Genomic DNA, 67,202 nt, shown 5'->3' on the forward strand with positions numbered 1-67,202 from the left:
AGTCGTCCCGTCGTTTCTCTCTCCAGTCGTTTCTCTCTCCAGACGTTTCTCTCTCCAGTCGTCCCGTCGTTTCTCTCTCCCGTCGTTTCTCTCTCCAGTCGTTTCTCTCTCCAGTCGTTTCTCTCTCCAGTCGTTTCTCTCTCCCGTCGTTTCTCTCTCGTCGTCCCGTCGTTTCTCTCTCCAGTCGTTTCTCTCTCCAGTCGTTTCTCTCTCCAGTCGTTTCTCTCTCCAGTCATTTCCTTTCAGACCAGTGAAGTGTTATCGTTGTGAGAAAACCCCTGAGTCTGAGGTGATAGAGAGAATTCTATATCTCCTCTGTCCCCCTCCCATCCAGGAGACAATCTGTCTCCCTCCCATCCAGGAGACAATCTGTCCCCCTCCCATCCAGGAGACAATCTGTCCCCCTCCCATCCAGGAGACAATCTGTCCCCCTCCCATCCAGGAGATAATCTGACTCCCTCCCATCCAGGAGACAATCTGTCCCCCTCCCATCCAGGAGATAATCTGTCTCCCTCCCATCTAGGAGACAATCCCTGATCTGATCCTCTGTCTCCCTCCCATCTAGGAGACAATCTGTCTCCCTCCCATCCAGGAGACAATCTGTCTCCCTCCCATCTAGGAGACAATCTGTCTCCCTCCCATCCAGGAAACAATCCCTGCTCTGACCCTCTGTCTCCCTCCCATCCAGGAAACAATCCCTGCTCTGACCCTCTGTCTCCCTCCCATCTAGGAAACAATCCCTGCTCTGACCCTCTTTATCGAGGGTCTGATTCTTCCCCGTGTCCTCCAGACAATACCCCTGACTTTGCAGTCTAGGATTTGTTCACTGAATCACTGTGTACCAAATACCAACTGTGAATGTATGACTAGATAGGTTTAGCTTTAGGACATATTATACCCACCACAAAGCCATATAGCTGTTGATGAACGATCAACCCACCACAAAGCCATATAGCTGTTGATGAACGATCAACCCACCACAAAGCCATATAGCTGTTGATGAACGATCAACCCACCACAAAGCCATATAGCGGTTGATGAACGATCAACCCACCACAAAGCCATATAGCTGTTGATGAACGATCAACCAACCACAAAGCCATATAGCTGTTAATGAACGATCAACCCACCACAAAGCCATATAGCTGTTGATGAACGATCAACCAACCACAAAGCCATATAGCTGTTGATGAACGATCAACCCACCACAAAGCCATATAGCTGTTGATGAACGATCAACCCACCACAAAGCCATATAGCTGTTGATGAACGATCAACCCACCACAAAGCCATATAGCTGTTGATGAACGATCAACCCACAACAAAGCCATATAGCTGCTGATGAACGATCAACCCACCACAAAGCCATATAGCTGCTGATGAACGATCAACCAACCACAAAGCCATATAGCTGCTGATGAACGATCAACCCACCACAAAGCCATATAGCTGTTGATGAACGATCAACCCACCACAAAGCCATATAGCTGTTGATGAACGATCAACCCACCACAAAGCCATATAGCTGTTGATGAACGATCAACCCACCACAAAGCCATATAGCTGTTGATGAACGATCAACCCACCACAAAGCCATATAGCTGTTGATGAACGATCAACCCACCACAAAGCCATATAGCTGTTGATGAACGATCAACCCACCACAAAGCCATATAGCTGTTGATGAACGATCAACCCACCACAAAGCCATATAGCTGTTGATGAACGATCAACCCACCACAAAGCCATATAGCTGTTGATGAACGATCAACCCACCACAAAGCCATATAGCTGTTGATGAACGATCAACCCACCACAAAGCCATATAGCTGTTGATGAACGATCAACCCACCACAAAGCCATATAGCTGTTGATGAACGATCAACCCACCACAAAGCCATATAGCTGTTGATGAACGATCAACCCACCACAAAGCCATATAGCTGTTGATGAACGATCAACCCACCACAAAGCCATATAGCTGTTGATGAACGATCAACCCACCACAAAACCATATAGCTGTTGATGAACGATCAACCCACCACAAAGCCATATAGCTGTTGATGAACGATCAACCCACCAAAAAGCCATATAGCTGTTGATGAACGATCAACCCACCACAAAGCCATATAGCTGTTGATGAACGATCAACCCACCACAAAGCCATATAGCTGTTGATGAACGATCAACCCACCACAAAGCCATATAGCTGTTGATGAACGATCAACCCACCACAAAGCCATATAGCTGTTGATGAACGATCAACCCACCACAAAGCCATATAGCTGTTGATGAACGATCAACCCACCACAAAGCCATATAGCTGTTGATGAACGATCAACCCACCACAAAGCCATATAGCTGTTGATGAACGATCAACCCACCACAAAGCCATATAGCTGTTGATGAACGATCAACCCACCACAAAACCATATAGCTGTTGATGAACGATCAACCCACCACAAAGCCATATAGCTGTTGATGAACGATCAACCCACCACAAAGCCATATAGCTGTTGATGAACGATCAACCCACCACAAAGCCATATAGCTGTTGATGAACGATCAACCCACCACAAAGCCATATAGCTGTTGATGAACGATCAACCCACCACAAAGCCATATAGCTGTTGATGAACGATCAACCCACCACAAAGCCATATAGCTGTTGATGAACGATCAACCCACCACAAAGCCATATAGCTGTTGATGAACGATCAACCCACCACAAAGCCATATAGCTGTTGATGAACGATCAACCCACCACAAAGCCATATAGCTGTTGATGAACGATCAACCCACCACAAAGCCATATAGCTGTTGATGAACGACCAACCCACCACAAAGCCATATAGCTGTTGATGAACGATCAACCCACCACAAAGCCATATAGCTGTTGATGAACGATCAACCCACCACAAAGCCATATAGCTGTTGATGAACGATCAACCCACCACAAAGCCATATAGCTGTTGATGAACGATCAACCCACCACAAAGCCATATAGCTGTTGATGAACGATCAACCCACCACAAAGCCATATAGCTGTTGATGAACGATCAACCCACCACAAAGCCATATAGCTGTTGATGAACGATCAACCCACCACAAAGCCATATAGCTGTTGATGAACGATCAACCCACCACAAAGCCATATAGCTGTTGATGAACGATCAACCCACCACAAAGCCATATAGCTGTTGATGAACGATCAACCCACCACAAAGCCATATAGCTGTTGATGAACGATCAACCCACCACAAAGCCATATAGCTGTTGATGAACGACCAACCCACCACAAAGCCATATAGCAGGGTGTTAATGACCTGTTTTAGGGAGCGATACCCACTCTGTAGACTCCAGGAGGAAACCTGAGAGCTTCCCATTGAGAGATACCCACCCTATAGACTCCAGGAGGAAACCTGAGAGCTTCCCATTGAGAGATACCCACCCTATAGACTCCAGGAGGAAACCTGAGAGCTTCCCATTGAGAGATACCCACCCTATAGACTCCAGGAGGAAACCTGAGAGCTTCCCATTGAGAGATACCCACCCTATAGACTCCAGGAGGAAACCTGAGAGCTTCCCATTGAGAGATACCCACCCTATAGACTCCAGGAGGAAACCTGAGAGCTTCCCATTGAGAGATACCCACCCTATAGACTCCAGGAGGAAACCTGAGAGCTTCCCATTGAGAGATACCCACCCTATAGACTCCAGGAGGAAACCTGAGAGCTTCCCATTGAGAGATACCCACCCTATAGACTCCAGGAGGAAACCTGAGAGCTTCCCATTGAGAGATACCCACACCAATAGACTCCAGGAGGAAACAGAGCTTCCCATTGAGAGATACCCAGAACAATGTGTAATACAATAGTATCCTACCTGTGAAGGATTATGGAATGGGACATAGAAAGAATGAATTAGAATTCAGATGTCCTCAAAGAGGCAATTATTTTAGCAGCAATCACCATACATACAGAGGAAATCACATATAAAAACCAACATCCAAACTGTAAAGGATGGTGTGTGTGTGTGTGTGTGTGTGTGTGTGTGTGTGTGTGTGTGTGTGTGTGTGTGTGTGTGTGTGTGTGTTTGGTAGCCAAGCCTCACCTGTTGAGAGGATACAACTGACACACCAGTACAAACACACATTCCCGTCTCACTCTCACTTCACACTCTAGTCGTTACCTGTCAAACAGGAAGTAGTAAACACACCGGTGTGTGTGTGTGTGTGTGTGTGTGTGTGTGTGTGTGTGTGTGTTTCCTGGTAATGTCCAGACATGAAACTGGTTCCCATGAAATACCTGGAATACAACACACCTTTCACCTTTATCTGTCATCTGTTATAACGACACTACACTTTATCTGTTATAACAACACTTTATCTGTTATAACAACACTACACTTTATCTGTTATAACAACACTACACTTTATCTGTTATAACAACACTTTATCTGTTATAACAACACTACACTTTATCTGTTATAACAACACTACACTTTATCTGTTATAACAACACTTTATCTGTTATAACAACACTACACTTCATCTGTTATAACAACACTACACTTAATCTGTTATAACAACACTTTATCTGTTATAACAACACTACACTTTATCTGCTAAAACAACACTACACTTTATCTGTTATAACAACACTACACTTTATCTGTTATAACAACACTACACTTTATCTGCTAAAACAACACTACACTTTATCTGTTATAACAACACTACACTTTATCTGTTATAACAACACTACACTTTATCTGTTATAACAACACTACACTTTATCTGTTATAACAACACTACACTTTATCTGCTAAAACAACACTTTATCTGTTTAAAACAACACTTTATCTGTTATAACAACACTACACTTTATCTGTTATAACAACACTACACTTTATCTGTTATAACGACACTACACTTTATCTGTTATAACAACACTTTATCTGTTATAACAACACTACACTTTATCTGTTATAACGACACTACGCTTTATCTGTATAACAACACTTTATCTGTTATAACAACACTACACTTTATCTGTTATAACAACACTTTATCTGTTATAACAACACTTTATCTGTTATAACAACACTACACTTTATCTGTTATAACAACACTTTATCTGTTATAACAACACTACACTTTATCTGTTATAACAACACTACACTTCATCTGTTATAACAACACTACACTTCATCTGTTATAACAACACTACACTTCATCTGTTATAACAACACTACACTTTATCTGTATTAACATCACTACACTTTATCTGCTATAACAACACTACACTTTATCTGTATTAACATCACTACACTTGATCTGCTATAACAACACTACACTTCATCTGTTATAACAACACTACACTTTATCTGTTATAACAACACTACACTTCATCTGTTATAACAACACTACACTTCATCTGTTATAACAACACTACACTTTATCTGTTATAACGACACTACACTTTATCTGTTATAACAACACTTTATCTGCTATAACAACACTACACTTTATCTGTTATAACAACACTACACTTTATCTGTTATAACAACACAACACTTGATCTGCTATAACAACACTACACTTTATCTGTTATAACAACACTTTATCTGTTATAACAACACTTTATCTGTTATAACAACACTACACTTTATCTGTTATAACAACACTTTATCTGTTATAACAACACTACACTTTATCTGTTATAACAACACTACACTTCATCTGTTATAACAACACTACACTTCATCTGTTATAACAACACTACACTTTATCTGTATTAACATCACTACACTTTATCTGCTATAACAACACTACACTTTATCTGTATTAACATCACTACACTTGATCTGCTATAACAACACTACACTTCATCTGTTATAACAACACTACACTTTATCTGTTATAACAACACTACACTTCATCTGTTATAACAACACTACACTTCATCTGTTATAACAACACTACACTTTATCTGTTATAACGACACTACACTTTATCTGTTATAACAACACTTTATCTGCTATAACAACACTACACTTTATCTGTTATAACAACACTACACTTTATCTGTTATAACAACACTACACTTTATCTGTTATAACAACACTACACTTGATCTGCTATAACAACACTACACTTAATCTGTTATAACAACACTACGCTTTATCTGTTATAACAACACTTCACTTTATCTGTTATAACAACACTACACTTTATCTGTTATAACAACACTTTATCTGCTATAACAACACTACACTTTATCTGTTATAACAACACTACACTTTATCTGTTATAACACTACACTTTATCTGCTATAAAAACACTACACTTTATCTGCTGTATCCGGAACTTTCCGATTTGCTAACTCGTTGAAATATGATCCCGAGTTTCCAGCTTGGGAAGTATTAAAATCAACCAATAGGAAGCTCTACGCAAATAACTTACGTTCATTTCCACTCGGAGGTTCTGAGTTTCCAAAAGCACGTCAACGCGGCATTACACACTGCACAAACGTTTTATTAATATAATGACTTCAATTCTCTTCTACAGTCATTTGCAGCTATACCAATGTGATATTTTGTTCGTTTTGACTCCAGATCGGTTGAATTAGAAAGGGACTCATCGACTAATGTACTGGTTTACTGAGCGCCAGGGAAATACGCACGTTGCGTAAATCACACAGCCAGACTTGAAACCAAAGGACGCAGAATACAGGATCCTGATAAAGAAGTGAAATGACCCGCGGGACAAGTTCATTTGACATCCTTCCTTCCTCCGGCGCCTCGGCTAACTCAAACTTGAAAGTCCAGTTCGTCAAGCAAGACCTCGTGAAAATGCCTCAGGAGTTTGACAAGTAAGTCATTTACTGTGCTGCTTGGCGAAGTTACTACGCCTGTTATTTCATTTGATTTACTTTTAATATCCCACAAGGAATTTATTTAGCCTAATTAAATGTACATAATATTATTACATCAATTTACTTCGACTAGCATGTATTTAATTTATTATTTAACCTTTATTTAACTCGGCAAGTCAGTTAAGAATAAATTCTTATTTACAATGACGGCCTACTTGTAAAGCCCGGCCAAACTCTCCCCGAACCCGGACGACGCTGGGCCCAATTGTGCGTCGCCCTAAGGGACTCCCGATTCACAGACGGTTGTGATACAGCCCAGTTGTGATACAGCCCGCGATCGAACCCGGGTCTGTAGTGACGCCTCTAGCACTGCACGATGCCGGTACTTTTTTTCTTACTTTAGTTTATTTAATAAAAAAAGGCCAATATTTTTTTACTTCAAAAAAATTCTGCATTGTTGGTTAAGGGCTTGTAAGTAAGCGTTTCTGTAAGGTCTACACCTGTTATATTAGGCACATGTGACAAATAACATGTGATTTGATTTGATTAACACATCGGTGACCCATTTCTACAACCATTCAACAATAGCAGCAGTAAATATTTACAGATTATGGCAGGTCTAAATTCTGCGGCTATTATGGTAATCTTAATTTATGGTGGCATGCTTGACATGATGTGTCCGTTATATAGTCTGCCTGCAGTCTAGCATCTTTAACTTGGAGAAGAAGAAAAAACATAACTTTTAGGAATGAAATGTATCATTTGTTATTGAGAAATACTGTGAGAGGTTATATTTTGTGAGGAAAAAAATCAATAAAAAAAAAATCAATATATTTATGATTTACTGTAGTTTAATAACATATGCTGCAGCTTAATCAACCCGAGGGATATCATGAACAGAGTCAGGACGACAGGAAACCTGAAACCCCACATCTCTTTAAGGAATACCTGGGATAGGATTAAGTAATCCTTCTAACCCCCCCCCCCCCCCAGCCCCCCCAGCCCCCCCCCCCCCCAGCCCACCCCTACCCCCCCATCCTCCCTCCCTCCCCCCAAAAATATATATAGATGTACTATTGTAAAGTGGTTGTTCCACTGGATATCATAAGGCGAATGCAGCCAATTTTGTAAGTCGCTCTGGATAAGAGCGTCTGCTAAATGACGTAAATGTAAAAAAAAATTGTAAAATGGTGGCAGCTTGGTGAGAAACAGCCCGGGGCAGAATTTACAGCAACAGTAGCGGCTTGGCAGACATGGTGACGAATGCTCTTTAATGACACAATGAACATGTTCTCTCATGTCCCACCGTTTCCCAATGTGGTGGGTCCAATAGTGGGAATATCGATGGGTGTGTCCAATAGGGGGAATATCGATGGGTGTGTCCAATAGTGGGAATATCGATGGGTGTGTCCAATAGGGGGAATATCGATGGGTGTGTCCAATAGTGGGAATATCGATGGGTGTGTCAAATAGTGGGAATATCGATGGGTGTGTCCAATAGTGGGAATATCGATGGGTGTGTCCAATAGTGGGAATATCGATGGGTGTGTCCAATAGTGGGAATATCGATGGGTGTGTCCAATAGTGGGAATATCGATGGGTGTGTCCAATAGTGGGAATATCGATGGGTGTGTCCAATAGTGGGAATATCGATGGGTGTGTCCAATAGTGGGAATATCGATGGGTGTGTCCAATAGTCGGAATATCGATGGGTGTGTCCAATAGTGGGAATATCGATGGGTGTGTCCAATAGTGGGAATATCGATGGGTGTGTCCAATAGCAAGCATCTGGTAATGTCGTTGTATTGTGTCCTACTGGTTGAAGTGTCCCTGTGGTGAGGAATATTTTCTAGGGATTGTCCTCCAGTAAGCGTCTGGTGATCGTGTTGTCTCATTGTGTTGTCCTCCAGTAAGCGTCTGGTGATCGTGTTGTCTCATTGTGTTGTGTCCTCCAGTAAGCGTCTGGTGATTGTGTTGTCCTCCAGTAAGCGTCTGGTGATCGTGTTGTCTCATTGTGTTGTGTCCTCCAGTAAGCGTTTGGTGATTGTGTTGTCCTCCAGTAAGCGTCTGGTGATTGTGTTGTCCTCCAGTAAGCGTCTGGTGATTGTGTTGTCCTCCAGTAAGCGTCTGTTGATCGTGTTGTCCTCCAGTAAGCGTCTGGTGGTGGTGTTGTCTCATTGTGTTGTCCTCCAGTAAGCGTCTGGTGATCGTGTTGTCCTCCAGTAAGCGTCTGGTGATTGTGTTGTCTCATTGTGTTGTCCTCCAGTAAGCGTCTGGTGATCGTGTTGTCTCATTGTGTTGTCCTCCAGTAAGCGTCTGGTGATCGTGTTGTCCTCCAGTAAGCGTCTGGTGATCGTGTTGTCTCATTGTGTTGTGTCCTCCAGTAAGCGTCTGGTGATCGTGTTGTCTCATTGTGTTGTCCTCCAGTAAGCGTCTGGTGATCGTGTTGTCCTCCAGTAAGCGTCTGGTGATCGTGTTGTCTCATTGTGTTGTCCTCCAGTAAGCGTCTGGTGATCGTGTTGTCCTCCAGTGAGCATCTGGTGATCGTGTTGTCTCATTGTGTTGTCCTCCAGTAAGCGTCTGGTGGTGGTGTTGTCTCATTGTGTTGTCCTCCAGTAAGCGTCTGGTGATCGTGTTGTCCTCCAGTAAGCGTCTGGTGATCGTGTTGTCTCATTGTGTTGTCCTCCAGTAAGCGTCTGGTGATCGTGTTGTCCTCCAGTGAGCGTCTGGTGATCGTGTTGTCTCATTGTGTTGTCCTCCAGTAAGCGTCTGGTGGTGGTGTTGTCTCATTGTGTTGTCTTCCAGTAAGCGTCTGGTGATCGTGTTGTCTCATTGTGTTGTCCTCCAGTAAGCGTCTGGTGATCGTGTTGTCTCATTGTGTTGTGTCCTCCAGTAAGCGTCTGGTGATCGTGTTGTCTCATTGTGTTGTCCTCCAGTAAGCGTCTGGTGGTGGTGGTGCCCAACGAGATTTTTGCCCCGTCGCGGAGGTCCTTCAGCAGTGAGGACGAGGAATGGAAGACCAGCCTGGAGAACCCTCTGACTGCAGCCACCAAGGCCATGATGAGCATCAATGGAGACGAGGACAGTGCTGCCACTCTGGGACTGCTCTACGATTACTATGAGGTGAGGGGTTAGACTGCTCTACGATTACTATGAGGTGAGGGGTTAGACTGCTCTACGATTACTATGAGGTGAGGGGTTAGACTGCTCTACGATTACTATGAGGTGAGGGGTTAGACTGCTCTACGATTACTATGAGGTGAGGGGTTAGACTGCTCTACGATTACTATGAGGTGAGAGGTCAGGGGTTAGACTGCTCTACGATTACTATGAGGTCAGGGGTTAGACTGCTCTACGATTACTATGAGGTGAGGGGTTAGACTGCTCTACGATTACTATGAGGTGAGGGGTTAGACTGCTCTACGATTACTATGAGGTGAGAGGTCAGGGGTTAGACTGCTCTACGATTACTATGAGGTGAGGGGTTAGGCTGCTCTACGATTACTATGAGGTGAGGGGTTAGACTGCTCTACGATTACTATGAGGTGAGGGGTTAGACTGCTCTACGACTACTATGAGGTGAGAGGTCAGGCTGCTCTACGATTACTATGAGGTGAGGGGTTAGACTGCTCTACGACTACTATGAGGTCAGGCTGCTCTACGATTACTATGAGGTGAGAGGTCAGGGGTTAGACTGCTCTACGATTACTATGAGGTGAGGGGTTAGACTGCTCTACGATTACTATGAGGTGAGGGGTTAGACTGCTCTACGATTACTATGAGGTGAGGGGTTAGACTGCTCTACGATTACTATGAGGTGAGAGGTCAGGGGTTAGACTGCTCTACGATTACTATGAGGTGAGGGGTTAGGCTGCTCTACGATTACTATGAGGTGAGGGGTTAGACTGCTCTACGATTACTATGAGGTGAGGGGTTAGACTGCTCTACGACTACTATGAGGTGAGAGGTCAGGCTGCTCTACGATTACTATGAGGTGAGGGGTTAGACTGCTCTACGACTACTATGAGGTCAGGCTGCTCTATGATTACTATGAGGTGAGAGGTCAGGGGTTAGACTGCTCTACGATTACTATGAGGTGAGGGGTTAGACTGCTCTACGATTACTATAAGGTGAGAGGTCAGGCTGCTCTACGATTACTATAAGGTGAGAGGTCAGGCTGCTCTACGATTACTATGAGGTGAGGGGTTAGACTGCTCTACGATTACTATGAGGTGAGGGGTTAGACTGCTCTACGATTACTATGAGGTGAGGGGTTAGACTGCTCTACGATTACTATGAGGTGAGGGGTTAGACTGCTCTACGATTACTATGAGGTGAGGGGTTAGACTGCTCTACGATTACTATGAGGTGAGGGGTTAGACTGCTCTACGATTACTATGAGGTGAGGGGTTAGACTGCTCTACGATTACTATGAGGTGAGGGGTTAGACTGCTCTACGATTACTATAAGGTGAGAGGTCAGGCTGCTCTACGATTACTATGAGGTGAGAGGTCAGGGGTTAGACTGCTCTACGATTACTATAAGGTGAGAGGTCAGGGGTTAGACTGCTCTACGATTACTATAAGGTGAGAGGTCAGACTGCTCTACGACTACTATAAGGTGAGAGGTCAGGCTGCTCTACCACCACTATAAGGTGAGAGGTCAGGGGTTAGACTGCTCTACGATTACTATAAGGTGAGAGGTCAGGCTGCTCTACGATTACTATAAGGTGAGAGGTCAGACTGCTCTACGACTACTATAAGGTGAGAGGTCAGACTGCTCTACCACCACTATAAGGTGAGAGGTCAGGCTGCTCTACCACCACTATAAGGTGAGAGGTCAGGGGTTAGACTGCTCTACGATTACTATAAGGTGAGAGGTCAGGGGTTAGACTGCTCTACGATTACTATAAGGTGAGAGGTCAGGGGTTAGACTGCTCTACGACTACTATAAGGTGAGAGGTCAGGGGTTAGACTGCTCTACGATTACTATAAGGTGAGAGGTCAGGCTGCTCTACGATTACTATAAGGTGAGAGGTCAGGCTGCTCTACCACCACTATAAGGTGAGAGGTCAGGGGTTAGACTGCTCTACGATTACTATAAGGTGAGAGGTCAGGGGTTAGACTGCTCTACGACCACTATAAGGTGAGAGGTCAGGGGTTAGACTGCTCTACGATTACTATAAGGTGAGAGGTCAGGGGTTAGACTGCTCTACGACCACTATAAGGTGAGAGGTCAGGGGTTAGACTGCTCTACGATTACTATAAGGTGAGAGGTCAGGCTGCTCTACCACCACTATAAGGTGAGAGGTCAGGGGTTAGACTGCTCTACGATTACTATAAGGTGAGAGGTCAGGCTGCTCTACGATTACTATAAGGTGAGAGGTCAGGCTGCTCTACGATTACTATGAGGTGAGGGGTTAGACTGCTCTACGATTACTATGAGGTGAGGGGTTAGACTGCTCTACGATTACTATGAGGTGAGGGGTTAGACTGCTCTACGATTACTATGAGGTGAGGGGTTAGACTGCTCTACGATTACTATGAGGTGAGGGGTTAGACTGCTCTACGATTACTATGAGGTGAGGGGTTAGACTGCTCTACGATTACTATGAGGTGAGGGGTTAGACTGCTCTACGATTACTATGAGGTGAGGGGTTAGACTGCTCTACGATTACTATAAGGTGAGAGGTCAGGGGTTAGACTGCTCTACGATTACTATAAGGTGAGAGGTCAGGCTGCTCTACCACCACTATAAGGTGAGAGGTCAGGGGTTAGACTGCTCTACGACCACTATAAGGTGAGAGGTCAGGGGTTAGACTGCTCTACGATTACTATAAGGTGAGAGGTCAGGGGTTAGACTGCTCTACGATTACTATAAGGTGAGAGGTCAGGGGTTAGACTGCTCTACGATTACTATAAGGTGAGAGGTCAGGGGTTAGACTGCTCTACGATTACTATAAGGTGAGAGGTCAGACTGTTCTACCACCACTATAAGGTGAGAGGTCAGACTGATCTCAGTCGAGATGAGGACAGCGCTCTTTGACAAAGGTGAGCCGGCTTTAGTGGGAGTGGTCATTTTTTTTATTTAACGAGGCAAGTCAGTTAAGATCAAATTCTTATTTTCAATGACGGCCTACCGGGGAACAGTGGGTTAACTGCCTTGTTCAGGGACAGATTTGTACCTTGTTAGCTCGGGGGATTTGAACTTGCAACCTTCCAGTTACTAGTCCAACGCTCTAACCACTAGGCTACCCTGCCGCCCCAATTAAGGGGGATTCCTTGTGTTGTACCGTCTCCTCATGTACTTTACTTGCTAAGACTCTGATATGAAATCTGACAGATCAACGTCAAACCCTACAACGTGCTGCTGGCTAAGACTCTGATATGAAATCTGACAGATCAACGTAATGCTAGCTAAGACTCTGATATGAAATCTGACAGATCAACGTAATGCTAGCTAAGACTCTGATGTGAAATCTGACAGATCAACGTGCTGCTAGCTAAGACTCTGATGTGAAATCTGACAGATCAACGTGCTGCTAGCTAAGACTCTGATATGAAATCTGACAGATCAACGTCAAACCCTACAACGTGCTGCTAGCTAAGACTCTGATATGAAATCTGACAGATCAACGTAATGCTAGCTAAGACTCTGATGTGAAATCTGACAGATCAACGTGCTGCTAGCTAAGACTCTGATGTGAAATCTGACAGATCAACGTGCTGCTAGCTAAGACTCTGATGTGAAATCTGACAGATCAACGTGCTGCTAGCTAAGACTCTGATGTGAAATCTGACAGATCAACGTGCTGCTAGCTAAGACTCTGATATGAAATCTGACAGATCAACGTCAAACCCTACAACGTGCTGCTAGCTAAGACTCTGATATGAAATCTGACAGATCAACGTAATGCTAGCTAAGACTCTGATGTGAAATCTGACAGATCAACGTGCTGCTAGCTAAGACTCTGATGTGAAATCTGACAGATCAACGTGCTGCTAGCTAAGACTCTGATGTGAAATCTGACAGATCAACGTGCTGCTAGCTAAGACTCTGATGTGAAATCTGACAGATCAACGTGCTGCTAGCTAAGACTCTGATGTGAAATCTGACAGATCAACGTGCTGCTAGCTAAGACTCTGATGTGAAATCTGACAGATCAACGTGCTGCTAGCTAAGACTCTGATGTGAAATCTGACAGATCAACGTGCTGCTAGCTAAGACTCTGATGTGAAATCTGACAGATCAACGTCAGAACTAAGTTGTATACTTACGGTTTCACAATGTTTGAAGTGAGCCAATAACCCTCCTTGGTGATAAATCTGTGGTGTGTGATTGTTCTTCCTAGATCCCAAGAGACAAGCGACTGCTGCCCGGCTCTAAAGCACCAGAGACATCAGCCTCTAACACCCAGAGGAACCTAGAGAACATGGAGAATCGCGTTCAAGTGCCAAAATCTGAACCTGTCAACCTGTCTCTAAACATCCAGCAGCTGGACTGTACAGACAGGCAAGGGTATGGAGGGGCGCCTGGGGAGGCAGTGGGAGCTGTGGTGAAGACTGAGGACCAGACGTCTTGCTACGTGGCTCCTGGAGGTCCGGGGGCGCCTGGGGGGTCGTACAGGGGAGAAGGGGAGCGGCAGCAGGTCCGGGTGGTTTATGAGCAGATCAATCCCCGTGACCATGGTTCCCTGGTCAGCCATGTTGACCATGGTTCCCTGGTCAGCCATGTTGACCATGGTTCCCTGGTCAGCCATGTCAGCCATGTTGACCATGGTTCCCTGGTCAGCCATGTTGACCCTGGTTCCTTGGTCAGCCATGTCAGCCATGTTGACCATGGTTCCCTGGTCAGCCATGTTGACCATGGTTCCCTGGTCAGCCATGTCAGCCATGTTGACCATGGTTCCCTGGTCAGCCATGTTGACCCTGGTTCCTTGGTCAGCCATGTTGTGAGACACAGAGGCTACATGAAGGAGGAACAGAGCCGGAAGTGTTCTCCAGACAGCACCGATGACGCCTCCTACCCTGAGGAGCAGGAGGTGAGGCCTGGAGCAGAGTGGGATGGGGTCTACATGTTTGGTTATTCCTTTGAATCCAATCAATTATGATCAACTGGAGCAAAACCTTTTCAGCCATGACTGTTGTGTTATTCCTGTTTCTGCTGGTTAATGACACTATAGTCCCGTATCTTCTGACATGACTGTACCTGTAACGGTCGTCGTATGGAGTAGACCAAGGCGCAGTGGGTTGAGTGCTCATATTTACTTTTATTGAACACATAAAGAAAACCGAACCAACGACAAACAGTCTTGCAGGCTAAACACGCAGCAGTGCAAAAACAACTTCCCCACAAAACACAAGCGAAAAAAGGGCTACCTAAGTATGACTCCCAATCAGCAACAACGATGTACAGCTGTTCCCAATTGAGAGCCACACCAGGCCAACAAAGAAATACACAACATAGAAAATCATAGAAATACAGAACATAGAACAATACCCCAAAACCCCGGAACACATAAAACAAACACCCCTCTTACATAAGGACATATCCCAACAAACCCCGAACCACATAAAACAAACACCCCCTGCCACGTCCTGACCAAACTACAATAACCAATAACCCCTTATACTGGCCAGGACGTGACTGTTCTGTTGTTCCTGTTTCTGCCGGTTAATATCTTCTGACATGACTGTTCTGTTGTGTATTTATAATACAGAGATACAGACCATCACCTACTATAGGAGGGGACGAATCCCTCTACAGTCAGCCTGGAGCGTAAGTTACCGACTGACTGTCTTTAACCTCTACAGTCAGCCTGGAGCGTTAGTTACCGACTGACTGTCTTTAACCTCTACAGTCAACCTGGAGCGTTAGTTACCGACTGACTCTCTCTAACCTCTACAGTCAGCCTGGAGCGTAAGTTACCGACTGACTGTCTTTAACCTCTACAGTCAACCTGGAGCGTTAGTTACCGACTGACTCTCTCTAACCTCTACAGTCAGCCTGGAGCGTAAGTTACCGACTGACTCTCTCTAACCTCTACAGTCAGCCTGGAGCGTAAGTTACCGACTGACTCTCTCTAACCTCTACAGTCAGCCTGGAGCGTAAGTTACCGACTGACTCTCTCTAACCTCTACAGTCAGCCTGGAGCGTAAGTTACCGACTGACTCTCTCTAACCTCTACAGTCAGCCTGGAGCGTAAGTTACCGACTGACTCTCTCTAACCTCTACAGTCAGCCTGGAGCGTTAGTTACCGACTGACTGTCTTTAACCTCTACAGTCAGCCTGGAGCGTTAGTTACCGACTGACTGTCTTTAACCTCTACAGTCAGCCTGGAGCGTTAGTTACCGACTGACTCTCTTTAACCTCTACAGTCAGCCTGGAGCGTAAGTTACCGACTGACTCTCTCTAACCTCTACAGTCAGCCTGGAGCGTAAGTTACCGACTGACTGTCTTTAACCTCTACAGTCAGCCTGGAGCGTAAGTTACCGACTGACTCTCTCTAACCTCTACAGTCAGCCTGGAGCGTTAGTTACCGACTGACTCTCTTTAACCTCTACAGTCAGCCTGGAGCGTAAGTTACCGACTGACTCTCTCTAACCTCTACAGTCAGCCTGGAGCGTTAGTTACCGACTGACTGTCTTTAACCTCTACAGTCAGCCTGGAGCGTTAGTTACCGACTGACTCTCTTTAACCTCTACAGTCAGCCTGGAGCGTTAGTTACCGACTGACTGTCTTTAACCTCTACAGTCAGCCTGGAGCGTTAGTTACCGACTGACTCTCTCTAACCTCTACAGTCAGCCTGGAGCGTTAGTTACCGACTGACTCTCTTTAACCTCTACAGTCAGCCTGGAGCGTTAGTTACCGACTGACTCTCTTTAACCTCTACAGTCAGCCTGGAGCGTTAGTTACCGACTGACTCTCTTTAACCTCTACAGTCAGCCTGGAGCGTTAGTTACCGACTGACTCTCTTTAACCTCTACAGTCAGCCTGGAGCGTTAGTTACCGACTGACTCTCATTAACCTCTACAGTCAGCCTGGAGCGTTAGTTACCGACTGACTCTCTCTAACCTCTACAGTCAGCCTGGAGCGTTAGTTACCGACTGACTGTCTTTAACCTCTACAGTCAGCCTGGAGCGTTAGTTACCGACTGACTCTCTTTAACCTCTACAGTCAGCCTGGAGCGTTAGTTACCGACTGACTCTCTTTAACCTCTACAGTCAGCCTGGAGCGTAAGTTACCGACTGACTCTCTCTAACCTCTACAGTCAGCCTGGAGCGTTAGTTACCGACTGACTGTCTTTAACCTCTACAGTCAGCCTGGAGCGTTAGTTACCGACTGACTCTCTTTAACCTCTACAGTCAGCCTGGAGCGTTAGTTACCGACTGACTCTCTTTAACCTCTACAGTCAGCCTGGAGCGTTAGTTACCGACTGACTGTCTTTAACCTCTACAGTCAGCCTGGAGCGTTAGTTACCGACTGACTGTCTTTAACCTCTACAGTCAGCCTGGAGCGTTAGTTACCGACTGACTCTCTTTAACCTCTACAGTCAGCCTGGAGCGTTAGTTACCGACTGACTCTCTTTAACCTCTACAGTCAGCCTGGAGCGTTAGTTACCGACTGACTCTCTTTAACCTCTACAGTCAGCCTGGAGCGTAAGTTACCGACTGACTCTCTCTAACCTCTACAGTCAGCCTGGAGCGTAAGTTACCGACTGACTCTCTCTAACCTCTACAGTCAGCCTGGAGCGTTAGTTACCGACTGACTGTCTTTAACCTCTACAGTCAGCCTGGAGCGTTAGTTACCGACTGACTCTCTTTAACCTCTACAGTCAGCCTGGAGCGTTAGTTACCGACTGACTCTCTTTAACCTCTACAGTCAGCCTGGAGCGTTAGTTACCGACTGACTCTCTTTAACCTCTACAGTCAGCCTGGAGCGTAAGTTACCGACTGACTCTCTCTAACCTCTACAGTCAGCCTGGAGCGTAAGTTACCGACTGACTCTCTCTAACCTCTACAGTCAGCCTGGAGCGTTAGTTACCGACTGACTCTCTTTAACCTCTACAGTCAGCCTGGAGCGTTAGTTACCGACTGACTCTCTTTAACCTCTACAGTCAGCCTGGAGCGTTAGTTACCGACTGACTGTCTTTAACCTCTACAGTCAGCCTGGAGCGTTAGTTACCGACTGACTGTCTTTAACCTCTACAGTCAGCCTGGAGCGTTAGTTACCGACTGACTCTCTTTAACCTCTACAGTCAGCCTGGAGCGTTAGTTACCGACTGACTGTCTTTAACCTCTACAGTCAGCCTGGAGCGTTAGTTACCGACTGACTGTCTTTAACCTCTACAGTCAGCCTGGAGCGTTAGTTACCGACTGACTGACTTTAACCTCTACAGTCAGCCTGGAGCGTTAGTTACCGACTGACTCTCTCTAACCTCTACAGTCAGCCTGGAGCGTTACTTACCGACTGACTATCTTTAAACTCTACAGTCAGCCTGGAGCGTAAGTTACCGACTGACTCTCTCTAACCTCTACAGTCAGCCTGGAGCGTTAGTTACCGACTGACTGTCTTTAACCTCTACAGTCAGCCTGGAGCGTTAGTTACCGACTGACTCTCTTTAACCTCTACAGTCAGCCTGGAGCGTTAGTTACCGACTGACTCTCTTTAACCTCTACAGTCAGCCTGGAGCGTTAGTTACCGACTGACTGTCTTTAACCTCTACAGTCAGCCTGGAGCGTTAGTTACCGACTGACTCTCTTTAACCTCTACAGTCAGCCTGGAGCGTTAGTTACCGACTGACTCTCTTTAAACTCTACAGTCAGCCTGGAGCGTTAGTTACCGACTGACTGTCTTTAACCTCTACAGTCAGCCTGGAGCGTTAGTTACCGACTGACTGTCTTTAACCTCTACAGTCAGCCTGGAGCGTTAGTTACCGACTGACTCTCTTTAACCTCTACAGTCAGCCTGGAGCGTTAGTTACCGACTGACTCTCTTTAACCTCTACAGTCAGCCTGGAGCGTTAGTTACCGACTGACTCTCTTTAACCTCTACAGTCAGCCTGGAGCGTTAGTTACCGACTGACTCTCTCTAACCTCTACAGTCAGCCTGGAGCGTTAGTTACTGACTGACTCTCTTTAACATCTACAGTCAGCACTACCATAATGCTGCTACCACTATCATACTGCTACCACTACCATACTGATACCACTACTATACTGCTACCACTACCATACTGCTACCACTACTATACTGCTACCACTACTATACTGTTACCACTACTATACTGTTACCACTACCATACTACTACCACTACTATACTGCTACCACTACCATACTGCTACCACTACTATACTGCTACCACTACTATACTGCTACTACTTCCATACTGCTACCACTACTCTACCGCTACCATACTGCTACCACTACCATACTGCTACCACTACTATACTGCAACCACTACCATACTGCTACCACTACCATACTGCTACCACTACCGTACTGATACCACTACCATACTGCTACCACTACTATACTGCTACCACTACTATACTGCTACCACTACTATTCTGCTACCACTACTATACTGTTACCACTACCATACTGCTACCACTACCATACTGCTACCACTACCATACTGCTACCACTACTCTACTGCTACCACTACTCTACCACTACTATACCGCTACCACTACCATACTGCTACCACTACTATACTGCTACCACTACCATACTGCTACCACTACCATACTGCTACCACTACTATACTGCTACCACTACCATACCGCTACCACTACCACACTGCTACCACTACCATACTGCTACCACTACCATACTGCTACCACTACTGTATTGCTACCACTACTATACTGCTACCACTACCATACTGCTACCACTACCATGCTGCTACCACTACGCAACTGCTACCACTACCATACTGCTACCACTACCATACTGCTACCACTAACACACTGCTACCACTACCATACTGCTACCACTACCATACTGCTACCACTACCATACTGCTACCACTACCACACTGCTACCACTACCACACTGCTACCACTACCATACTGCTACCACTACCATACTGCTACCACTACTATACTGCTACCACTACTATACTGCTACCACTACCATACTGCTACCACTACCATACTGCTACCACTACTATACTGCTACCACTACCATACTGCTACCACTACCATACTGCTACCACTACCATACTGCTACCACTACCACACTGCTACCACTACCACACTGCTACCACTACCATACTGCTACCACTATCATACTGCTACCACTACCATACTGCTACCACTACTATACTGCTACCACTACCATACTGCTACCACTACTATACTGCTACCACTACCATACTGCTACCACTACCATACTGCTACCACTATTCTAATTGAATTCCATTGTATTTATAGACCTTTGTCCATGAAGGGTAGTCTGGTCGCGCTCAACACACATCATTGTCCTCTTCTCAACACACATCATTGTCCTCTTCTCAACACACATCATTGTCCTCTTCTCAACAGTGATACTTTCCAGTGTTCTCTAGAGGCGCCCAGGTCTGTCAATCAGAAGCAGAGGGAGGGGCCTATGACCTACCTGAACAAGGGACAGTTCTACGCCATGACGCTGCGCGAGATGGGCGGAGCCAACAAGGGCCGACGCAATCCATTCAGCAAAGTGCGGGTGAGTGGGCCGTGGGAAGGGGCAGGGAGGAGCCAGAGTGTTGTGCAGGTGAGGGGGAGGAGCCAGAGTGTTGTGCAGGTGAGGGAGAGGGGGAGGAGCCAGAGTGTTGTGCAGGTGAGGGAGAGGGGGAGGAGCCAGAGTGTTGTGTAGGTGAGGGAGAGGGGGGAGGAGCCAGAGTGTTGTGCGGGAGAGGGGGAGGAGCCAGAGTGTTGTGCAGGTGAGGGAGAGGGGGAGGAGCCAGAGTGTTGTGCAGGTGAGGGAGAGGGGGAGGAGGTGTAGAGGAGGTGATGCACTGGGTATTGAGCTGAACCCTAGCCTGGATAATGATGTACTGGTTATTGAGCTGAACCCTAGCCTGGATAATAATGTACTGGGTATTGAGCTGAACCCTAGCCTGGATAATGTACTGGGTATTGAGCTGAACCCTAGCCTGGATAATAATGTCCTGGATATTGAGCTGAACCCTAGCCTGGATAATGATGTACTGGTTATTGAGCTGAACCCTAGCCTGGATAATAATGTCCTGGGTATTGAGCTGAACCCTAGCCTGGATAATAATGTCCTGGATATTGAGCTGAACCCTAGCCTGGATAATAATGTCCTGGATATTGAGCTGAACCCTAGCCTGGATAATGTACTGGGTATTGAGCTGAACCCTAGCCTGGATAATAATGTACTGGGTATTGAGCTGAACCCTAGATTGGATAATAATGTACTGGGTATTGAGCTGAACCCTAGCCTGGATAATGATGTACTGGGTATTGAGCTGAACCCTAGCCTGGATAATAATGTACTGGGTATTGAGCTGAACCCTAGCCTGGATAATGAGTTCCTGGGTATTGAGCTGAACCCTAGCCTGGATAATGATGTACTGGGTATTGAGCTGAACCCTAGCCTGGATAATAATGTACTGGGTATTGAGCTGAACCCTAGCCTGGATAATGAGTTCCTGGGTATTGAGCTGAACCCTAGCCTGGATAATAATGTACTGGGTAATGAGCTGAACCCTAGCCTGGATAATGATGTACTGGGTATTGAGCTGAACCCTAGCCTGGATAATGATGTACTGGGTATTGAGCTGAACCCTAGCCTGGATAATGATGTCCTGGGTATTGAGCTGAACCCTAGCCTGGATAATAATGTACTGGGTATTGAGCTGAACCCTAGCCTGGATAATAATGTACTGGGTATTGTGCTGAACCCTAGCCTGGATAATAATGTACTGGGTATTGAGCTGAACCCTAGCCTGGATAATAATGTCCTGGGTATTGAGCTGAACCCTAGCCTGGATAATGATGTACTGGGTATTGAGCTGAACCCTAGCCTGGATAATAATGTACTGGGTAATGAGCTGAACCCTAGCCTGGATAATGATGTACTGGGTATTGAGCTGAACCCTAGCCTGGATAATGATGTACTGGGTATTGAGCTGAACCCTAGCCTGGATAATAATGTCCTGGGTATTGAGCTGAACCCTAGCCTGGATAATAATGTACTGGGTATTGAGCTGAACCCTAGCCTGGATAATAATGTACTGGGTATTGAGCTGAACCCTAGCCTGGATAATAATGTACTGGGTAATGAGCTGAACCCTAGCCTGGATAATAATGTACTGGGTATTGAGCTGAACCCTAGCCTGGATAATGATGTCCTGGGTAATGAGCTGAACCCTAGCCTGGATAATAATGTACTGGGTATTGAGCTGAACCCTAGCCTGGATAATGATGTACTGGGTATTGAGCTGAACCCTAGCCTGGATAATGATGTCCTGGGTATTGTGCTGAACCCTAGCCTGGATAGTAATGTCCTGGGTATTGAGCTGAACCCTAGCCTGGATAATAATGTACTGGGTATTGAGCTGAACCCTAGCCTGGATAGTAATGTACTGGGTATTGAGCTGAACCCTAGCCTGGATAGTAATGTCCTGGGTATTGAGCTGAACCCTAGCCTGGATAATGATGTACTGGGTATTGAGCTGAACCCTAGCCTGGATAATGATGTACTGGGTATTGAGCTGAATGTACTGTGTTCTCTCCAGAGTGTGGTGATGGTGACGTTCAGTGATGATAAGGACAGAGATGAGCAGCTGAGTCACTGGACGTACTGGCACTCCAGACAACACACCGCCAAACAGAGGGTCCTAGACATCGGTAAGAACAATTAACTAACCCTAACTAACCCTAACTAACCCTAACTACACTAACTAACCCTAACTAACCCTAACTACACTAACTAACCCTAACTAACCCTAACTAACCCTAACTAACCCTAACTACACTAACTAACCCTAACTAACCCTAACTACACTAACTAACCCTAACTAACCCTAACTACACTAACTAACCCTAACTAACCCTAACTAACCCTAACTAACCCTAACTAACCCTAACTAACCAACATACTGGCACTCCAGACAACACACCGCCAAACAGAGGGTCCTAGACATCGGTAAGAACAACTAACTGTAGCTAACTAACCCTAACTACACTAACTAACCCTAACTAACCCTAACTAACCCTTACTAACCCTAACTAACCCTAACTAACCAACGTACTGGCACTCCAGACAACACACCGCCAAACAGACAGGTCCTCGACATCGGTAAGAACAACTAACTAACCCTAACTACACTAACTAACCCTAACTAACCCTAACTAACCAACGTACTGGCACTCCAGACAACACACCGCCAAACAGAGGGTCCTCGACATCGGTAAGAACAACTAACTAACCCTAACTAACCCTAACTAACCATTACTAACCCTAACTAACCCTAACTAACCAACGTACTGGCACTCCAGACAACACACCGCCAAACAGAGGGTCCTCGACATCGGTAAGGACAACTAACTAACCCTAACTAACCCTAACTAACCCTAACTACACTAACTAACCCTAACTAACCCTAACTACACTAACTAACCCTAACTAACCCTAACTAACCCTAACTAACCCTAACTACACTAACTAACCCTAACTAACCCTAACTAACCCTTACTAACCCTAACTAACCCTAACTAACCCTAACTAACCCTAACTAACCATAACTAACCAACGTACTGGCACTCCAGACAACACACGGCCAAACAGAGGGTCCTCGACATCGGTAAACTCAACATGCCTTTTCCCACATTGACTTGATCAACCATGATATCAGTATCCTCCAGGAAAGCCACAGTGTCTTTTGAGCCAAAGCCCAGGTAATGGAAATGGCCGTTTCGATACCACTCCTCTCTCTTGTCTGTCTTTTCTCATGTTACTGATGCACACTACGACTCATAACCAGTCTTCATTTCCATGGAGAAACCCTCCCAATTCCTAGACAGTAACAGATGGGGAATACAGCGGGGGGGGGGGGGGGGGGGGGACAGAGGGAAGTGACGGCCTCTAGTGGCGGAAGAATCAGCCTGAGGTGTGGTCCACTGCCCCAGGTACCTAACATATTAGGAATGGAGATCCTCCCCTCAGCCGGTGGTAGACCTGGGAGGTGAGAGGAGGAGAGCCCTCACGTTACCGGCAGTGAAACCTGACACAGGGCGATGATTTGATTAACGGTCTGGTACGATTCCTCCTGAGGCCCTGGTGGCGATGTCACTGCGTCAGGGCTGTTGGCCCGAAACATGGGGGGTGGGTGGTGGGGGGGGGGGGGGGGGGGGACTTGTCTGAACTTGTGGGAAGTAGTAAACTGATAGGTAAATAGACAGGGAATATTTTATCTGTCACGTGGCCTTGTCCAATACAACATCATTATATCTCGTCTTCCCGTAAAACTGTGTTGAACGTTGTGCTTTGTGGATGTGCCAACTAAATACTTAGAATCTGATTCGGGCACAGAAGATGTTGCAGATTTTGGAAATACTGATCTTTTCTTGAAGTGAATTTAGTGTGCTAGGTGTAACCGATGTGAAAATGGATAGGTGTAACCGATGTGAAATGGCTAGGTGAAACCGATGTGGAAATGACTAGGTGTAACCGATAGGGAAATGGATAGGTGTAACCGATGGGGAAATGGATAGGTGTAACCTAAGGGGAAATGGATAGGTGTAACCAATGAGAAATGGCTAGGTGTAACCGATGGGGAAATGGATAGGTGTAACCGATAGGGAAATGGATAGGTGTAACCGATGGGGAAATGGATAGGTGTAACGATGTGAAATGGATAGGTGTAACCGATAGGGAAATGGATAGGTGTAACCGATGGGGAAATGGATAGGTGTAACCGATGGGGAAATGGATAGGTGTAACCGATGGGGAAATGGATAGGTGTAACCAATGGGGAAATGGATAGGTGTAACCGATGGGGAAATGGATAGGTGTAACCGATGGGGAAATGGATAGGTGTAACCGATGGGGAAATGGATAGGTGTAACCGATGGGGAAATGGCTAGGTGTAACCGATGGGGAAATGGAAAGGTGTAACCGATGGGGAAATGGATAGGTGTAACCCATGGGGAAATGGATAGGTGTAACCGATGTGAAATGGCTAGGTGTAACCGATAGGGAAATGGATAGGTGTAACCGATGGGGAAATGGCTAGGTGTAACCGATGGGGAAATGGCTAGGTGTAACCGATGTGAAATGGCTAGCTAGTTAGCGGCGGTGCGCACTAATAGCGTTTCAATCGGGTGACGTCACTCGCTCCGAGACCTTGAAGTAGTTGTTCCCCTTTGCTCTGCAAGGGCCGCGGCTTTTGGTGCGCGGTGGGTAATGATGCTTCGAGGGGTGTCTGTTGATGTGTGCAGAGGGTTCCTTGGTTCAACGAGCCCAGGTGGGGGTGAGGAGAAGGATGGAAGTAAACTGTTACACTCTCATTAGCCGTACGCTAGCAGTGTTAAAAACATTTCCTACTGTGCTGCCGCAGGGAATATTTAGAGTCTTAGAGGAGTGTGTGTGTGTGTGTGTGTGGTATTTTGAAATGCTCTTTTTAAACATGCTCTGTGTAAATGAAACATCAAAGTTAGTGTTTTAGAGATACTGATGTCCTGTGACCGTCCTCTCTGCGTGCAGCCGACTACAAAGAGAGCTTCGACACCATCGGGAACGTTGAGGAGATTTCCTACAACGCCGTCTCCTTCACTTGGGACGTCAACGACGAGGCCAAGGTAAGGAGAAACAGGACTGTTGTATAAAAGTGCTTTTCAACAGAAGTGGCAACTTACCCTCAGTACCGTACAGGAGACGGTGATATAAGAAAAGTTAACAAGTGAAAATATTTCTAGGGTCCTAAATCTTTGGAGGGCCTTCGTCAGAATTAGACCAAGGTGCAGCGGAGGATGTGTTCATCATTAGAATTTGAATTGACTGAACGAACACAATACAAAACGAAACAAAAACGACCAGAAACAGTTCTGTCAGGAAAACACACTAACAGAATACAATCACCCACAAAAACCCAAAGGAAAAACAGGCTACTTATGTGTGACTCCCAATCAGCAACAACGAACTACAGCTGTGCCTGATTGGGAGCCACACACACACACACGGCCCAAAACAAAGAAATACAAAAAACATAGAAAAATGAACATAGAACGCCCACCCAATGTAACACCCTGGCCTAACCAAAATAAAGAACAAAATCCCCTCTCTATGGCCAGGGCGTTACAGTGGTAAATAATGAGTTCCGTCGTACCTGTGGTGCCATTATCCGCTTCCTGTTGGTCTGTCAGAAACAGGCCATTATCCACTTCCTGTTGGTCTGTCAGAAACAGGCCATTATCCACTTCCTGTTGGTCTGTCAGAAACAGGCCATTATCCGCTTCCTGTTGGTCTGTCAGAAACAGGCCATTATCCACTTCCTGTTGGTCTGTCAGAAACAGGCCATTATCCCGCTCCCTGTTGGTCTGTCAGAAACAGGCCATTATCCGCACCCTGTTGGTCTGTCAGAAACAGGCCATTATCCGCACCCTGTTGGTCTGTCAGAAACAGGTCATTATCCGCTTCCTGTTGGTCTGTCAGAAACAGGCCATTATCCGCTTCCTGTTGGTCTGTCAGAAACAGGCCATTATCCACTTCCTGTTGGTCTGTCAGAAACAGGCCATTATCCTCTCCCTGTTGGTCTGTCAGAAACAGGCCATTATCCTCTCCCTGTTGGTCTGTCAGAAACAGGCCATTATCCTCTCCCTGTTGGTCTGTCAGAAACAGGCCATTATCCCGCTCCCTGTTGGTCTGTCAGAAACAGGCCATTATCCGCTCCCTGTTGGTCTGTCAGAAACAGGCCATTATCCACTTCCTGTTGGTCTGTCAGAAACAGGCCATTATCCGTTTCCAGTTGGTCTGTCAGAAACAGGCCATTATCCCGCTCCCTGTTGGTCTGTCAGAAACAGGCCATTATCCTCTCTCTGTTGGTCTGTCAGAAACAGGCCATTATCCGCACCCAGACCCTTGGTCTGTCAGAAACAGGCCATTATCCCGCTCCCTGTTGGTCTGTCAGAAACAGGCCATTATCCGCTCCCTGTTGGTCTGTCAGAAACAGGCCATTATCCGCTTCCTGTTGGTCTGTCAGAAACAGGCTATTATCCGCTTCCTGTTGGTCTGTCAGAAACAGGCCATTATCCCGCTCCCTGTTGGTCTGTCAGAAACGGGCCATTATCCGCTTCCTGTTGGTCTGTCAGAAACAGGCCATTATCCGCTTCCTGTTGGTCTGTCAGAAACAGGCCATTATCCCGCTCCCTGTTGGTCTGTCAGAAACAGGCCATTATCCCGCTCCCTGTTGGTCTGTCAGAAACAGGCCATTATCCCGCTCCCTGTTGGTCTGTCAGAAACAGGCCATTATCCACTTCCTGTTGGTCTGTCAGAAACAGGCCATTATCCCGCTTCCTGTTGGTCTGTCAGAAACAGGCCATTATCCACTTCCTGTTGGTCTGTCAGAAACAGGCCTACAGACAGGCTATTATCCGCTCCCTGTTGGTGATAAGGGAATATATATGTTTAAAGGTAATGATTAAATTATTCCACCCTGAAACCAAACTATTAGTGATTATTAGTTTATGTAGCATGTATAATGAATAATTAAAGTACTAAACGTAAGTCCAATAAGGTTTGGTAGAGATGTGAGGGATAGAAATGTGTGTGTGTGTGTGTGTGTGTGTCTAAGAAAATACCGAGAACAATTCAACTGTGTTTGACCCGACCTGGCTAGAACTCTGAGAAACATATGATAGGACAGGGAGTCCTTTTCAAGTTTCCTCTAATCTCGGGGGGAAATAGAACGGACAGCGCTGGGTAGCGATAAACAGTGGTGAGAACTCTGGAGAAGGGATACAACTCACCTACTGTTCGTGTGGAGGTATGTGCGTAAGCGGGGAGTGAGTAATAAAATGAATGTCTTTGTGTAATGTCGTCTTCCCTGTGGCTCAGTTGGTAGAGCATGGTGTTTGCAACGCCAGGGTTGTGGGTTCGATTCCAACAGGGGGCCAGTACAACAACAAAAAATGCATGAAATGAAATGTATGCATTCACTACTGTAAGTCGCTCTGGATAAGAGTGTCTGCTAAATGACTAAAATGTAATGGACTTCAGAACGTTCTCGCGAATAAACTGTACAGAACCTTTTGCAGAAAGCTGAGTCTTTGACTAATTATTATTAAACCCAGAGTCTTACAAACCTTTGGGCGATTAGTCGAAGCTTATCGATTTGTTAATTATTATCATTAGGATACAACATTATTCTGACAACGTTGTTATCGCAGAAACAGATTTAAACCGTACGAATTCCCCGGAAGTTTTCTTCATGATGTTTATTTGTATTATTATTTTCACGACAGTCTGTTTTCATAACCGTGGGTTGTACGGTAATGGTGCTAGCCCTATTTCATATAGATGTAACCTGTACTCTCTCTTCTCTCGACCAGGTATTCATCACAGTGAACTGTCTGAGTACAGACTTCTCCTGCCAGAAGGGGGTGAAAGGCATGCCTCTGAGGATCCAGATAGACACTTACAGCTATAACCATCGCTGCAACACACCCACACACAGAGCCTTCTCTGAGATCAAGGTCTTCTGTGACAAGGCGAGTCTCTCTCTCTCTTTGACCTTTAACCCTAAACCCCTCCACGGAAGGCTCTCTAAAACTATTTGGTTTTAAATATACTGTATCAAAATTAAAAAGTGTGTGAATTGGCAAATTTTTCTGTCCTGCTAAGAATTCAAAATGTAACGAGTACTTTTAGGTGTCAGGGAAAATGTATGGAGTAAAAAGTACATTATTTTCTTTAAGAATGTAGGGAAGTAAAATTAAAAGTTGTCAAAAATACAGGTGGGCTGGACTGGGGAAATGGGAGGTAGGGTGGGCTGGACTGGGGAAATGGGAGGTAGGGTGGGCTGGACTGGGGAAATGGGAGGTAGGGTGGGCTGGACTGGGGGTGGGCTGGGGAGATGGGAGGTGGGCTGGACTGGGGAGGTGGGCTGGACTGGGGGTTGGCTGGGAGATGGGAGGTGGGCTGGACTGGTGGTGGGCTGGGGAGATGGGAGGTGGACTGGGGGTTGGCTGGACTGGGGGTGGGCTGGGGAGATGGGAGGTACACTGGTGAGATGGGAGGTGGACTGGGGAGATGGGAGGTGGACTGGGGGTTGGCTGGACTGGGGGTGGACTGGGGAGATGGGAGGTGGGGTGGGCTGGGGAGGTGGGCTGGACTGGAGGTGGACTGGGGAGATGGGAGGTGGGGTGGGCTGGGGAGGTGGGCTGGACTGGTGGTGGGCTGGGGAGATGGGAGGTGGGGTGGACTGGTATTAATCATCCCATCCATTCCATGTTTCCATCTCTCCTCCTAATCCCTGGTATTAATCATCCCATCCATTCCATCTCTCCTCCCAATCCCTGGTATTAATCATCCCATCCATTCCATGTTTCCATCTCTCCTCCTAATCCCTGGTATTAATCATCCCATCCATTCCATCTCTCCTCCTAATCCCTGGTGTTAATCATCCCATCCATTCCAGGTTACCATCTCTCCTCCTAATCCCTGGTATTAATCATCCCATCCATTCCATGTTTCCATCTCTCCTCCTAATCCCTGGTATTAATCATCCCATCCATTCCATCTCTCCTCCTAATCCCTGGTATTAATCATCCCATCCATTCCATGTTTCCATCTCTCCTCCTAATCCCTGGTATTAATCATCCCATCCATTCCATGTTTCCATCTCTCCTCCTAATCCCTGGTATTAATCATCCCGTCCATTCCATGTTTCCATCTCTCCTCCTAATCCCTGGTATTAATCATCCCATCCATTCCATGTTTCCATCTCTCCTCCTAATCCCTGGTATTAATCATCCCATCCATTCCAGGTTTCCATCTCTCCTCCTAATCCCTGGTGTTAATCATCCCATCCATTCCATCTCTCCTCCTAATTCCTGGTATTAATCATCCCATCCATTCCAGGTTTCCATCTCTCCTCCTAATCCCTGGTATTAATCATCCCGTCCATTCCACAGGGAGCAGAAAGGAAAATCCGTGGCGAGGAGAGGAAGCAGATCCGGATGAAGCCCAAAGGTCAGATAAGTAGTTTCCATGGAGATAATGGTAAAGAACATACCGGTTGCTATTAACCTCCTGAAGTTCTCCTGCGGTAACGAGAGTTCCTGTCTGGATTCAACAGGAAGCTATGATTAGGGGTTCAGTGTCACGTCCTGACCAGTATAAGGGGTTATTTGTTATTGTAGTTTGGTCAGGACGTGGCAGGGGGTGTTTGTTTAGAGTGTTTCGGGGTTTGTCGGGCTATGTTCTATGTTAGTTTATTTCTATGTTAGTTCTAGTATGTCTATTTCTATGTGGTGTTTTATTGGGTTGGACCTTCAATTGGAAGCAGCTGCTCCTCGTTGCCTCTAATTGAAGGTCGTATTTAAGAGGGTTTTTTTTTTTCCTATGGGATTTTGTGGGTAGTTATTCCTCGTTTAGTGTTTGTTGCTGTCACGGTTGTCGTAAGGAGAGGACCAAAATGCAGCAGGGAAGTGTACACTCATCTTCTTTATTACGGACAAAGAAGGAAAAACCAAAATAAACACGTATACAAAAAAAAACGCAAACGAACTAGACAGTCTTGTCAGGCAACACACGGCAAAAAACAAGAAACAATCTCCCACCAACACTAAACCAAACACATACCCATATATAGGACTCCCAATCAGAGGCAACTAGAAAACACCTGCCTCCAATTGAGAGTCCAACCCCCAATTTACTAGACATAGATATACAACTAACCAGAAAGAACATAGAAATACTAACACAGAACATAACCCGGAACTAACTAAACCACCACCCCGAACCACATAAACAAAATACCCTCTGCCACGTCCTGACCAAACTACCATAACAAATAATCCCTAATACTGGTCAGGACGTGGCAGTTGCACCTGACAGGACTGTTTCGTTTTGTTCACGTATTTAGTTGTTTCTCCTTCTTCAAAAATAAAAAGAAGATGAGTATTTATATTCCCGCTGCGTTTTGGTCTAATCCATACGACAACCGGGACATTCAGACTGGTGCAGGCAGGGAAGGTGGATGATGGTTGCATGGATCTGAATCAACCGGGACATTCAGACTGGTGCAGGCAGGGAAGGTGGATGATGGTTGCATGGATCTGAATCAACTGGACGTCAGACTTCAGTTTATGATTTGTTTTTCCTACTCACCTGTGTACCTGTGTAACTAACGATCGTCTGAAAGAGGGGACCAAGATGCAGCGTGGTTAGTGCTCATCATGAAATGTATTTACTGAGAACGCTTTTAGACGAAATTACAAAACGACCAACAGTTCCGTCAGGTGCAAAACACTAAACAGAAATAACTACCCACAAAAACCCAAAGGAAAACAGGCTGCCTAAGTATGGCTCCCAATCAGCGACAACGATGTACAGCTGTCCCTGATTGAGAGCCATACCAGGCCAAAACAAAGAAATACGAAAAACATAGAAAAAAAAAAAGGACATAGAATGCCCACCCAAATCACACCCTGACCAAACCTAAATAGAGACATTAAAAAAGGCTCTCTCAGGTCAGGGCGTGACAACCTACGCACCTGTGTACCTGTGACAGTAGGTGTGCCGATGGTTTGTTGTTGTTCTATGTAGACTAACCGCGAGTAACCTTGCATGTTGTTTCTCTCCCGTGTTCCAGGGACGGCTGGGAGCCTGGCAGCGTTGGACAGGAAGTCAGATACAATGTTTTTCAAGTCCCTCTCTGACCTGGACACCCAGCCTGTCCTGTTCATCCCAGACGTCAACTTCGGGCACCTGCAGAGGACTGGACAGGTGAGAGACACTTTTGGAGACAACGGTTAAACCAGCCACCGTGACACACAGACAAATGCATGAGTTAATAATGACCAGAATGATCCAGAATATCTCTATCATTTGGTAATGAAAGTGATTATCTTAGATACAATCTTACAGCGTGATTCATCTGTCTGTCTGTGTTGTCCACCCCTAGGTCTTTGCCTTGTGATTCATCTGTCTGTCTGTGTTGTCCACCCCTAGGTCTTTGCCTTGTGATTCATCTGTCTGTCTGTGTTGTCCACCCCTAGGTCTTTGCCTTGTGATTCATCTGTCTGTCTGTGTTGTCCACCTCTAGGTCTTTGCCTTGTGATTCATCTGTCTGTCTGTGTTGTCCACCCCTAGGTCTCTTTGCCTTGTGATTCATCTGTCTGTCTGTGTTGTCCACCCCTAGGTCTTTGCCTTGTGATTCGTCTGTCTGTCTGTGTTGTCCACCCCTAGGTCTTTGCCTTGTGATTCATCTGTCTGTCTGTGTTGTCCACCCCTAGGTCTTTGCCTTCAACACAGAGGAGATGGAGAGGGAAGGGTAAGTGTAGCTGTATAGTTCTAATAGAGGGAAGGGTAAGTGTAGCTGTATAGATGGGGAGGGAAGGGTAAGTGTAGCTGTATAGATGGAGAGGGAAGGGTAAGTGTAGCTGTATAGATGGAGAGGGAAGGGTAAGTGTAGCTGTATAGATGGGGAGGGAAGGGTAAGTGTAGCTGTATAGATGGAGAGGGAAGGGTAAGTGTAGCTGTATAGATGGAGAGGGAAGGGTAAGTGTAGCTGTTTAGATGGAGAGGGAAGGGTAAGTGTAGCTGTATAGATGGGGAGGGAAGGGTAAGTGTAGCTGTATAGATGGAGAGGGAAGGGTAAGTGTAGCTGTATAGATGGGGAGGGAAGGGTAAGTGTAGCTGTATAGATGGAGAGGGAAGGGTAAGTGTAGCTGTATAGATGGAGAGGGAAGGGTAAGTGTAGCTGTATAGATGGGGAGGGAAGGGTAAGTGTAGCTGTATAGATGGAGAGGGAAGGGTAAGTGTAGCTGTATAGATGGAGAGGGAAGGGTAAGTGTAGCTGTATAGATGGGAAGGGTAAGTGTAGCTGTATAGATGGAGAGGGAAGGGTAAGTGTAGCTGTATAGATGGAGAGGGAAGGGTAAGTGTAGCTGTATAGATGGAGAGGGAAGGGTAAGTGTAGCTGTTTAGATGGAGAGGGAAGGGTAAGTGTAGCTGTATAGATGGAGAGGGAAGGGTAAGTGTAGCTGTATAGTTCTAATAGAGGGAAGGGTAAGTGTAGCTGTATAGATGGAGAGGGAAGGGTAAGTGTAGCTGTATAGATGGGAAGGGTAAGTGTAGCTGTATAGATGGGGAGGGAAGGGTAAGTGTAGCTGTATAGATGGGAAGGGTAAGTGTAGCTGTATAGATGGGGAGGGAAGGGTAAGTGTAGCTGTATAGATGGAGAGGGAAGGGTAAGTGTAGCTGTATAGATGGAGAGGGAAGGGTAAGTGTAGCTGTATAGATGGAGAGGGAAGGGTAAGTGTAGCTGTATAGATGGAGAGGGAAGGGTAAGTGTAGCTGTTTAGATGGAGAGGGAAGGGTAAGTGTAGCTGTATAGATGGGGAGGGAAGGGTAAGTGTAGCTGTATAGATGGAGAGGGAAGGGTAAGTGTAGCTGTATAGATGGAGAGGGAAGGGTAAGTGTAGCTGTATAGATGGAGAGGGAAGGGTAAGTGTAGCTGTATAGATGGAGAGGGAAGGGTAAGTGTAGCTGTATAGATGGAGAGGGAAGGGTAAGTGTAGCTGTATAGATGGAGAGGGAAGGGTAAGTGTAGCTGTATAGATGGAGAGGGAAGGGTAAGTGTAGCTGTTTAGATGGAGAGGGAAGGGTAAGTGTAGCTGTATAGTTCTAATAGAGGGAAGGGTAAGTGTAGCTGTATAGATGGAGAGGGAAGGGTAAGTGTAGCTGTATAGATGGGGAGGGAAGGGTAAGTGTAGCTGTATAGATGGAGAGGGAAGGGTAAGTGTAGCTGTATAGATGGAGAGGGAAGGGTAAGTGTAGCTGTATAGATGGGAAGGGTAAGTGTAGCTGTATAGATGGAGAGGGAAGGGTAAGTGTAGCTGTATAGATGGAGAGGGAAGGGTAAGTGTAGCTGTATAGATGGGAAGGGTAAGTGTAGCTGTATAGATGGGAAGGGTAAGTGTAGCTGTATAGATGGAGAGGGAAGGGTAAGTGTAGCTGTATAGATGGAGAGGGAAGGGTAAGTGTAGCTGTATAGATGGAGAGGGAAGGGTAAGTGTAGCTGTTTAGATGGAGAGGGAAGGGTAAGTGTAGCTGTATAGATGGAGAGGGAAGGGTAAGTGTAGCTGTATAGATGGAGAGGGAAGGGTAAGTGTAGCTGTATAGATGGGGAGGGAAGGGTAAGTGTAGCTGTATAGATGGAGAGGGAAGGGTAAGTGTAGCTGTATAGATGGAGAGGGAAGGGTAAGTGTAGCTGTATAGATGGAGAGGGAAGGGTAAGTGTAGCTGTATAGATGGAGAGGGAAGGGTAAGTGTAGCTGTATAGATGGAGAGGGAAGGGTAAGTGTAGCTGTATAGATGGAGAGGGTAAGTGTAGCTGTATAGATGGAGAGGGAAGGGTAAGTGTAGCTGTATAGATGGAGAGGGAAGGGTAAGTGTAGCTGTATAGATGGGGAGGGAAGGGTAAGTGTAGCTGTATAGTTGGAGAGGGAAGGGTAAGTGTAGCTGTATAGATGGAGAGGGAAGGGTAAGTGTAGCTGTATAGATGGAGAGGGTAAGTGTAGCTGTATAGATGGAGAGGGAAGGGTAAGTGTAGCTGTTTAAATGGAGAGGGAAGGGTAAGTGTAGCTGTATAGATGGAGAGGGAAGGGTAAGTGTAGCTGTATAGATGGGGAGGGAAGGGTAAGTGTAGCTGTATAGATGGAGAGGGAAGGGTAAGTGTAGCTGTATAGATGGAGAGGGAAGGGTAAGTGTAGCTGTATAGATGGAGAGGGAAGGGTAAGTGTAGCTGTATAGATGGAGAGGGAAGGGTAAGTGTAGCTGTATAGATGGAGAGGGAAGGGTAAGTGTAGCTGTATAGATGGAGAGGGTAAGTGTAGCTGTATAGATGGAGAGGGAAGGGTAAGTGTAGCTGTATAGATGGAGAGGGAAGGGTAAGTGTAGCTGTATAGATGGGGAGGGAAGGGTAAGTGTAGCTGTATAGTTGGAGAGGGAAGGGTAAGTGTAGCTGTATAGATGGAGAGGGAAGGGTAAGTGTAGCTGTATAGATGGAGAGGGTAAGTGTAGCTGTATAGATGGAGAGGGAAGGGTAAGTGTAGCTGTTTAAATGGAGAGGGAAGGGTAAGTGTAGCTGTATAGATGGGGAGGGAAGGGTAAGTGTAGCTGTATAGATGGAGAGGGAAGGGTAAGTGTAGCTGTATAGTTCTAATAGAGGGAAGGGTAAGTGTAGCTGTATAGATGGAGAGGGAAGGGTAAGTGTAGCTGTATAGATGGGGAGGGAAGGGTAAGTGTAGCTGTATAGATGGAGAGGGAAGGGTAAGTGTAGCTGTATAGATGGAGAGGGAAGGGTAAGTGTAGCTGTATAGATGGAGAGGGAAGGGTAAGTGTAGCTGTATAGATGGAGAGGGAAGGGTAAGTGTAGCTGTATAGATGGAGAGGGAAGGGTAAGTGTAGCTGTATAGATGGAGAGGGAAGGGTAAGTGTAGCTGTATAGATGGAGAGGGAAGGGTAAGTGTAGCTGTATAGATGGGGAGGGAAGGGTAAGTGTAGCTGTATAGATGGAGAGGGAAGGGTAAGTGTAGCTGTTTAGATGGAGAGGGAAGGGTAAGTGTAGCTGTATAGATGGAGAGGGAAGGGTAAGTGTAGCTGTATAGATGGGAAGGGTAAGTGTAGCTGTATAGATGGGAAGGGTAAGTGTAGCTGTATAGATGGAGAGGGAAGGGTAAGTGTAGCTGTATAGATGGAGAGGGAAGGGTAAGTGTAGCTGTATAGATGGAGAGGGAAGGGTAAGTGTAGCTGTTTAGATGGAGAGGGAAGGGTAAGTGTAGCTGTATAGATGGGGAGGGAAGGGTAAGTGTAGCTGTATAGATGGAGAGGGAAGGGTAAGTGTAGCTGTATAGATGGAGAGGGAAGGGTAAGTGTAGCTGTATAGATGGAGAGGGAAGGGTAAGTGTAGCTGTATAGATGGAGAGGGAAGGGTAAGTGTAGCTGTATAGATGGAGAGGGAAGGGTAAGTGTAGCTGTATAGATGGAGAGGGAAGGGTAAGTGTAGCTGTATAGATGGAGAGGGAAGGGTAAGTGTAGCTGTATAGATGGAGAGGGAAGGGTAAGTGTAGCTGTATAGATGGAGAGGGAAGGGTAAGTGTAGCTGTATAGATGGGAAGGGTAAGTGTAGCTGTATAGATGTAGAGGGAAGGGTAAGTGTAGCTGTATAGATGGAGAGGGAAGGGTAAGTGTAGCTGTATAGATGGAGAGGGAAGGGTAAGTGTAGCTGTATAGATGGAGAGGGAAGGGTAAGTGTAGCTGTATAGTTCTAATAGAGAGGGAAGGGTAAGTGTAGCTGTATAAATGGAGAGGGAAGGGTAAGTGTAGCTGTATAGATGGAGAGGGAAGGGTAAGTGTAGCTGTATAGATGGAGAGGGAAGGGTAAGTGTAGCTGTATAGTTCTAATAGAGAGGGAAGGGTAAGTGTAGCTGTATAAATGGAGAGGGAAGGGTAAGTGTAGCTGTATAGATGGAGAGGGAAGGGTAAGTGTAGCTGTATAGATGGAGAGGGAAGGGTAAGTGTAGCTGTATAGATGGAGAGGGAAGGGTAAGTGTAGCTGTATAGATGGAGAGGGAAGGGTAAGTGTAGCTGTATAGATGGAGAGGGAAGGGTAAGTGTAGCTGTATAGATGGAGAGGGAAGGGTAAGTGTAGCTGTATAGATGGGAAGGGTAAGTGTAGCTGTATAGATGGAGAGGGAAGGGTAAGTGTAGCTGTATAGATGGAGAGGGAAGGGTAAGTGTAGCTGTATAGATGGAGAGGGAAGGGTAAGTGTAGCTGTATAGTTCTAATAGAGGGAAGGGTAAGTGTAGCTGTATAGATGGAGAGGGAAGGGTAAGTGTAGCTGTATAGATGGGGAGGGAAGGGTAAGTGTAGCTGTATAGATGGAGAGGGAAGGGTAAGTGTAGCTGTATAGATGGAGAGGGAAGGGTAAGTGTAGCTGTATAGATGGGAAGGGTAAGTGTAGCTGTATAGATGGAGAGGGAAGGGTAAGTGTAGCTGTATAGATGGAGAGGGAAGGGTAAGTGTAGCTGTATAGATGGGAAGGGTAAGTGTAGCTGTATAGATGGAGAGGGAAGGGTAAGTGTAGCTGTATAGATGGAGAGGGAAGGGTAAGTGTAGCTGTATAGATGGAGAGGGAAGGGTAAGTGTAGCTGTTTAGATGGAGAGGGAAGGGTAAGTGTAGCTGTATAGATGGAGAGGGAAGGGTAAGTGTAGCTGTATAGATGGGGAGGGAAGGGTAAGTGTAGCTGTATAGATGGAGAGGGAAGGGTAAGTGTAGCTGTATAGATGGGGAGGGAAGGGTAAGTGTAGCTGTATAGATGGAGAGGGAAGGGTAAGTGTAGCTGTATAGATGGAGAGGGAAGGGTAAGTGTAGCTGTATAGATGGAGAGGGAAGGGTAAGTGTAGCTGTATAGATGGAGAGGGAAGGGTAAGTGTAGCTGTATAGATGGGGAGGGAAGGGTAAGTGTAGCTGTATAGTTGGAGAGGGAAGGGTAAGTGTAGCTGTATAGATGGAGAGGGTAAGTGTAGCTGTATAGATGGAGAGGGAAGGGTAAGTGTAGCTGTATAGATGGAGAGGGAAGGGTAAGTGTAGCTGTATAGATGGAGAGGGAAGGGTAAGTGTAGCTGTATAGTTGGAGAGGGAAGGGTAAGTGTAGCTGTATAGATGGAGAGGGAAGGGTAAGTGTAGCTGTATAGTTCTAATAGAGGGAAGGGTAAGTGTAGCTGTATAGATGGAGAGGGAAGGGTAAGTGTAGCTGTATAGATGGGGAGGGAAGGGTAAGTGTAGCTGTATAGATGGAGAGGGAAGGGTAAGTGTAGCTGTATAGATGGAGAGGGAAGGGTAAGTGTAGCTGTATAGATGGAGAGGGAAGGGTAAGTGTAGCTGTATAGATGGGAAGGGTAAGTGTAGCTGTATAGATGGTGGAGGGAAGGGTAAGTGTAGCTGTATAGATGGAGAGGGAAGGGTAAGTGTAGCTGTTTAGATGGAGAGGGAAGGGTAAGTGTAGCTGTATAGATGGGAAGGGTAAGTGTAGCTGTATAGATGGGAAGGGTAAGTGTAGCTGTATAGATGGAGAGGGAAGGGTAAGTGTAGCTGTATAGATGGAGAGGGAAGGGTAAGTGTAGCTGTATAGATGGAGAGGGAAGGGTAAGTGTAGCTGTTTAGATGGAGAGGGAAGGGTAAGTGTAGCTGTATAGATGGGGAGGGAAGGGTAAGTGTAGCTGTATAGATGGAGAGGGAAGGGTAAGTGTAGCTGTATAGATGGAGAGGGAAGGGTAAGTGTAGCTGTATAGATGGAGAGGGAAGGGTAAGTGTAGCTGTATAGATGGAGAGGGAAGGGTAAGTGTAGCTGTATAGATGGAGAGGGAAGGGTAAGTGTAGCTGTATAGATGGAGAGGGAAGGGTAAGTGTAGCTGTATAGATGGGAAGGGTAAGTGTAGCTGTATAGATGTAGAGGGAAGGGTAAGTGTAGCTGTATAGATGGAGAGGGAAGGGTAAGTGTAGCTGTATAGATGGAGAGGGAAGGGTAAGTGTAGCTGTATAGATGGAGAGGGAAGGGTAAGTGTAGCTGTATAGATGGAGAGGGAAGGGTAAGTGTAGCTGTATAGATGGAGAGGGAAGGGTAAGTGTAGCTGTATAGATGGAGAGGGAAGGGTAAGTGTAGCTGTATAGATGGAGAGGGAAGGGTAAGTGTAGCTGTATAGATGGAGAGGGAAGGGTAAGTGTAGCTGTATAGATGGAGAGGGAAGGGTAAGTGTAGCTGTATAGATGGAGAGGGAAGGGTAAGTGTAGCTGTATAGATGGAGAGGGAAGGGTAAGTGTAGCTGTATAGATGGGGAGGGAAGGGTAAGTGTAGCTGTATAGATGGAGAGGGAAGGGTAAGTGTAGCTGTATAGATGGAGAGGGAAGGGTAAGTATAGCTGTATAGATGGGAAGGGTAAGTGTAGCTGTTTAAATGGAGAGGGAAGGGTAAGTGTAGCTGTATAGATGGGGAGGGAAGGGTAAGTGTAGCTGTATAGATGGAGAGGGAAGGGTAAGTGTAGCTGTATAGATGGAGAGGGAAGGGTAAGTGTAGCTGTATAGATGGAGAGGGAAGGGTAAGTGTAGCTGTATAGATGGGGAGGGAAGGGTAAGTGTAGCTGTATAGATGGAGAGGGAAGGGTAAGTGTAGCTGTATAGATGGAGAGGGAAGGGTAAGTGTAGCTGTATAGATGGGGAGGGAAGGGTAAGTGTAGCTGTATAGATGGAGAGGGAAGGGTAAGTGTAGCTGTATAGATGGAGAGGGAAGGGTAAGTGTAGCTGTATAGATGGAGAGGGAAGGGTAAGTGTAGCTGTATAGATGGAGAGGGAAGGGTAAGTGTAGCTGTATAGATGGAGAGGGAAGGGTAAGTGTAGCTGTATAGATAGAGAGGGAAGGGTAAGTGTAGCTGTATAGATGGAGAGGGAAGGGTAAGTGTAGCTGTATAGATGGAGAGGGAAGGGTAAGTGTAGCTGTATAGATGGAGAGGGAAGGGTAAGTGTAGCTGTATAGATGGAGAGGGAAGGGTAAGTGTAGCTGTATAGATGGGAAGGGTAAGTGTAGCTGTATAGATGTAGAGGGAAGGGTAAGTGTAGCTGTATAGATGGAGAGGGAAGGGTAAGTGTAGCTGTATAGATGGAGAGGGAAGGGTAAGTGTAGCTGTATAGATGGAGAGGGAAGGGTAAGTGTAGCTGTATAGATGGAGAGGGAAGGGTAAGTGTAGCTGTATAGATGGAGAGGGAAGGGTAAGTGTAGCTGTATAGATGGAGAGGGAAGGGTAAGTGTAGCTGTATAGATGGAGAGGGAAGGGTAAGTGTAGCTGTATAGTTCTAATAGAGGGAAGGGTAAGTGTAGCTGTATAGATGGAGAGGGAAGGGTAAGTGTAGCTGTATAGATGGAGAGGGAAGGGTAAGTGTAGCTGTATAGATGGGGAGGGAAGGGTAAGTGTAGCTGTATAGATGGAGAGGGAAGGGTAAGTGTAGCTGTATAGATGGGGAGGGAAGGGTAAGTGTAGCTGTATAGATGGAGAGGGAAGGGTAAGTGTAGCTGTATAGATGGAGAGGGAAGGGTAAGTGTAGCTGTATAGATGGAGAGGGAAGGGTAAGTGTAGCTGTATAGATGGAGAGGAAAGGGTAAGTGTAGCTGTATAGATGGAGAGGGAAGGGTAAGTGTAGCTGTATAGATGGAGAGGGAAGGGTAAGTGTAGCTGTATAGATGGAGAGGGAAGGGTAAGTGTAGCTGTATAGATGGAGAGGGAAGGGTAAGTGTAGCTGTATAGTTCTAATAGAGGGAAGGGTAAGTGTAGCTGTATAGATGGGGAGGGAAGGGTAAGTGTAGCTGTATAGATGGAGAGGAAAGGGTAAGTGTAGCTGTATAGATGGAGAGGGAAGGGTAAGTGTAGCTGTATAGATGGAGAGGGAAGGGTAAGTGTAGCTGTATAGATGGAGAGGGAAGGGTAAGTGTAGCTGTATAGTTGGAGAGGGAAGGGTAAGTGTAGCTGTTTAGATGGAGAGGGAAGGGTAAGTGTAGCTGTATAGATGGAGAGGGAAGGGTAAGTGTAGCTGTATAGATGGAGAGGGAAGGGTAAGTGTAGCTGTATAGATGGGAAGGGTAAGTGTAGCTGTATAGATGGAGAGGGAAGGGTAAGTGTAGCTGTATAGATGGAGAGGGAAGGGTAAGTGTAGCTGTATAGATGGAGAGGGAAGGGTAAGTGTAGCTGTATAGTTCTAATAGAGGGAAGGGTAAGTGTAGCTGTATAGATGGGGAGGGAAGGGTAAGTGTAGCTGTATAGATGGAGAGGGAAGGGTAAGTGTAGCTGTATAGATGGTGGAGGGAAGGGTAAGTGTAGCTGTATAGATGGGGAGGGAAGGGTAAGTGTAGCTGTATAGATGGGGAGGGAAGGGTAAGTGTAGCTGTATAGATGGAGAGGGAAGGGTAAGTGTAGCTGTATAGATAGAGAGGGAAGGGTAAGTGTAGCTGTATAGTTCTAATAGAGAGGGAAGGGTAAGTGTAGCTGTATAGATGGAGAGGGAAGGGTAAGTGTAGCTGTATAGATGGAGAGGGAAGGGTAAGTGTAGCTGTATAGATGGGGAGGGAAGGGTAAGTGTAGCTGTATAGATGGGAAGGGTAAGTGTAGCTGTATAGATGGAGAGGGAAGGGTAAGTGTAGCTGTATAGTTCTAATAGAGGGAAGGGTAAGTGTAGCTGTATAGATGGGGAGGGAAGGGTAAGTGTAGCTGTATAGATGGAGAGGGAAGGGTAAGTGTAGCTGTATAGATGGAGAGGGAAGGGTAAGTGTAGCTGTATAGATGGTGGAGGGAAGGGTAAGTGTAGCTGTATAGATGGAGAGGGAAGGGTAAGTGTAGCTGTATAGATGGAGAGGGAAGGGTAAGTGTAGCTGTATAGATGGAGAGGGAAGGGTAAGTGTAGCTGTATAGATGGAGAGGGAAGGGTAAGTGTAGCTGTATAGATGGAGAGGGAAGGGTAAGTGTAGCTGTATAGATGGAGAGGGAAGGGTAAGTGTAGCTGTATAGATGGAGAGGGAAGGGTAAGTGTAGCTGTATAGATGGAGAGGGAAGGGTAAGTGTAGCTGTATAGATGGAGAGGGAAGGGTAAGTGTAGCTGTATAGATGTAGAGGGAAGGGTAAGTGTAGCTGTATAGATGGAGAGGGAAGGGTAAGTGTCTGGCTACTCTACTGTAATACACCATACAGTAAGACTGGCTACTCTACTGTAATACACCATACAGACTGGCTACTCTACTATAATACACCATACAGTAAGACTGGCTACTCTACTGTAATACACCATACAGTAAGACTGGCTACTCTACTGTAATACACCATACAGTAAGACTGGCTACTCTACTGTAATACACCATACAGTAAGACTGGCTACTCTACTATAATACACCATACAGTTAGACTGGCTACTCTACTATAATACACCATACAGTAAGACTGGCTACTCTACTGTAATACACCATACAGTAAGGCTGGCTACTCTACTATAATACACCATACAGTAAGACTGGCTACTCTACTGTAATACACCATACAGTAAGGCTGGCTACTCTACTGTAATACACCATACAGTTAGACTGGCTACTCTACTGTAATACACCATACAGTAAGACTGGCTACTCTACTGTAAACACAGTCCAGTTCATAGTGAATGATGGCAGGTCCTACTGCCTGTAAACACACAGTCCAGTTCATAATGAATGATGACAGGTCCTACTGTAAACACACAGTCCAGTTCATAGTGAATGATGGCAGGTCCTACTGCCTGTAAACACACAGTCCAGTTCATAGTGAATGATGGCAGGTCCTACTGCCTGTAAACACACAGTCCAGTTCATAGTGAATGATGACAGGTCCTACTGCCTGTAAACACACAGTCCAGTTCATAGTGAATGATGGCAGGTCCTACTGCCTGTAAACACAGTCCAGTTCATAGTGAATGATGACAGGTCCTACTGCCTGTAAACACACAGTCCAGTTCATAGTGAATGATGGCAGGACCTACTGCCTGTAAACACACAGTCCAGTTCATAGTGAATGATGGCAGGTCCTACTGCCTGTAAACACAGTCCAGTTCATAGTGAATTATGACAGGCCCTACTGCCTGTAAACACACAGTCCAGTTCATAGTGAATTATGACAGGCCCTACTGCCTGTAAACACACAGTCCAGTTCATAGTGAATGATGGCAGGTCCTACTGCCTGTAAACACACAGTCCAGTTCATAGTGAATGATAACAGGTCCTACTGCCTGTAAACACAGTCCAGTTCATAGTGAATGATGGCAGGTCCTACTGCCTGTAAACACAGTCCAGTTCATAGTGAATGATGGCAGGTCCTACTGCCTGTAAACACACAGTCCAGTTCATAGTGAATGATAACAGGTCCTACTGCCTGTAAACACAGTCCAGTTCATAGTGAATGATGACAGGTCCTACTGTAAACACACAGTCCAGTTCATAGTGAATGATGGCAGGTCCTACTGTAAACACACAGTCCAGTTCATAGTGAATGATGGCAGGTCCTACTGCCTGTAAACACACAGTCCAGTTCATAGTGAATGATGGCAGGTCCTACTGCCTGTAAACACACAGTCCAGTTCATAGTGAATGATGACAGGTCCTACTGCCTGTAAACACACAGTCCAGTTCATAGTGAATGATGGCAGGTCCTACTGCCTGTAAACACACAGTCCAGTTCATAGTGAATGATGACAGGCTTGTGTGGCATATGGCTAATTTGCATATAGACCTACTGTAGCTCTGATTGGCTATGAACCACCGGTCTGCAGTAGACTCCGGTCCTGGACAAGACAGATATTTTTATTAAGGTTTATTTACTGCAGTGTCTTAATTGTCCAAACGCACGACCACTTTCTCACTCTACATTCACAAAACCTTACTCTACGTCATTCCCAAACACTCTATGAATTTATGAAAAGGTTAAAATGACCATATCTAAGTGCTCGCTTGACAGAAAATATTAAAAACAGGTGTCGTAGTCTTCCTGGGGTTGTACACGAACACATTTTAATAAGATTTCATGTAGGAGAGAGGGTTGGAGAGAGGGTAGAAGAGAGGAGGGTAGGAGAGAGGAGGGTAGGAGAGAGGAGGGTAGGGGAGAGGAGGGTAGGAGAGAGGGTAGGAGAGAGGAGGGTAGGAGAGGGTAGGAGAGAGGAGGGTAGGAGAGAGGAGGGTAGGAGAGAGGGTAGGAGAGAGGGTAGGAGAGAGGAGGGTAGGAGAGGGTAGGAGAGAGGAGGGTAGGAGAGAGGAGGGTAGGAGAGAGGAGGGTAGGAGAGAGGGTAGGAGAGAGGGTAGGAGAGAGGAGGGTAGGAGAGAGGAGGGTAGGAGAGAGGAGGGTAGGAGAGAGGGTAGGAGAGAGGGTAGGAGAGAGGAGGGTAGGAGATGGGTAGGAGAGAGGAGGGTAGGAGAGAGGGTAGGAGAGAGGGCAGGAGAGAGGGTTGGAGAGAGGGTAGGCGAGAGGAGGGTAGGAGAGGGTAGGAGAGAGGAGGGTAGGAGAGAGGGCAGGAGAGAGGGTATGAGAGAGGGTAGGAGAGAGGAGGGTAGGAGAGGGTAGGAGAGAGGGCAGAAGAGAGGGTAGGAGAGAGGGTAGAAGAGAGGAGGGTAGGAGAGAGGAGGGTAGGAGAGAGGGTAGAAGAGAGGAGGGTAGGGGAGAAGGGTTGGAGAGAGGGTAGGAGAGAGGGTAGGAGAGAGGGCAGGAGAGAGGGTTGGAGAGAGGGTAGGAGAGAGGGTTGGAGAGAGGGTAGGAGAGAGGGTAGGAGAGAGGGCAGGAGAGAGGGTTGGAGAGAGGGTAGGAGAGAGGAGGGTAGGAGAGAGGGTTGGAGAGAGGGTAGGAGAGAGAGGGTAGGAGAGAGGGCAGGAGAGAGGGTTGGAGAGAGGGTAGGAGAGAGGAGGGTAGGAGAGGGTAGGAGAGAGGAGGGCAGGAGAGAGGGTATGAGAGAGGGTAGTAGAGAGGAGGGTAGGAGAGGGTAGGAGAGAGGGCAGAAGAGAGGGTAGGAGAGAGGGTTGGAGAGAGGGTAGGAGAGAGGGTTGGAGAGAGGGTAGGAGAGAGGGGGGTAGGGGAGAGGAGGGTAGGAGAGAGGGTAGGAGAGAGGAGGGTAGGAGAGGGTAGGAGAGAGGAGGGTAGGAGAGAGGAGGGTAGGAGAGAGGGTAGGAGAGAGGGTAGGAGAGAGGAGGGTAGGAGAGGGTAGGAGAGAGGAGGGTAGGAGAGAGGAGGGTAGGAGAGAGGAGGGTAGGAGAGAGGGTAGGAGAGAGGGTAGGAGAGAGGAGGGTAGGAAAGAGGAGGGTAGGAGAGAGGAGGGTAGGAGAGAGGGTAGGAGAGAGGGTAGGAGAGAGGAGGGTAGGAGAGAGGGTAGGAGAGAGGAGGGTAGGAGAGAGGGTAGGAGAGAGGGCAGGAGAGAGGGTTGGAGAGAGGGTAGGCGAGAGGAGGGTAGGAGAGGGTAGGAGAGAGGAGGGTAGGAGAGAGGGCAGGAGAGAGGGTATGAGAGAGGGTAGGAGAGAGGAGGGTAGGAGAGGGTAGGAGAGAGGGCAGAAGAGAGGGTAGGAGAGAGGGTAGAAGAGAGGAGGGTAGGAGAGAGGAGGGTAGGAGAGAGGGTAGAAGAGAGGAGGGTAGGGGAGAAGGGTTGGAGAGAGGGTAGGAGAGAGGGTAGGAGAGAGGGCAGGAGAGAGGGTTGGAGAGAGGGTAGGAGAGAGGGTTGGAGAGAGGGTAGGAGAGAGGGTAGGAGAGAGGGCAGGAGAGAGGGTTGGAGAGAGGGTAGGAGAGAGGAGGGTAGGAGAGAGGGTTGGAGAGAGGGTAGGAGAGAGAGGGTAGGAGAGAGGGCAGGAGAGAGGGTTGGAGAGAGGGTAGGAGAGAGGAGGGTAGGAGAGGGTAGGAGAGAGGAGGGCAGGAGAGAGGGTATGAGAGAGGGTAGTAGAGAGGAGGGTAGGAGAGGGTAGGAGAGAGGGCAGAAGAGAGGGTAGGAGAGAGGGTTGGAGAGAGGGTAGGAGAGAGGGTTGGAGAGAGGGTAGGAGAGAGGGTTGTAGACAGGGTAGGAGAGAGGGTTGGAGAGAGGGTAGGAGAGAGGGTAGGAGAGAGGGTAGGAGAGAAGGTAGGAGAGAAGGGTAGGAGAGAGGAGGGTAGTAGAGGGTAGGAGAGAGGAGGGTAGGAGAGAGGGTAGGAGAGAAGGGTAGTAGTGAGGAGGGTTGGAGAGAAGTGTAGCAGAGAGGGTAGCAGAGAAGGTAGGAGAGAGGGTAGGAGAGAGGGTTGGAGAGGGTAGGAGAAAGGAGAGTATGAGAGAGGGGTAGGAGAGAGGGGTTGGAGAGAGGGTAGGAGAGAGGGTTGGATAGAGAGGGTCGGAGAGAGGGTCGGAGAGAGGGCAGGAGAGAGGGCAGGAGAGAGGGCAGGAGAGAGGGCAGGAGAGAGGGTTGGATAGAGAGGGTAGGAGAAATATCAAATCCACACATTCCAGTGGCTGCTTCGATAAGCTGCCGTGTGTTTCCATGGAGACGTAATGGCCACGTTTCCATGGTGACATAATGGCCACGTTCTGATGTAGGTCTCTATTTAAAACAGCGTGTAATGAAATCCTCCTCAATGCTGTGACTATTTCTCACTAGTTGGTCTGCATTTACAGCGTTTAAAGGACTGATGAGGAGTTAGAGCTGCTGGATTTGGCTGCTGTTTAAAACCCTTAAATGGGATCCTATTATCCTATCCTATCCTGTTGGCTGTTCGTTCCCACTGTTGATGTCTTCCTGTGTTTCAGGGGCGTCGCGATGAAGAGGGTGGCACGGCCTGATGAGGAGCACGTCTGTTCGCCTCCTCCTGCCAAACACTTCAAACCAGAAACCCGGAAGAGAGGTGGGTGGTTGTCATAACGACAGTCACGTCTCCCTGTCTACAGGGAACATCAGTCACGTCTCCCTGTCTACAGGGAACATCAGTCACGTCTCCTCTCTACAGGGAACATCAGTCACGTCTCCTCTCTGCAGGGAACATCAGTCACGTCTCCTCTCTACAGGGAACATCAGTCACGTCTCCTCTCTACAGGGAACATCAGTCACGTCTCCTCTCTACAGGGAACATCAGTCACGTCTCCTCTCTGCAGGGAACATCAGTCACGTCTCCTCTCTACAGGGAACATCAGTCACGTCTCCTCTCTACAGGGAACATCAGTCACGTCTCCTCTCTGCAGGGAACATCAGTCACGTCTCCTCTCTACAGGGAACATCAGTCACGTCTCCTCTCTGCAGGGAACATCAGTCACGTCTCCTCTCTACAGGGAACATCAGTCACGTCTCCTCTCTACAGGGAACATCAGTCACGTCTCCTCTCTACAGGGAACATCAGTCACGTCTCCTCTCTACAGGGAACATCAGTCACGTCTCCTCTCTACAGGGAACATCAGTCACGTCTCCTCTCTACAGGGAACATCAGTCACGTCTCCTCTCTGCAGGGAACATCAGTCACGTCTCCTCTCTACAGGGAACATCAGTCACGTCTCCTCTCTACAGGGAACATCAGTCACGTCTCCTCTCTACAGGGAACATCAGTCACGTCTACAGGGAACATCAGTCACGTCTCCTCTCTACAGGGAACATCAGTCACGTCTCCTCTCTACAGGGAACATCAGTCACGTCTCCTCTCTACAGGGAACATCAGTCACGTCTCCTCTCTACAGGGAACATCAGTCACGTCTCCTGTAATAAAGAAAATGTCCATATTTGTTTCAAGCCTAGTCAAATGACATCTGAATTGGTTTTCTGTAAATCAACAAACTAACTGTGTCCAGCCCTATTGACCATAATACGTCCTCTCTATTCCCCGTGTCTACAGTCCTGCTGTATGTGAGGAAGGAATCAGATGAGGTGTTTGATGCTCTGATGTTGAAGTCTCCCACTCTGATGGCCTTGCTGGAAGCAGTAAGTACAACAAAAAAATATAATCGCAACACGCAACAATAGTAAACATATTTCCGAGTTACAGTTCATATCAGGAAATCAGTCAATTGAAATTAATTAATTAGGCCGTAATCTATGGATTTCACATGACTGGGATTACAGGATATGAATCTGTTGGTCAGAGATACCTTAATAATGAGGTAGGGGGCGTGGATCAGAAAACCGGTCAGTATCTGGTGTGACCACCATTCGCCTCATGCGGCGCGACACATCTCCTTCGCATAGAGTTGATCAGGCTGTTGATTGGGGCCTGAGGAATGTTTTTATTGTTCATTTTTCTCCCATATGTCCTGGTATCCAATTGGTAGTTACAGTCTTGTCCCATCGCTGCAACTCCAGTACGGACTCGGGAGAGGCGAAGGTCGAGAGCAGTGCGTCCTCCGAAAACACGACCCAACCAAGCCGCACTGCTTCTTGACACAACGCTGCCCGCTTAACCCGGAAGCCGGCCGCACCAATGTGTCGGAGGAAACACCGTACACCTGGTGATGGTGTCAGCGTGCACTGCGCCCGGCCCGCCACAGGAGTCGCTAGAGCGCGGTGGGACAAGAACATCCCTGCCGGACAAACCCGCCCCTAACCCGGACGACGCCGGGCAAATTGTGCGCCGCCCCATGGGTCTCCCGGTCACGGCCGGCTGCGACAGAGCCTGGACTCGAACCAGGATCTGTAGTGGCACAGCCTTAGACCACTGCGCCACCCGGGAGATGTGGTCTATGGAATGTCGTCCCACTCCTCTTCAATGGCTGTGCGAAGTTGCTGGATATTGGCGGGAACTGGAACATCCAGAGCATCCCAAACATGCTCAATGGGTGACATGTCTGGTGAGTATGCAGGCCATGGAAGAACTGGGACATTTTCAGCTTCCAGGAATTGTGTACAGATCCTTGTGACATGGGGCAGTGCTTTATCATGCTGAAACATGAGGTGATGGAGGAGGACGAACGGCACGACAACGGGGCCTCAGGATCTCATCACGGTATCTCTGCGTATTCAAATTGCCATCGGATAAAATGCAGTTGATTTCGTTGTCCGTAGCTTACGCCTGGTCCATACCATAACCCCACCTCCACCATGGGGCCCATACCATAACTCTATGGGACATTTCTGGGATCTTTTATTTCAGCTCATGAAACATGAGACCAACACTTTACATGTTGTGTTTATATTTCTGTTCAGTGTTGATACACTGGAAACCAGGATAACTGTAATAAAACCGGCCACGTATCGTGACATCCTCTGTAACTGTTTTCACAGATCTCAGAGAAGTATGGAGTACCCCGCGAGAATACCAAGATCTACCAGAACAACAGAGGGTGAGTCATTCCAGAACAACAGAGGGTGAGTCGTTCCAGAACAACAGAGGGTGAGTCGTTCCAGAACAACAGAGGGTGAGTCATTCCAGAACAACAGAGGGTGAGTCGTTCCAGAACAACAGAGGGCGAGTCGTTCCAGAACAACAGAGGGCGAGTCATTCCTCTATGCTTGTACAAATGTTTTTTAAATGTAATTTTTTTTTCTTATGAAATGAGAACCTTTTTCTTCTCTCCCTCAGGATCCTGGTGAACATGAATGACAGTATCATAGACCACTATTCCAACGAGGACACCTTCACCCTGTCCATCGAGAGGTCAGCGGACTGCTTCCGGGTCACGCTGGCAGAGATCTGACCCTTCGTGAGGGAGTAGGGGCCTCACTGGACGGCACCCACACCTCAGAGCCAATGCTGGACGCCAAGGCTCCCGCTCCAGACGGTGGATGGGATACCTGCGTTGTTCAGTAGTTAATCGGCTCAACCCCCCCCAATAGCTCCCCCTGCTGGTGGAGACTGGGACTCCAGTGGGACATTAGGGGCTCTGATCTGCCTCTCTCTCTCTCTCCAGCATGGTTCCATTAGCTTCCTCCCAGTTAGTGCCTTCTGAACGTAATCCTCACCCCCAACCTCCCATCTCGCCTGGGCTCCTGACATCTCTGTGACTGAGAGGAAATGACATCTCTGTGACTGAGAGGAAATTACATCTCTGTGACTGAGAGGAAATTACATCTCTTGTGACTGAGAGGAAATGACATCTCTTGTGACTGAGAGGAAATGACATCTCTGTGACCGAGAGGAAATGACATCTCTGTGACCGAGAGGAAATGACATCTCTGTGACCGAGAGGAAATGACATCTCTTGTGACTGAGAGGAAATGACATCTCTTGTGACTGAGAGGAAATGACATCTCTTGTGACTGAGAGGAAATGACATCTCTGTGACTGAGAGGAAATTACATCTCTTGTGACTGAGAGGAAGTAACGCCGAACAAAACGCAGAGTCCCAAATGGTACAGAGCCCATTAAAGCTGAGGCTTCAAAGCCCTGCTGCTTTTAAAGTCCAGTCAACAACTGTTCTCGTAGAAGCACTCAACAAGACTGATTCATATTGTTTTATAGGAGATTTTATTGGATATTTTATCAACGATACAAAAACATACAGATACAAACGACGACGTAGTGACCCCTTATCCCCCACCCCTATATCCCTCCTCCCCACCCCTATATCCCTCCTCCCCACCCCTATATCCCTCCTCCCCACCCCTATATCCCTCCTCCCCAGACCCACTATCCCCCACCCCTATATCCCTCCTCCCCACCCCTATATCCCTCCTCCCCACCCCTATATCCCTCCTCCCCACCCCTATATCCCTCCTCCCCACCCCTATATCCCTCCTCCCCACCCCTATATCACTCCTCCCCACCCCTATATCCCTCCTCCCCAGACCCACTATCCCCCACCCTATATCCCTCCTCCCCACCCCTATATCCCTCCTCCCCACCCCTATATCCCTCCTCCCCAGACCCACTATCCCCCACCCCTATATCCCTCCTCCCCACCCCTATATCCCTCCTCCCCACCCCTATATCCCTCCTCCCCAGACCCACTATCCCCCACCCTATATCCCTCCTCCCCACCCCTATATCCCTCCTCCCCACCCCTATATCCCTCCTCCCCACCCCTATATCCCTCCTCCCCACCCCTATATCCCTCCTCCCCAGACCCACCCCTATATCCCTCCTCCCCACCCCTATATCCCTCCTCCCCACCCCTATATCCCTCCTCCCCACCCCTATATCCCTCCTCCCCACCCCTATATCCCTCCTCCCCAGACCCACTATCCCCCACCCCTATATCCCTCCTCCCCACCCCTATATCCCTCCTCCCCACCCCTATATCCCTCCTCCCCACCCCTATATCCCTCCTCCCCACCCCTATATCCCTCCTCCCCAGACCCACTATCCCCCACCCCTATATCCCTCCTCCCCAGACCCACTATCCCCCACCCCTATATCCCTCCTCCCCAGACCCACTATCCTCCACCCCTATATCCCTCCTCCCCACCCCTATATCCCTCCTCCCCACCCCTATATCCCTCCTCCCCACCCCTATATCCCTCCTCCCCAGACCCACCCCTATATCCCTCCTCCCCACCCCTATATCCCTCCTCCCCACCCCTATATCCCTCCTCCCCACCCCTATATCCCTCCTCCCCAGACCCACTATCCCCCACCCCTATATCCCTCCTCCCCACCCCTATATCCCTCCTCCCCACCCCTATATCCCTCCTCCCCACCCCTATATCCCTCCTCCCCACCCCTATATCCCTCCTCCCCAGACCCACTATCCCCCACCCTATATCCCTCCTCCCCACCCCTATATTTTTTGTCTCTTGTATAAAACATTTTAAACATTAAATTTATACTGGATTAAGCGTACGTTCTCATGAACTGTAATCTCTTCAGTTATGTTCCATCATTCCCTCCGTCTTGTGCCGACATCAGTTCTTCTTAAAGCTCGTTTCCAGTAGTTCATATTTCTATCTAAAAGAGATAGTCAGTTGGATAGGATCTCTGTAAGTTTTTGTATAGCTGACCTATATATGAATATCATTTTCTCTTCTCAAATAGGATTCCCTTCAAGATGGCTCTCATGTCCACAATATTTAAACATTGAAATTCTCTGATGTAAAACGTTTAAGTTGGATGTACAGTATTTGAAAATATCTACATTGGTCAGTCCAAAATGGCTTTTTTTTTTTTTTACTGCAGTCATGGAAATAAATGTATTTCTTATTATCAAGTCATTTATGGTTTCTATGCCTTTAGTCTCCCCATGTGGACCCATTTATCAGTGGATTGTGAAAAGCTATCCAAGGATTGTTCCAGAAGGGTGTGTTTTTCTAGGGAGGGATATTGGTTCTTCTAGAATACGTTTCATTTTCTTCCATATTGTTATTAACAGTGTTCCATATTGTTATAGTGTTCCATATTGTTACAGTGTTCTATAGTGTTCCATATTGTTACAGTGTTCCATATTGTTTTAGTGTTCTATAGTGTTCCATATTGTTACAGTGTTCCATATTGTTTTAGTGTTCTATAGTGTTCCATATTGTTACAGTGTTCCATATTGTTACAGTGTTCTATAGTGTTCCATATTGTTATAGTGTTCCATATTGTTACAGTGTTCTATAGTGTTCCATATTGTTACAGTGTTCCATATTGTTAAAGTGTTCCATATTGTTACAGTGTTCCATATTGTTACAGTGTTCCATATTGTTACAGTGTTCCATATTGTTAGTGTTCCATATTGTTACAGTGTTCCATATTGTTAGTGTTCCATATTGTTAGGGTTCCATATTGTTTTAGTGTTCTATAGTGTTCCATATTGTTACAGTGTTCCATATTTTTAGTGTTCTATAGTGTTCCATATTGTTAGTGTTCCATATTGTTATAGTGTTCCATATTGTTACAGTGTTCCATATTGTTACAGTGTTCTATAGTGTTCCATATTGTTAGTGTTCTATAGTGTTCCATATTGTTACAGTGTTCCATATTGTTAGTGTTCCATATTGTTAACAGTGTTCTATAGTGTTCCATATTGTTAGTGTTCCATATTGTTTTAGTGTTCTATAGTGTTCCATATTGTTAGTGTTCCATATTGTTACAGTGTTCTATAGTGTTCCATATTGTTACAGTGTTCCATATTGTTTTAGTGTTCTATAGTGTTCCATATTGTTACAGTGTTCCATATTGTTTTAGTGTTCTATAGTGTTCCATATTGTTACAGTGTTCCATATTGTTACAGTGTTCTATAGTGTTCCATATTGTTATAGTGTTCCATATTGTTACAGTGTTCTATAGTGTTCCATATTGTTACAGTGTTCCATATTGTTAAAGTGTTCCATATTGTTACAGTGTTCCATATTGTTACAGTGTTCCATATTGTTACAGTGTTCCATATTGTTAGTGTTCCATATTGTTACAGTGTTCCATATTGTTAGTGTTCCATATTGTTAGGGTTCCATATTGTTTTAGTGTTCTATAGTGTTCCATATTGTTACAGTGTTCCATATTTTTAGTGTTCTATAGTGTTCCATATGGTTAGTGTTCCATATTGTTATAGTGTTCCATATTGTTACAGTGTTCTATAGTGTTCCATATTGTTAGTGTTCTATAGTGTTCCATATTGTTACAGTGTTCCATATTGTTACAGTGTTCCATATTGTTAGTGTTCCATATTGTTAACAGTGTTCTATAGTGTTCCATATTGTTAGTGTTCCATATTGTTTTAGTGTTCTATAGTGTTCCATATTGTTAGTGTTCCATATTGTTACAGTGTTCTATAGTGTTCCATATTGTTATAGTGTTCCATATTGTTAACAGTGTTCTATAGTGTTCCATATTGTTACAGTGTTCCATATTGTTTTAGTGTTCTATATTGTTAGTGTTCTATAGTGTTCCATATTGTTACAGTGTTCCATATTGTTACAGTGTTCTTAACTATGAAGTTTTTGATGTTTTAGTGTTCCATATTGTTACAGTGTTCTATAGTGTTCCATATTGTTACACTGTTCCATATTGTTAGTGTTCTATAGTGTTCCATATTGTTACAGTGTTCCATATTGTTAGTGTTCCATATTGTTAGTGTTCTATAGTGTTCCATATTGTTACAGTGTTCCATATTGTTACAGTGTTCCATATCGTTTTAGTGTTCTATAGTGTTCCATATTGTTATAGTGTTCTATAGTGTTACATATTGTTTTAGTGTTCTATAGTGTTCCATATTGTTACCGTGTTCCATATTGTTATAGTGTTCTATAGTGTTCCATATTGTTAGTGTTCCATATTGTTACAGTGTTCCATATTGTTTTAGTGTTCCATATTGTTACCGTGTTCCATATTGTTACAGTGTTCCATATTGTTAGTGTTCTATAGTGTTACATATTGTTACAGTGTTCCATATTGTTACAGTGTTCCATATTGTTACAGTGTTCCATATTGTTTTAGTGTTCTATAGTGTTCCATATTGTTACAGTGTTCCATATTGTTACAGTGTTCCATATTGTTTAAGTGTTCTATAGTGTTACATATTGTTACAGTGTTCCATATTGTTAGTGTTCTATAGTGTTCCATATTGTTACAGTGTTCCATATTGTTAGTGTTCTATAGTGTTCCATATTGTTACAGTGTTCCATATTGTTACAGTGTTCCATATCGTTTTAGTGTTCTATAGTGTTCCATATTGTTACAGTGTTCTATAGTGTTCCATATCGTTTTAGTGTTCTATAGTGTTCCATTTTGTTAGTGTTCCATATTGTTATAGTGTTCTATAGTGTTCCATATTGTTACAGTGTTCCATATTGTTTAAGTGTTCTATAGTGTTACATATTGTTACAGTGTTACATATTGTTAGTGTTCTATAGTGTTCCATATTGTTACAGTGTTCCATATTGTTAGTGTTCTATAGTGTTCCATATTGTTACAGTGTTCCATATTGTTACAGTGTTCCATATCGTTTTAGTGTTCTATAGTGTTCCATATTGTTACAGTGTTCTATAGTGTTCCATATCGTTTTAGTGTTCTATAGTGTTCCATTTTGTTAGTGTTCCATATTGTTATAGTGTTCTATAGTGTTCCATATTGTTACAGTGTTCTATAGTGTTCTATAGTGTTCCATATTGTTGATGTTTTCAGCTTTATCCTGTGAAAACAGACGCGTATAAATATTCTGGGGATGAGCATGTTCTTCAGTATTTACCCGTTGTTCCTCTTTAGTGGATTTAACTTTAAAGAAGTGTTTCACGATGGTGCAGTTTGAAAACAGCCAATCAGAGTTTGATGTATTTTTACACCAGGATGTTGAACTAAACAGACCCAGTTTGCCAGGTCTTTTCTGATTGGATAACCGCTCTCCTTTATTTACTGAGAATGACAACAGATACAAAAAAAAAACCCTCCCCAGTGAAATCCTCATTTTGTTGTCCAGGCTTTTCAAACATTTCTTTAGGATCAAACAGGAAATTGTCCACAACCAGTGAGGAGATAATCAAACACAGCGATGTTTCTAACTCTGATGACTGTCCTGGTTTGATGCATATTTATTAATCAATCATATCTCTTCCTCTTGTGTATAATCGCCTCATCGCACCGCGAAGACTGTTTACGCCGTCTGGGGATAATGACCAGATCAACAGCAATCTGAGCATTTGGGAACTTCACAGAATCTATTGGAACAAACCATTTCCTGTGTTCAAAACCGAATTTGCTTCATTTATTTTGGGAGCAAGTGGGTTGGTGTGTCTTACCAACGGGAATGGACTAGTCTTCTCCAGTTCAGTAGTTAGATATGATATTAGCTGATGTGGACTAGTCTTCTCCAGTTCAGTAGTTAGATATATTAGCTGATGTGGACTAGTCTTCTCCAGTTCAGTAGTTAGATATGATATTATCTGATGTGGACTAGTCTTCTCCAGTTCAGTAGTTAGATATGATATTAGCTGATGTGGACTAGTCTTCTATAGTTCAGTAGTTAGATATGATATTAGCTGATGTGGACTAGTCTTCAATAGTTCAGTAGTTAGATATGATATTAGCTGATGTGGACTAGTCTTCTCCAGTTCAGTAGTTAGATATGATATTAGCTGATGTGGACTAGTCTTCTCCAGATCAGTAGTTAGATATGATATTATCTGATGTGGACTAGTCTTCTCCAGTTCAGTAGTTAGATATGATATCTGATGTGGACTAGTCTTCTCCAGTTCAGTAGTTAGATATGATATTAGCTGATGTGGACTAGTCTTCTCCAGTTCAGTAGTTAGATATGATATTATCTGATGTGGACTAGTCTTCTCCAGTTCAGTAGTTAGATATGATATTAGCTGATGTGGACTAGTCTTCTCCAGTTCAGTAGTTAGATATGATATTAGCTGATGTGGACTAGTCTTCTCCAGTTCAGTAGTTAGATATGATATTAGCTGATGTGGACTAGTCTTCTCCAGTTCAGTAGTTAGATATGATATTAGCTGATGTGGACTAGTCTTCTCCAGTTCAGTAGTTAGATATGATATTAGCTGATGTGGACTAGTCTTCTCCAGTTCAGTAGTTAGATATGATATTAGCTGATGTGGACTAGTCTTCTCCAGTTCAGTAGTTAGATATGATATTATCTGATGTGGACTAGTCTTCTCCAGATCAGTAGTTAGATCTGATATTAGCTGATGTGGACTAGTCTTCTCCAGTTCAGTAGTTAGATCTGATATTAGCTGATGTGGACTAGTCTTCTCCAGTTCAGTAGTTAGATATGATATTAGCTGATGTGGACTAGTCTTCTATAGTTCAGTAGTTAGATATGATATTAGCTGATGTGGACTAGTCTTCAATAGTTCAGTAGTTAGATATGATATTATCTGATGTGGACTAGTCTTCTCCAGTTCAGTAGTTAGATATGATATTAGCTGATGTGGACTAGTCTTCTATAGTTCAGTAGTTAGATATGATATTAGCTGATGTGGACTAGTCTTCTCCAGTTCAGTAGTTAGATATGATATTAGCTGATGTGGACTAGTCTTCTCCAGTTCAGTAGTTAGATATGATATTAGCTGATGTGGACTAGTCTTCTCCAGTTCAGTAGTTAGATATGATATTAGCTGATGTGGACTAGTCTTCTCCAGTTCAGTAGTTAGATATGATATTATCTGATGTGGACTAGTCTTCTCCAGTTCAGTAGTTAGATATGATATTATCTGATGTGGACTAGTCTTCTCCAGTTCAGTAGTTAGATATGATATTAGCTGATGTGGACTAGTCTTCTCCAGTTCAGTAGTTAGATATGATATTAGCTGATGTGGACTAGTCTTCTCCAGTTCAGTAGTTAGATATGATATTATCTGATGTGGCCTAGTCTTCTCCAGTTCAGTAGTTAGATATGATATTAGCTGATGTGGACTAGTCTTCTATAGTTCAGTAGTTAGATATGATATTAGCTGATGTGGACTAGTCTTCAATAGTTCAGTAGTTAGATATGATATTATCTGATGTGGACTAGTCTTCTCTAGTTCAGTAGTTAGATATGATATTAGCTGATGTGGACTAGTCTTCTATAGTTCAGTAGTTAGATATGATATTAGCTGATGTGGACTAGTCTTCTCCAGTTCAGTAGTTAGATATGATATTAGCTGATGTGGACTAGTCTTCTCCAGTTCAGATGTTAGATATGATATTAGCTGATGTGGACTAGTCTACTCCAGTTCAGTAGTTAGATATGATATTATCTGATGTGGACTAGTCTTCTCCAGTTCAGTAGTTAGATATGATATTAGCTGATGTGGACTAGTCTTCTCCAGTTCAGTAGTTAGATATGATATTAGCTGATGTGGACTAGTCTTCTCCAGTTCAGTAGTTAGATATATTATCTGATGTGGACTAGTCTTCTCCAGTTCAGTAGTTAGATATGATATTAGCTGATGTGGACTAGTCTTCGATAGTTCAGTAGTTAGATATGATATTAGCTGATGTGGACTAGTCTTCTCCAGTTCAGTAGTTAGATATGATATTAGCTGATGTGGACTAGTCTTCTATAGTTCAGTAGTTAGATATGATATTAGCTGATGTGGACTAGTCTTCAATAGTTCAGTAGTTAGATATGATATTAGCTGATGTGGACTAGTCTTCTCCAGTTCAGTAGTTAGATATGATATTAGCTGATGTGGACTAGTCTTCTCCAGATCAGTAGTTAGATATGATATTATCTGATGTGGACTAGTCTTCTCCAGTTCAGTAGTTAGATATGATATCTGATGTGGACTAGTCTTCTCCAGTTCAGTAGTTAGATATGATATTAGCTGATGTGGACTAGTCTTCTCCAGTTCAGTAGTTAGATATGATATTATCTGATGTGGACTAGTCTTCTCCAGTTCAGTAGTTAGATATGATATTAGCTGATGTGGACTAGTCTTCTCCAGTTCAGTAGTTAGATATGATATTAGCTGATGTGGACTAGTCTTCTCCAGTTCAGTAGTTAGATATGATATTAGCTGATGTGGACTAGTCTTCTCCAGTTCAGTAGTTAGATATGATATTAGCTGATGTGGACTAGTCTTCTCCAGTTCAGTAGTTAGATATGATATTAGCTGATGTGGACTAGTCTTCTCCAGTTCAGTAGTTAGATATGATATTAGCTGATGTGGACTAGTCTTCTCCAGTTCAGTAGTTAGATATGATATTAGCTGATGTGGACTAGTCTTCTCCAGTTCAGTAGTTAGATATGATATTATCTGATGTGGACTAGTCTTCTCCAGATCAGTAGTTAGATCTGATATTAGCTGATGTGGACTAGTCTTCTCCAGTTCAGTAGTTAGATCTGATATTAGCTGATGTGGACTAGTCTTCTCCAGTTCAGTAGTTAGATATGATATTAGCTGATGTGGACTAGTCTTCTATAGTTCAGTAGTTAGATATGATATTAGCTGATGTGGACTAGTCTTCAATAGTTCAGTAGTTAGATATGATATTATCTGATGTGGACTAGTCTTCTCCAGTTCAGTAGTTAGATATGATATTAGCTGATGTGGACTAGTCTTCTATAGTTCAGTAGTTAGATATGATATTAGCTGATGTGGACTAGTCTTCTCCAGTTCAGTAGTTAGATATGATATTAGCTGATGTGGACTAGTCTTCTCCAGTTCAGTAGTTAGATATGATATTAGCTGATGTGGACTAGTCTTCTCCAGTTCAGTAGTTAGATATGATATTAGCTGATGTGGACTAGTCTTCTCCAGTTCAGTAGTTAGATATGATATTATCTGATGTGGACTAGTCTTCTCCAGTTCAGTAGTTAGATATGATATTATCTGATGTGGACTAGTCTTCTCCAGTTCAGTAGTTAGATATGATATTAGCTGATGTGGACTAGTCTTCTCCAGTTCAGTAGTTAGATATGATATTAGCTGATGTGGACTAGTCTTCTCCAGTTCAGTAGTTAGATATGATATTAGCTGATGTGGACTAGTCTTCTCCAGTTCAGTAGTTAGATATGATATTATCTGATGTGGCCTAGTCTTCTCCAGTTCAGTAGTTAGATATGATATTAGCTGATGTGGACTAGTCTTCTATAGTTCAGTAGTTAGATATGATATTAGCTGATGTGGACTAGTCTTCAATAGTTCAGTAGTTAGATATGATATTATCTGATGTGGACTAGTCTTCTCCAGTTCAGTAGTTAGATATGATATTAGCTGATGTGGACTAGTCTTCTATAGTTCAGTAGTTAGATATGATATTAGCTGATGTGGACTAGTCTTCTCCAGTTCAGTAGTTAGATATGATATTAGCTGATGTGGACTAGTCTTCTCCAGTTCAGATGTTAGATATGATATTAGCTGATGTGGACTAGTCTACTCCAGTTCAGTAGTTAGATATGATATTATCTGATGTGGACTAGTCTTCTCCAGTTCAGTAGTTAGATATGATATTAGCTGATGTGGACTAGTCTTCTCCAGTTCAGTAGTTAGATATGATATTAGCTGATGTGGACTAGTCTTCTCCAGTTCAGTAGTTAGATATGATATTATCTGATGTGGACTAGTCTTCTCCAGTTCAGTAGTTAGATCTGATATTATCTGATGTGGCCTAGTCTTCTCCAGTTCAGTAGTTAGATATGATATTATCTGATGTGGACTAGTCTTCTCCAGTTCAGTAGTTAGATATGATATTATCTGATGTGGACTAGTCTTCTCCAGTTCAGTAGTTAGATATGATATTATCTGATGTGGACTAGTCTTCTCCAGTTCAGTAGTTAGATATGATATTATCTGATGTGGACTAGTCTTCTCCAGTTCAGTAGTTAGATATGATATTATCTGATGTGGACTAGTCTTCTCCAGTTCAGTAGTTAGATATGATATTATCTGATGTGGACTAGTCTTCTCCAGTTCATTAGTTAGATATGATATTATCTGATGTGGACTAGTCTTCTCCAGTTCAGTAGTTAGATATGATATCTGATGTGGACTAGTCTTCTCCAGATCAGGTTAGGGTTAGGGGGAACATTCCCTACAAAGCAGACGGAAGCAAATGGGGAGGAGGGGCCTTCCTGAATTAGTCCAATAGAAACATGTTTTTGTTGCAAAACATTTTTGCTACGATTGGAACTAATAAATAACACCTTGTAACGAGGTTGCCCGGTCCAGGAGAACTCAGGGGCTCTGAACAACATGCTTCCCGTGTGTTGTAATGACCAGCAGGAGGCGTTTGCGTCCCAAATGGCACCCTATTTTAGTGCCCTACATTTGACAGGGGCCCATAGGTCTCTGGTCGAAAGTAGTGCACTATATAGGGATTCCATTTGGGACGTAGACCCTGTCTGGTCTTTCAGAGGTTGCAGTTAGGACTGACTGACTTGGCTGGCTGTTTACTCTGTCCCTGACTGGCTGTTTACTCTGTCCCTGACTGGCTGTTTACTCTGTCCCTGACTGACTGACTTGGCTGGCTGTTTACTCTGTCCCTGACTGGCTGGCTGTTTACTCTGTCCCTGGCTGGCTGTTTACTCTGTCCCTGACTGGCTGGCTGTTTACTCTGTCCCTGACTGGCTGTTTACTCTGTCCCTGACTGGCTGTTTACTCTGTCCCTGACTGACTGGCTGTTTACTCTGTCCCTGGCTGGCTGTTTACTCTGTCCCTGGCTGGCTGTTTACTCTGTCCCTGGCTGGCTGTTTACTCTGTCCCTGACTGGCTGTTTACTCTGTCCCTGACTGGCTGTTTACTCTGTCCCTGACTGACTGACTTGGCTGGCTGTTTACTCTGTCCCTGACTGGCTGTTTACTCTGTCCCTGACTGGCTGTTTACTCTGTCCCTGACTGGCTGTTTACTCTGTCCCTGACTGGCTGTTTACTCTGTCCCTGACTGGCTGTTTACTCTGTCCCTGACTGGCTGTTTACTCTGTCCCTGACTGGCTGTTTACTCTGTCCCTGACTGGCTGTTTACTCTGTCCCTGACTGGCTGACTGACTGTTTACTCTGTCCCTGGCTGGCTGTTTACTCTGTCCCTGGCTGGCTGTTTACTCTGTCCCTGGCTGGCTGTTTACTCTGTCCCTGGCTGGCTGTTTACTCTGTCCCTGGCTGGCTGTTTACTCTGTCCCTGACTGGCTGTTTACTCTGTCCCTGACTGGCTGTTTACTCTGTCCCTGACTGGCTGTTTACTCTGTCCCTGACTGGCTGTTTACTCCGTCCCTGACTGGCTGTTTACTCTGTCCCTGACTGGCTGGCTGTTTACTCTGTCCCTGACTGGCTGTTTACTCTGTCCCTGACTGGCTGTTTACTCTGTCCCTGACTGGCTGGCTGTTTACTCTGTCCCTGACTGGCTGTTTACTCTGTCCCTGACTGGCTGGCTGTTTACTCTGTCCCTGGCTGGCTGTTTACTCTGTCCCTGACTGACTGACTTGGCTGGCTGTTTACTCTGTCCCTGGCTGGCTGTTTACTCTGTCCCTGACTGACTGACTTGACTGGCTGTTTACTCTGTCCCTGACTGGCTGTTTACTCTGTCCCTGGCTGGCTGTTTACTCTGTCCCTGACTGACTGACTTGGCTGGCTGTTTACTCTGTCCCTGACTGACTGACTTGGCTGGCTGTTTACTCTGTCCCTGACTGACTGGCTGTTTACTCTGTCCCTGGCTGGCTGTTTACTCTGTCCCTGGCTGGCTGTTTACTCTGTCCCTGACTGACTGGCTATTTACTCTGTCCCTGACTGGCTGTTTATTCTGTCCCTGACTGACTGACTTGGCTGGCTGTTTACTCTGCCCTGGCTGGCTGTTTACTCTGCCCTGGCTGGCTGTTTACTCTGTCCCTGGCTGGCTGTTTACTCTGTCCCTGGCTGGCTGTTTACTTTGTCCCTGACTGGCTGACTGACTTGGCTGGCTGTTTACTCTGTCCCTGGCTGGCTGTTTACTCTGTCCCTGACTGACTGACTTGGCTGGCTGTTTACTCTGTCCCTGACTGACTGACTTGGCTGGCTGTTTACTCTGTCCCTGACTGACTGTCTGTTTACTCTGTCCCTGACTGACTGTTTATTCTGTCCCTGACTGACTGACTTGGCTGGCTGTTTACTCTGTCCCTGACTGACTGACTTGGCTGGCTGTTTACTCTGTCCCTGACTGACTGGCTGACTGTTTACTCTGTCCCTGACTGACTGTTTATTCTGTCCCTGACTGACTGACTTGGCTGGCTGTTTACTCTGTCCCTGACTGACTGTTTATTCTTTCCCTGACTGACTGACTTGGCTGGCTGTTTACTCTGTCCCTGACTGACTGGCTGACTGACTGACTGACTGTTTACTCTGTCCCTGACTGACTGGCTGACTGACTTGGCTGGCTGTTTACTCTGTCCCTGACTGACTGACTGGGCTGGCTGTTTACTTCTTCCTGACTGACTGTTTACTCTGTCCCTGACTGACTTGGCTGGCTGTTTACTCTGTCCCTGACTGACTGTTTATTCTGTCCCTGACTGACTGACTTGGCTGGCTGTTTACTCTGTCCCTGACTGACTGTTTATTCTGTCCCTGACTGACTGACTTGGCTGGCTGTTTACTCTGTCCCTGACTGACTGGCTGACTGTTTACTCTGTCCCTGACTGACTGGCTGACTGACTTGGCTGGCTGTTTACTCTGTCCCTGACTGACTGACTGGGCTGGCTGTTTACTCTGTCCCTGACTGACTGGCTATTTACTCTGTCCCTGACTGGCTGTTTATTCTGTCCCTGACTGACTGACTTGGCTGGCTGTTTACTCTGCCCTGGCTGGCTGTTTACTCTGTCCCTGGCTGGCTGTTTACTTTGTCCCTGACTGGCTGACTGACTTGGCTGGCTGTTTACTCTGTCCCTGGCTGGCTGTTTACTCTGTCCCTGACTGACTGACTTGGCTGGCTGTTTACTCTGTCCCTGACTGGCTGTTTACTCTGTCCCTGACTGGCTGACTTGGCTGGCTGTTTACTCTGTCCCTGACTGACTGGCTGTTTACTCTGTCCCTGACTGACTGTTTATTCTGTCCCTGACTGACTGACTTGGCTGGCTGTTTACTCTGTCCCTGACTGACTGGCTGACTGACTGTTTACTCTGTCCCTGACTGACTGGCTGACTGACTTGGCTGGCTGTTTACTCTGTCCCTGACTGACTGACTGGGCTGGCTGTTTACTTCTTCCTGACTGACTGTTTACTCTGTCCCTGACTGACTTGGCTGGCTGTTTACTCTGTCCCTGACTGACTGTTTATTCTGTCCCTGACTGACTGACTTGGCTGGCTGTTTACTCTGTCCCTGACTGACTGACTGTTTACTCTGTCCCTGACTGACTGTTCTCTACAGAGGCTATGTTCAGTTTCCAGGAAAGAAACAAATATTTATTCAATGAAGAGTAGAAGTAGAGTATAGATCCATAATGTTTTCCTCCTCAACAGCTCCTAGGACCTCTCAATACAGAGTGATTCCTGCTGTATGAAATCCCAGCTCAGAGTCACATTTAGACAGGACCTCTCAATACAGAGGGATTCCTGCGCTGTATGAAATCCCAGCTCAGAGTCACATTTAGACAGGACCTCTCAATACAGAGGGATTCCTGCTGTATGAAATCCCAGCTCAGAGTCACATTTAGACAGGACCTCTCAATACAGAGGGATTCCTGCTGTATGAAATCCCAGCTCAGAGACACATTTAGACAGGACCTCTCAATACAGAGGGATTCCTGCTGTATGAAATCCCAGCTCAGAGACACATTTAGACAGGACCTCTCAATACAGAGGGATTCCTGCGCTGTATGAAATCCCAGCTCAGAGACACATTTAGACAGGACCTCTCAATACAGAGGGATTCCTGCTGTATGAAATCCCAGCTCAGAGACACATTTAGACAGGACCTCTCAATACAGAGGGATTCCTGCTGTATGAAATCCCAGCTCAGAGACACATTTAGACAGGACCTCTCAATACAGAGGGATTCCTGCTGTATGAAATCCCAGCTCAGAGACACATTTAGACAGGACCTCTCAATACAGAGGGATTCCTGCTGTATGAAATCCCAGCTCAGAGTCACATTTAGACAGGACCTCTCAATACAGAGGGATTCCTGCTGTATGAAATCCCAGCTCAGAGTCACATTTAGACAGGACCTCTCAATACAGAGGGATTCCTGCGCTGTATGAAATCCCAGCTCAGAGACACATTTAGACAGGACCTCTCAATACAGAGGGATTCCTGCTGTATGAAATCCCAGCTCAGAGTCACATTTAGACAGGACCTCTCAATACAGAGGGATTCCTGCTGTATGAAATCCCAGCTCAGAGTCACATTTAGACAGGACCTCTCAATACAGAGGGATTCCTGCGCTGTATGAAATCCCAGCTCAGAGACACATTTAGACAGGACCTCTCAATACAGAGGGATTCCTGCGCTGTATGAAATCCCAGCTCAGAGTCACATTTAGACAGGACCTCTCAATACAGAGGGATTCCTGCTGTATGAAATCCCAGCTCAGAGACACATTTAGACAGGACCTCTCAATACAGAGGGATTCCTGCTGTATGAAATCCCAGCTCAGAGACACATTTAGACAGGACCTCTCAATACAGAGGGATTCCTGCGCTGTATGAAATCCCAGCTCAGAGACACATTTAGACAGGACCTCTCAATACAGAGGGATTCCTGCTGTATGAAATCCCAGCTCAGAGACACATTTAGACAGGACCTCTCAATACAGAGGGATTCCTGCTGTATGAAATCCCAGCTCAGAGACACATTTAGACAGGACCTCTCAATACAGAGGGATTCCTGCTGTATGAAATCCCAGCTCAGAGACACATTTAGACAGGACCTCTCAATACAGAGGGATTCCTGCTGTATGAAATCCCAGCTCAGAGTCACATTTAGACAGGACCTCTCAATACAGAGGGATTCCTGCTGTATGAAATCCCAGCTCAGAGTCACATTTAGACAGGACCTCTCAATACAGAGGGATTCCTGCGCTGTATGAAATCCCAGCTCAGAGTCACATTTAGACAGGACCTCTCAATACAGAGGGATTCCTGCGCTGTATGAAATCCCAGCTCAGAGACACATTTAGACAGGACCTCTCAATACAGAGGGATTCCTGCTGTATGAAATCCCAGCTCAGAGTCACATTTAGACAGGACCTCTCAATACAGAGGGATTCCTGCTATATGAAATCCCAGCTCAGAGTCACATTTAGACAGGACCTCTCAATACAGAGGGATTCCTGCTGTATGAAATCCCAGCTCAGAGTCACATTTAGACAGGACCTCTCAATACAGAGGGATTCCTGCTGTATGAAATCCCAGCTCAGAGACACATTTAGACAGGACCTCTCAATACAGAGTGATTCCTGCTGTATGAAATCCCAGCTCAGAGACACATTTAGACAGGACCTCTCAATACAGAGGGATTCCTGCTGTATGAAATCCCAGCTCAGAGTCACATTTAGACAGGACCTCTCAATACAGAGGGATTCCTGCTGTATGAAATCCCAGCTCAGAGACACATTTAGACAGGACCTCTCAATACAGAGGGATTCCTGCTGTATGAAATCCCAGCTCAGAGTCACATTTAGACAGGACCTCTCAATACAGAGGGATTCCTGCGCTGTATGAAATCCCAGCTCAGAGACACATTTAGACAGGACCTCTCAATACAGAGGGATTCCTGCTGTATGAAATCCCAGCTCAGAGACACATTTAGACAGGACCTCTCAATACAGAGTGATTCCTGCGCTGTATGAAATCCCAGCTCAGAGACACATTTAGACAGGACCTCTCAATACAGAGGGATTCCTGCTGTATGAAATCCCAGCTCAGAGTCACATTTAGACAGGACCTCTCAATACAGAGGGATTCCTGCGCTGTATGAAATCCCAGCTCAGAGACACATTTAGACAGGACCTCTCAATACAGAGGGATTCCTGCTGTATGAAATCCCAGCTCAGAGTCACATTTAGACAGGACCTCTCAATACAGAGGGATTCCTGCTGTATGAAATCCCAGCTCAGAGTCACATTTAGACAGGACCTCTCAATACAGAGGGATTCCTGCTGTATGAAATCCCAGCTCAGAGACACATTTAGACAGGACCTCTCAATACAGAGGGATTCCTGCTGTATGAAATCCCAGCTCAGAGTCACATTTAGACAGGACCTCTCAATACAGAGGGATTCCTGCTGTATGAAATCCCAGCTCAGAGACACATTTAGACAGGACCTCTCAATACAGAGTGATTCCTGCTGTATGAAATCCCAGCTCAGAGACACATTTAGACAGGACCTCTCAATACAGAGGGATTCCTGCTGTATGAAATCCCAGCTCAGAGTCACATTTAGACAGGACCTCTCAATACAGAGGGATTCCTGCTGTATGAAATCCCAGCTCAGAGACACATTTAGACAGGACCTCTCAATACAGAGGGATTCCTGCTGTATGAAATCCCAGCTCAGAGTCACATTTAGACAGGACCTCTCAATACAGAGGGATTCCTGCGCTGTATGAAATCCCAGCTCAGAGACACATTTAGACAGGACCTCTCAATACAGAGGGATTCCTGCTGTATGAAATCCCAGCTCAGAGACACATTTAGACAGGACCTCTCAATACAGAGTGATTCCTGCGCTGTATGAAATCCCAGCTCAGAGACACATTTAGACAGGACCTCTCAATACAGAGGGATTCCTGCTGTATGAAATCCCAGCTCAGAGTCACATTTAGACAGGACCTCTCAATACAGAGGGATTCCTGCTGTATGAAATCCCAGCTCAGAGACACATTTAGACAGGACCTCTCAATACAGAGGGATTCCTGCGCTGTATGAAATCCCAGCTCAGAGACACATTTAGACAGGACCTCTCAATACAGAGGGATTCCTGCTGTATGAAATCCCAGCTCAGAGACACATTTAGACAGGACCTCTCAATACAGAGTGATTCCTGCGCTGTATGAAATCCCAGCTCAGAGACACATTTAGACAGGACCTCTCAATACAGAGGGATTCCTGCTGTATGAAATCCCAGCTCAGAGTCACATTTAGACAGGACCTCTCAATACAGAGGGATTCCTGCGCTGTATGAAATCCCAGCTCAGAGACACATTTAGACAGGACCTCTCAATACAGAGGGATTCCTGCTGTATGAAATCCCAGCTCAGAGTCACATTTAGACAGGACCTCTCAATACAGAGGGATTCCTGCTGTATGAAATCCCAGCTCAGAGTCACATTTAGACAGGACCTCTCAATACA

At 45.7% G+C, this 67,202-nt stretch overlaps 1 protein-coding gene across 1 annotated transcript; it reads left to right on the plus strand.

Annotated features, from left to right (window-relative positions):
* The first annotated feature begins 6,492 nt into the window (after positions 1-6,492).
* Positions 6,493-50,308, plus strand: LOC106593091 (uncharacterized). The gene is made up of 12 exons (XM_082972372.1): positions 6,493-6,875; positions 9,815-10,001; positions 14,230-14,981; positions 20,426-20,585; positions 20,929-22,722; positions 30,020-30,077; positions 31,702-31,835; positions 32,345-32,382; positions 46,421-46,515; positions 47,491-47,576; positions 48,873-48,931; positions 49,171-50,308. The coding sequence occupies exons 1-12, from the start codon at positions 6,757-6,759 to the stop codon at positions 49,283-49,285; spliced, it is 3,597 nt and encodes a 1,198-aa protein (XP_082828498.1). The 5' UTR covers positions 6,493-6,756; the 3' UTR covers positions 49,286-50,308.
* Positions 50,309-67,202: the final 16,894 nt, after the last annotated feature.

The sequence above is a fragment of the Salmo salar genome, unplaced genomic scaffold, assembly GCF_965601325.2.
Source record: "Salmo salar unplaced genomic scaffold, fSalSal1 ptg000681l, whole genome shotgun sequence".
Classification (NCBI taxonomy): domain Eukaryota; kingdom Metazoa; phylum Chordata; class Actinopteri; order Salmoniformes; family Salmonidae; genus Salmo; species Salmo salar.

Excerpts from the sequence above, each read along its gene's own strand:
- LOC106593091 (XM_082972372.1), top strand. The coding sequence starts at position 6,757 with ATGACCCGCGGGACAAGTTCATTTGACATCCTTCCTTCCTCCGGCGCC. Across the intron at positions 14,982-20,425 it reads TATTCCTTTGAATCCAATCA|TGATACTTTCCAGTGTTCTC; the intron begins ATTATGATCAAC and ends TCTTCTCAACAG. Across the intron at positions 47,577-48,872 it reads TGATGGCCTTGCTGGAAGCA|ATCTCAGAGAAGTATGGAGT; the intron begins GTAAGTACAACA and ends CTGTTTTCACAG.